This window comes from Mytilus galloprovincialis, chromosome 11 (assembly GCF_965363235.1).
Source record: "Mytilus galloprovincialis chromosome 11, xbMytGall1.hap1.1, whole genome shotgun sequence".
NCBI classification, from domain to species: Eukaryota; Metazoa; Mollusca; class Bivalvia; order Mytilida; family Mytilidae; genus Mytilus; species Mytilus galloprovincialis.
Genome location: NC_134848.1, coordinates 86,112,046 through 86,184,134, shown reverse-complemented (window position 1 = coordinate 86,184,134; position 72,089 = coordinate 86,112,046). Strand labels below are relative to the sequence as shown.

Genomic DNA, 72,089 nt, shown 5'->3' with positions numbered 1-72,089 from the left:
AATTTTCTAGTTTATTAATACATAGATAGAAAAAAAAAAAAAAAAAAAAGTACGTCTTTTTAAATATCATGATCAAAACTGGGTTTGCATAACAAATGTCAGATGAAACCATTATCCTCGTCTTTTCAGTGAACAAGTCTACTACGTTTGTTGACACTCGACGGTCCACCGTGTTAGCAATTTTATTTCACATGTTTTCGAAATATTGAAGATCATTTTTCGCAATGTTTCCTGAAAATTGATAAATATCAAAGCAACGTAGAGCTGTTTGTTCTTGTTCGTATAATAAAATTGAGAATGGAAATGGGGAATTTGTCAAAGAGACAACAACCCGACCATAGAAAAACATACAACAGCAGAATTAAGGTCACCAACAGGTCTTCAATGCAGCGAAAAATTCCCGCACCCGGAGGCGTCCTTCAGCTGGCCCCTATACAATATATATACTAGTTCAGTGATAACGATTTGATGTCATGTTTGTCTGTGATGACCCCCCTTTTCGGGATTGCATGAGAATTGTAGTTATCTCGTACCCACATGCACTTGTTTCTATTCATAGGAAGGTCGACTATCCATATAAAACTATTTATATGGATAATCGACCTTCCTATGGATAGAAACAAGTGCCTGTGCTCGTACCGCATCAGAAGGACACATATCAACTGAGCAACAATGTTTGGAACTTAGTTTTAAAAATGATGACTAAGTAACATTATGAAAATATTTTTATTAAGCTGAAATATACATTTATTCTTTACATGTTTAGGGAGCTACCATTTGATTATTATGGGGGGGCTAGGATGAAAAATTTTGTCCTGCATTTTTTTTTAAGTTGTAATCTCTGTCCTGCCTTTTTATTTTTCACTCTATTCAGTCCTGCCTTTTTTTTTTAGTTTATCCTGACTTTTTTTTACCTAAATTGTCATCCTGACTTTTTTTTTTTGCAAGTGTCTCATCCTGCCTTTTTTTTTACTCAAAATTCCTGTCCTGCCCATTTTTTTCAAATTTCATCCTAGCCCCCCCATAAAAATCAAATGGTAGCTCCCTTATGTCTTGTAAGATATTTTATTTCTTTCCTGTTTTTTAACATTTGCGTCTGGAAAGTTGAAATGTTTTAACTTAATCATTTGTGTTAATGGTTAAATATAAATTAATAATGAAAATTGTTAAAATTAAATCAATAAAGGAAATTATTGCCAAGGAAGTTACAAACACTACCAGGGGATAATCCATGATGATTTCTTTTTGAGTTATATGTTTCAGCACATGTATATTTGACCCCAACTTTAGCCTGGTAAACGTGTTGTCTCCTTGTGAAATATAAAACATATTAAAAATGACTTTCTGCTAAAGTCTTTTATTTATATAAAGTTAAAACCTTCTTACTTTTAACTAGACAACACTCATGTCAGGTTTAATTCTTGTATATATGTGGATGAAAAATAAAAGTCCCCAAACATTAACATGGCAGCAATTGCTTTTACAGCCTTTAAGGCTTTGATTCCAGTCTGCAGAAGATAGCAAAATAAACTGTAACGGAGATGCGCAGCTGTGTAATAATCTCCCTTTGCAAACACGGAATGACGCAAAATGAACTATTTCACTGTCAGAGAAAGGAATGACAAAGTGTATATTTAGATAAATCATATGGTTATGATTTGGAAGATGTTTCATCCAACTTACTGGATATTTAAGAGAAGATTTTGCCATTCTCATGGAGGAATTATACCTTCTTAAATGGACCTGTGAAAAGTATAGACTTATTAAAGAAATATTTTGTACTGGGTCTGAATTAGACCACTTGGATTTATCATTAATCTGACCAATGAAATTTTGCTTCACATAACCAAATTTACTGTTTCACTGTTCACATGTACATTATGTGGAACATTTTAATAAAGTATCTGAACATCATCTGTATTTGATCTCATTTGCCAGAGCTCAGTCATACCAAGAACGAACCAAAAATGTAACAGGAGGGTTGGGTGGCTATGCGTCACCGTTTCCTCTTGTCGATTAATGGTTCGTTCTTGGTATGACTGAGCTCTGGCAAATGAGATCAAATACAGATGATGTTCAGATACTTTATTAAAATGTTCCACATAATTTATTAATAACATTATTTTGATATGTTTTTATTTTTGTCAATAAAATGTTTAGGGTCGGCGTCAGAAACGGAGGTACAATGTAGGGTCGGGAAACCGGAAACACACTATTTATTTATTTTGGCCTAAATTCACAATTTTAGGATATAAAGCAACAGTGAAAAATAGTATCAAAAATAAAGAATACAGAAAAAGATGACCAAGGCACCCTACCAACACTGCTACCAGATTTAACCCAGGAAAACAATGTACATGTATCTTATATATATTCCTGATTTATTTTTAGTCCCTTATTGGTATGGCCAGATTTAACTCAGGAAAACAATATACATGTATGTTATATATTCCTGATTTATTTGTAGTCCCTTATTGGTATGGCCAGATTTAACTCAGGAAAACAATGTACATGTATCTTATATATTCCTGATTTATTTGTAGTCCCTTATTGGTATGGCCAGATTCAACTCAGGAAAAAGATGGCAGAGAAATTGGTTCACCTTCTGGTATGTTCTATTCTGGATCTCAGCCTGTGATTTACCTTTCTGGTTCCAGAGACGAGCTGCAATGTACCAGGGTTGATTTAAGGTCAGTATTTGCCTTTTTGAATATATTCATTTTTTACCTTCTGGTGTCTCTTCCAATCAAAATTGTTCCCAATCTTATAAAGGCATCATGAAAACAGTAAACCACACGTTTACTACAATTCGTTATTTCGAATATAAAGTGAAAATATGGATTATCAATTATAGCCCCCCCAAAAAAAGAAGAATTCCTTTCATCTGTACAGAGAGTTTCAATCAAAATATATTGAGTGTAATTAAACAGATATATTGTGTTATGGAGGGGTATTTGCGAAAAATACCAGTCTTGGGACCAAATTTCCCTTTACAGGTCGTTTTTGCAAATACCCCTCCATTAGGGCATACCATGATCGTATCTGTTCAATATTATCATGATATTGATTTGTGAAATGTATCCACATTGTTCTACAAAGCCATTTTCGTGATTTTATTTGCTTTCGAATAGAATGCATTTTATAATATAAAAAAGAAGATGTGGTGTGATTGCCAATGAGACAACTGTCTACAAGAGACCAAAATGACACAGAAATTAACAAATATAGGTCACCTTACGGCCTTCAACAATGAGCAAAGCCCATACCGCATAGTCAGCTATAAAAGGCCCCGAAATGACAATGTAGAACAATTCAAATGAGAAAACTAACGGCCTTATTTGTGTAAGCCTGTCAAAATTTTGACATGGAGTCCCAGTCTGCACAGTTAGCCACAAGTCTGATGCCCCAGACTAGTAAAATTTTATTTGGACTTGCACGTATTTGCAAAACTTTGTTTAGGCACATAAGAAGATATCGAATGGCAGAATATTGGTCTTCAGATTAGTAGTTGGAAAAGTTTTTGGTACAGACTGTGAGACTGCGGGATGTATAATGGTATACAAATGTCCGGTGTTCGTCTTTCTGTCTGTCTGGCATCCACATGTCACACCTTAACTTGAGAACCACTTATCCAAATTTCATGAAACTTTTCATAGTTGTTTCTCATGATGGTCTTAATGGTCTGTATACTTTTTGGAAAGAAAATAAGATTTTTATCACTGAAAATAGTCTGAGTTACAGGACTTTATAACTAAATAAACTCATCAAAGATACCAGGATAAAGGAGTAGGTCCGGTAAGGGCCGATTTTGGCCCCAAATTTCAGTTTCATCTAACGAGATATTTAGGACACTTTTTAAACCCTTAAGTGTCTATTTCAATTGATTCGATTAGTTTATGTTAAAGATTTTAACTAATTCAGTCATTAAAAACGCTCCGATTGAAGCTTAAATATGAAAAATCTATCAAATATGCCAAAAAACGTCACTTTTCAGATGGTTTTCGTCAAAAATGAAAGTGGCCGCATCCGTGTTCATCCTCAACCTTTATATATGTTATGTATTATCATCAAATACAACTTACATTTCAATATTATGAATGAACAAGAATGCGGCCACTTTCATTTAAGACGGAAACCGTCTAAAATTTAACTAAAATGCTATAATTGGGAAGATTTCAGTAATTTAGCATGACATTATGATGCTAGTACACAATATATGTGCATTGTATTGTCAAAAACAGCACATATTTATGTAGCAGAAGCATTCTTCTTTCCAAAAAATAACTAAAAGATTACATTTTCACAATTTTGCAAAACTGCTTAATTTTGGGGCCAAAAAGGGGTCTTACTGAACCTACTCCTTTTGTAATCACGCCAGAAGGGCGTTTTTTCTACAAAAGACTCATCAGTGACGCTCGAATCCAAAAAAGCTAATAAGGCCAAAAACAGGTGTTTTTTTTTCACATGTCATGCCTTATCTTAAAAAAGATTTATGATTACAACAAATGTATCATAGGATTATTGCTTAAAACTTAAAACACGTTTTAGTTATATTAATCTGAAGATCTGCATACTTAAAACTTAAAACACGTCTTAGTTATATTAATCTGAAGATCTGCATACTTAAAACTTAAAACACGTCTTAGTTATATTAATCTGAAGATCTGCATACTTAAAACTTAAAACACTTCTTAGTTATATTAATCTGAAGATCTGCATACTTAAAACTTAAAACACGTCTTAGTTATATTAATCTGAAGATCTGCATACTTAAAACTTAAAACACTTCTTAGTTATATTAATCTGAAGATCTGCATACTTAAAACTTAAAACACGTCTTAGTTATATTAATCTGAAGATCTGCATACTTAAAACTTAAAACACTTCTTAGTTATATTAATCTGAAGATCTGCATACTTTTTGGTATTGATTCAAAATTTTATTTTAGAGTTATTGAATAATTTGTAAAATATAAAAAAAAGTGGGGTATCATATGATATGTCGCGCCATATCTTAAAAATTATTCATGATTATTGCTTAAAACTTTACACACTTCTTAGTCATGTTAGTTATACTAATCTACAGATCTGTATAATTTTTGGTGGTGATTCAAAATGCAAGTAAGTTATTGTTAAACATGTTTACTTCATAACAGTAATCAATTTCTTTTTTTTTCAGAATGCAGAGTTTTGATTGGAAGAGTCAAGATAGAACTTTATAGAGAATGAATGGAACATTTTATTTTAATGTTGACTTTGATAGATTGTATAAATAAAACAAAAATATTGTGATCTCGTTTTATCATCTTGATTTTTCTGTCACAAGTAAGACGAAGATTTCAGTAGCCTTCACGCCCTTTTTTTTTTATCTTTTATTTGTTTTTCAATAGTCAGGATTTTACACACCCCATTACACTACCACCTGACAATGGTATCAAGGGGTAAATACAGAATATATAAGAAAAAAATATAGCAATATATACAAAAAGAATCTCTGACTAATTAATTTTTAACAATAAAAATATTTTAGGTTACATATAAATTGTATTTGATTTATCTCTCCTCTCTCTCTCTCTCTAACTTACTCACATACAACACTAATACTTTCACTCATCTGTTTTGTTACAATATGTATCATGACTTACTTTTTAATACAATTTTTTTAAAGAAATAAATTTGCTCATAATTTATAAATTATTTCTTTTCTCTAAACTAAACATAGATAATATGAAAACAACACTTAGTTAAATATTACATGTAAAGGAGACCAAAATTTTTCACAAACTTGGACTTTATCATTTTTCTTTGCAATATGATTTTCAAGAAATTGGTATTTCTTTATTTTATTTTTTAACTCGATCATATTTGGTTTTGTTTCATTTAATTTACATTTGTATATATAATTCTTTGTAATTATGATTAGCAGATTCAATAATAAACTTTCATGTTTGCAACCAAGAAACACATTCTCTTTGTTGAGATCAAAATTTACAAAAAAAAGTTTCACAATATTGAAAAAAGACTGCCACAATTGAAAAGTTATTGGGCATTCAAAAAACAGGTGTTCAATGGTTTCTTCTCCAAGTTTACAAAAAGTACATAACTTGGTATCTTTTAATTTGATTTTGTACAAAAAGGTATTCGTTGCTATAATTCTATGCAAAAATTTATATTGAAAGGTTCTTAAATAAGCATCTCTACAAGACTTTTTTGTTATCATGAAATACTCTGACCATTCTGTAGTATCAATAACTAACAGCTCTGCCCATTTCAAAAATTTAATTGTTGGTAGTTGAATAACTTCATTTACTAAGTTTTTATATACAAATTTGGCTTTCACATTACACCTGATTTTTTTTAAGAAAGTATCACCAGTGTTAGACTTATCTAAATCTTGATTTAGACAGTTATCTTTAAGGCATTTTTTCATAGCGTTAGGGATTTTTGATATCAAACCATAATATTTAATAAAATTGTTGGTTTGTATTTTTTCTTGAAATTGCTCAAATTTATAAAAAATCATATTTTCACGATTAATAAGGTCACTTACTGACTGCACACCCCCCTTTTCCCATTGAATGTAATATGGGAAATCATCCAAAGAAGAAAAGTTCAAAATATCTAAGGATAAAATGTCACTGACAGAAATCTCAGTAATAGGTTTTGCAGCGGACAAGCATAGTAAAACATCCTTCCAGAAAGAATTTTTACATCTTTTAGCAATCTCAATCAGCTTTTCTTTCTGAAGATTTAAAACCCTTTCACCCCCGTACTGCATAAGGTCTGCCAGTAACAACTGCTGCCAGCCACCGCTAGGGTTTGCCAGCAGTCTTTTTATCCAACTAATTTTCAAATAGATATTAAATGAATGAAGATGTACCATATTAAGTCCACCTTGTGAAATATTACCAACAAGTGTGTTTCGCTTAATTCTGTCTGGTTTTCCATTCCATATGAAATCATAAAATAATGAAGTGAGCTCTGTTAACCTGGAGTGTGATAGGTTTGGTAATGCAGTCAATAAATGGACCAACTTTGAAAGAGCAAGTGATTTAATTACTGTAATTTTTCCTAATAATGTGAGTTTTCGATGTTGCCAGCTCTTCAGAATTGCAAAAACCTCTTTAATTTTCTTAGCAAAATTAATTTCTGTGATACAGCTTAAATCTAAAGAAAATTCAATCCCCAAAAGTTTAAAATTTGAATGTGACCAATGAAGTTTTAAGTCTGGACATAAAATAAGATCAGAATATTTTTTACTTCCAACCCATAGTGCTTTTGTCTTTGAAGCATTTATTTTCAGACCTGAAATTTTATAAAAAGATTCAAAACATGAAAGTGTTTCCCTCAACGATATTTCCCTTCCATCTAACATAAGGAATGTGTCATCTGCGTACATGCTTAAAAGTGATTCATCATCATTGATAGTAATTCCCCTTATGTCAGGATTACCTTTTAATTTCAAAGATAATAATTCAACCCCAATTATAAATAAATAGGGAGAAAGAGGATCTCCTTGTCTGCAACCTCTTTCTAAATGAAAAAACTTAGACATGTGTCCATTATTTATAACACAACTTGATGCCCCTGAGTATAAAGTTTCAAACCATCTACATAAAGAAGGCCCAAAATTAAAGCTTTTCAAAGTATTTTTTAAAAATAACCATTCCAAGGAATCAAATGCCTTTTCAAAATCAACAAGTAATAAAAGACCTGTCTTATTATTTTCCTCAAGATAGTGCATCAAATCATATAAAAGGCGTGTGTTCTCACCCATAAATCTGTCTTTAATGAAACCTTTTTGTGTGTCACTTATGATAAATGGTAAAACGGGTTTAAGTCTATTAGCTATAACAGCAGAAGCTATTTTCATATCAGTATTCAAAAGACTAATAGGACGCCAGTTACTAATATACTGTCTGTCTTTTCCCTCTTTAGGAATGCAAGTTATTATACTTTGATACTGAAAATCAGAAAATTTACCCCCCGCATATCCAAAGTGAAGAGATCGAAAGACAAAAGGGCCAATATCTTTCCAAAAAAATTTATAAAAATCTACAGAATACCAATCAGAACCAGGACTTTTACCATTTGTCATAAATTTTAAAGATTCAGCACATTCTTTAAAAGTTAAATTTCCTTCACAAAGATCACTTTGTTCTTCTGTAAGCTTAATGTTATGATTAAAAAATGATGTATCATTGCAATCTAATTTTTTGCTTGAGTACAAATTTTTATAAAAATTTTGTTGTTCCATCAGAATTTTTGATTGCTCTGAAATATGCTGACCTTTATCATCAATAAGTTCTGTTATGGTTTTCTTAATAAAATTTTTCTTTTCTAATTTACAAAAATAATTTGTACACTTTTCACCATTCTCATGCCAGTTAGCTCGGGATCTAAGCAGCAAGCCTTCAACTTTCTTTTGTCTACAATTTTCTAGTTCAAGTTTTTTTTCAAATAAAGATTTTTGAACCTCATCACTTGGAGAATGATTCATAATACTTTCAAAATTTAAAATATCATTTTCAAGTTTGAGAGTGACATTTTTTTCCTCTCTGGATTTATTAATGCTGTAATTTATTGACAAGGATCTAATCTTCATTTTTAATATTTCAAAAAATGTTTGATCATTACATGACAACTCAACAGAAAGAAGATTTTCCATATCACCTGACAGATGGTATTCCAAAATAGTATCATTAATACATGATTTAACCATTTTTATATAATCTGCATCTCTAAGTAACTGAGAGTTAAATTTCCAATAACTTTTGCCCCGTTTCTCTAAACAAGCTGAGAAGGTGAAAAGAATTGCCGAATGGTCTGTTCTATAACCAGGAATGATAATGGTATTCTTCATAAGTGAAAAAAGGTCTTCTGAAATTAAAAAATAATCAAGGCGACTTTGTTTTATTGGTGAGGACTGACGCCAGGTATATTTCCTATCTTCTGGATAGCATGTACGCCAAGGATCAAGTAGTTCAAAAACATCAATGATTTCATCAATTTTTTTACGGGAGTTAGGGTTTCTATTATGTTTGATATTATATGTATCCATAAATTTATCTAATACAACATTCCAGTCACCACATAGTAAAACACTGGTGTTTTTAAAGATTAAAATATTCTGCATTATTGTGTCAAAGAATGAAGGTTCATCTGTATTATAACCATACAAACATGCAAAACTTAATCTTTGTGAAAAAATTGTTATATCTAAAATAATGTAACGACCATTATCATCAATAATAGAATTATGCACAACAAAATCCAGACCCTTTTTAAACATAACAGAGACACCTGCACTTTTACTGTCTTTATGACTGAAAAAGCACTTATTTCCCCATTCATCCTCCCAGTATTTTTCAATGTCTTTATTGCTATGAGTTTCCTGAAAACACACTATGGAAGTATTTTTACTCCTAGCCCAATCAAAAACATCTGCCCTCTTTTTGGAGTTTGAAAAAAGACCCCTCACATTCATTGATAATATCGTTACATTATTATCCATGATTATATCTGAAGTGATGATTTATAAAACATATAAGCAAGTTCATAAGTACAAATATACAATTGTAACACATAAGACATACACAAACATACACACATACAAACATAAGATGTCGCATATTATTTTCTTCATTCAACATTGAATGTATAAACTAATTTACAGTATGGCATTATATAGTTATGAATAAATCTAGCAAAGGAATAGATGTTTTAAGGGAGATAAGATTATATTAATTTCATAATAAATGTTAGAGTTATTTCCCCTATACTCTATAGTGACAGTATAATTTATATTAATAAAAAAAAAATAATAAAAAAATCTCTTATACTATTTACTATATATGTATCCAGGATTTTGTAATTTGGAGTTGACATGACACACATCAGTATTTATCTTTCACATTTATATCTATCTATTTATACTGATAAAAACTGTACATTTTCCAAAAAATATTAACAAGTGTAACAGACTAATATGAAAACGAATTAATTTCCATCTTTCAATTTCTTTTTCATTTTTTCTTCTACATTGTCAAATAGATCAAATCTTATTCTGCTACTAGTTTCAGTTTTGGCATACACATTACAGTTATAAAACCATACATTTTCAAATTTTTCAGTGTTTTTAAGTCTTGCCATTAGTCCAAGATTGCGTTGTGATATGTCATCATGCAATTTCACTTCATTTTTCAGGGATCTTTTTTGTCGCATTATCCGTATTTTAGTTTCAGTATTCTTTACCTTAACTATGACAGGCTTCTGATAACCATCTTTTCTTCACGCCCTTCACTGGGATAACACTATCAATCATCCAGATAACTTTTCTTCACCAGGAAAATACTGTCCCACAGCAGGATAACACTTTCCCTCACAAGGATTTACTAGCCTTCAGGAGGATAACACTAGCATTCACAGGGATAACACTATTCCTCACTAGGTTTACACTATCCCTCCAAAATAGTAATTGCCAAAATATTTCGTATCCCTTATCCAATGAAAATCTTGAAATTTTATACCAGCAAATATAACCCGCTATACGTTAATCTCACCAGCAAATATAACCCGCTATACGTTAATCTCACCAGCAAATATAACCCGCTATACGTTAATCTCACCAGGAAATATAACCTGCTATACGTTAATCTCACCAGCAAATATAACCTGCTATACGTTAATCTCACCAGCAAATATAACCCGCTATACGTTAATCTCACCAGCAAATATAACCCGCTATACGTTAATCTCACCAGGAAATATAACCCGCTATACGTTAATCTCACCAGGAAATATAACCCGCTATACGTTAATCTCACCAGGAAATATAACCCGCTATACGTTAATCTCACCAGCAAATATAACCCGCTATACGTTAATCTCACCAGCAAATATAACCCGCTATACGTTAATCTCACCAGCAAATATAACCCGCTATACGTTAATCTCACCAGCAAATATAACCCGCTATACGTTAATCTCACCAGGAAATATAACCCGCTATACGTTAATCTCACCAGGTAATATAACCCGCTATACGTTAATCTCACCAGGAAATATAACCCGCTATACGTTAATCTCACCAGGAAATATAACCCGCTATACGTTAATCTCACCAGGAAATATAACCCGCTATACGTTAATCTCACCAGGAAATATAACCCGCTATACGTTAATCTCACCAGGAAATATAACCCGCTATACGTTAATCTCACCAGGAAATATAACCCGCTATACGTTAATCTCACCAGGAAATATAACCCACTATACGTTAATCTCACCAGGAAATATAACCCACTATACGTTAATCTCACCAGGAAATATAACCCGCTATACGTTAATCTCACCAGGAAATATAACCCGCTATACGTTAATCTCACCAGGATAACTCTAGCTTCTTCAGGATAAAATATTCTAATCTGAAATTAAACTACAAAAATAAGAAAATGTGTTGATTGCCATTGGGACAAATATCCACAAGAACAGTGTCAAAAACCTGTGGATTCATTATTATTCGTTGGATACCAATTTTCGTGGATTTCGTGGGTACCGGGAAACCACGAATTTAAATATTCAACGAATTGCAAATTTTCTAAAGGAATATATGCATACTTTGTAAAGACCACGAAATTAAATACCCACGAATGTGCAAGTTTTCCTCAAACCACGAAAATTGGTACCCACGAAAATAAATGAATCCACATTATATATAAAATCAGAGTATGTGGTAAGATTGCCATGAAACAAATATCCACAAGGGCAGTATAAAAAAGCCGGCCTATAAATATAAAATAAGAGGATGTGGTAGGTTGCAATGATACAACTTTTCACAAGAGCAGTATCAAAAACCGGTCTATAAATATAATATTTATAGGATTGCCATAAAACAACTATCCACAAGAGCAATTGACACAAGATCTAATGTTACAACTAATCTGATGTTTAAAGAACCGTGAATAAACTCTATCATAGATACCAGGATTGAAACTCAGTAAGCCAGAGGCACACTTTGCTGCAAAAGACTTACAAGAGACGCTCTATTAAAAAAAAGTTAAAAAGGGAAAGAAGGAGGAACAAATTAGGCAGTAAATAGAGTGGGAGGGAGGTAAGAAGTAGACAATCAAGACGAGGATGGATGAACGAGGTAAGCAATCAATAGAGGATGGATGAACGAGGTAAGCAATCAATAGAGGATGGATACGAATTAAGCAGTGAATGAAGAGGGAAGTATTTGCGAAGAAGATAATCAAAGCAGACGAGGTAGGCAAACAATAGAGGTAGATAATCAAAGGAGTGAGGTATGAGGTAGGCATTCTGTGATACATTATATAGGGATGATCTTGTTCAAATGCACTACCTATATATCTACGTGTACCGTATAAGGTGCAGGAAATGCTTACGCACGCTTCCGGAGCACCTGATTTCACTCCCGGTTTTAAGTTTTAAATTATTATTTATAACTGTTGATGCAAAAGTCGTTTGGTTTTGCGAGTCTTTGTTTACTCCTTGGTTTTGATTGTTATTGTCATAAAACATATAAACATTATATAGGGATAATCTTGTTCTAAGAAAAGTTAAAATACCAAAAAATATCAAACTCCGAGAAATTTTTAAAACAGTAAGTCCCTAAATGGCAAAATCAAAATCTCAAACACATCAAACGAATGATAACAACTGTCATATTCCTGACTAGGTACAGTCATTTTCTTATGTGGAAAATGGTGGACTAAACGGGGTTATAAAGATAGCTAAACCTCGCACTTATATGACATTCGCATAAAATTCCATTGTATTGACAACGATGTGTGAACAAAACAGACATATAAGGTCAAAATGTAAAACATAGGGGTACATCAGTCAACATTGAGTTATAATCTTAATCACTATAAAAACAAACAAATGTGCCAAGAAAGATAAACAAAAAGGGCACATAGACAAAGCATATCAGCAAAAACGAAAGAAAAATTAAAATTTTACCTTAGCACAATTACACAATGACGGGATGTATAAGTTTTGAATGGATATTACCAAAAATAGACTATATATAATCAGTAAAAGTAATAACTTACAAAAACAAATGAAAGAATATTATAACACATTATTAAGATGAAACGTCAGTACCTAGAATCTATTCTTGTAAAGGAATATTCATCATATCTAACAAGGTCTTGGTATCTTCCAGTGAACTTTTTGAGAAAAAGGACAAGACATTCTTTGACATACCCTTGGTTCATCAACTTTCTGCTCGGAAACTTGTGGCAAAGTCTAAGTAGCAGGTGCAAGGTTTTGAATACCGAATGAGTTTGGAAATGTATATCCTATATGCAGGTAGAGTTTGTGTATTGCTACCTAGGTGTGCGAAATTGATATTTCAAAATGAAAATCGTCTCGTTTGTCCTAAATTCTAGTACTGAGACGACCGCTTATGTCAAATTCGAGGTATAAGTCCAAATATGAGGCAGAGGAAGCCGTGTCTGCTGTTTCTTTAATTGCTAGTTATGGAGGATATATCAATAGAACCCAATCAAAAAAGTTTGTATTGTTAATTGAAAGAAAATTCATCAATATATCTGAATATGAATTTAACGATCTGGCTACTTTTTTGATCGTCTTGCAAGTGCATGATGGTACTCCAATTTAATATGAAAATAAGGAGAGACTCACAGTTCGTTCCCATAGGAATGCCGACAATTTGTAGAAAATGTCTACCTCCACATTCAACAAATATGTGTTCACAGATAAACTGCAGCGTTCTAATCACTTATTCCACTGTGTAGCATGTTATACTTTTTGTTTAGTATTAACATTGAAGTAATATTTAATATATTATCAATATTACTTCCATGGTATTAACAAAACGAGCATGGTATTCAAAAGTGATAAATAAATAGCATATGCTACCATTTTTATTTTGAAAAGTATTGTGGATTATTTCTTTTAGAATATTTTTAATTTCACATGTGGAATTGTGGTATACAGGTTTGAAAAATCTTAAGTTTTGATAGATCTTATTTCAGAGAGGGATCGAGATTTAAAATTATCCAGACACTCTTACGATTTTTTAAGAATCCACATATGGATTAACACCACCACTACGCAAGTAAACAGTATTTCTGATGACCCTCTATCGAATAACAGAATGTTATATAATGTCGGGACCACTTTGTTCTAATGCACAAACGATATATAACATACACAGTATATATCTGAGATAATCTGTTAAATATGTTATATATAATGTCAGGATAATTTTGTTAATGTACTATCTATACGTAATATTTAAACATTTCCTTGATTATGCAAGAATAACCCTATTCTAAAGCCCTACTTTTATGTAAGTAGGTAAACTGGTATAGGTTGTAAATGAATTAAACCTGTTAAAAACAATGCAATACCATTTATAACTTTATAAACAATGCAATACCATTTATAACTTTATAAAACAATGCAATACCATTTATAACTTTATAAAACAATGCAATAACATTTATAACTTTATAAAACAATGCAATAACATTTATTACTTTATAAAACAATGCAATACCATTTATAACTTTATAAAACAATGCAATAACATTTATAACTTTATAAAACAATGCAATAACATTTATTACTTTATAAAACAATGCAATACCATTTATAACTTTATAAAACAATGCAATAACATTTATAACTTTATAAAACAATGCAATAACATTTATTACTTTATAAAACAATGCAATACCATTTATAACTTTATAAAACAATGCAATAACATTTATAACTTTATATAAAACAATGCAATAACATTTATTACTTTATAAAACAATGCAATACCATTTATAACTTTATAAAACAATGCAATAACATTTATAACTTTATAAAACAATGCAATAACATTTATTACTTTATAAAACAATGCAATACCATTTATAACTTTATAAACAATGCAATACCATTTATAACTTTATATAAAACAATGCAATACCATTTATAACTTTATATAAAACAATGCAATAACATTTATTACTTTATAAAACAATGCCATACCATTTATAACTTTATAAAACAATGCAATAACATTTATTACTTTATAAAACAATGCAATACCATTTATAACTTTATAAAACAATGCAATAACATTTATAACTTTATAAAACAATGCAATACCATTTATAACTTTATAAAACAATGCAATAACATTTATAACTTTATAAACAATGCAATACCATTTATAACTTTATAAAACAATGCAATACCATTTATAACTTTATAAAACAATGCAATAACATTTATAACTTTATAAAACAATGCAATAACATTTATAACTTTATAAACAATGCAATACCATTTATAACTTTATATAAAACAATGCAATACCATTTATAACTTTATATAAAACAATGCAATAACATTTATTACTTTATAAAACAATGCAATACCATTTATAACTTTATATAAAACAATGCAATAACATTTATTACTTTATAAAACAATGCAATAACATTTATTACTTTATAAAACAATGCCATACCATTTATAACTTTATAAAACAATGCAATAACATTTATAACTTTATAAAACAATGCCATACCATTTATAACTTTATAAAACAATGCAATAACATTTATAACTTTATAAAACAATGCCATACCATTTATAACTTTATAAAACAATGCAATACCATTTATAACTTTATAAAAATTAATATATCACAAAGGAATAATCCCATTTTGATGCAAAATTTGGTCACATGAATTTGCATGAATCTTACATGAAATTATCCAGTGGCGGATCCAGGGGGGGGGGGGGGTTCCGGGGGTGCGCACCCCCCCATTATTTTTGCCGATCAATGCATTTGTATCGGGACATATGTTTTGCACCCCCCCTTTGCCCTGGGTGCCCTGGGTTAGCACCCCCCCTTTCGAAAATTCCTGCATCCGCCCCTGTTATCGTTAAAATTTTCATGTTAGATTCACATCTAACGAGCTTATACATGAAAAGCGCGTTAATCTTTAACCTCACTTAAAATGTTTTACAAGCATTTCAGATTCATGTGAAACTCACTTGACCTGATTTGACCTGAGTCTCACGTATTAGCTCGTTTGAGGAGAAATCCACGAGAATTTTAAGTGAGATTCACACGAAGTTAAATTCACGTAGAATTAATGCGCGTGAATTTTCACTATGTATTATATACATGATATATGACTTGATCTGTTTTATTTTTAATTATTGAAACATAGCTCGTTCTAATGTACGACCAATATATTCAGGGTGAACTATACAATTTAATTCTGATATATAATATGATGACAGAAAAACAAGTTCTAATGCACTACAAATATATATATATATAACATTGACTGTATTATATGTGATATACAACTATTCTATTCCTGTTCTTATATCTACTACCAACATATAAAGTTAAACGATTTATATAATCATTCATTCTAAAGTATTACCAGTATATATAGGGTCAACCATATGAAATGTTATATATTATTGTACTAAATGGTACAATCCCATTCTAAAGTATTACCAGTATATATAGGGTCAACCCTATGAATTGTTATATATCATTGTACTAAATGGTACAATCCCATTCTAAAGTATTACCAGTATATATAGGGTCAACCATATGAAATGTTATATATCATTGTACTAAATGGTACAATCCCATTCTAAAGTATTACCAGTATATATAGGGTCAACCATATGAAATGTTATATATTATTGTACTAAATGAATGACATAGTTGATATTTAATGACAATTTACTTGAGATAAACAAAGAAAAATAGATAAGGTGTTACTATTTGTTACGCTAAGAAAGTGATCATGGAAGGTATGTATTTACAATGTATTAAGGTGGCTCGGGCCTATTCGAAGTTTCTATCAGAAAGGCCGTATTTTTTGTTGTTTTATTCTTTACAGAAAGTGAATCAAATTGGTCGAAAAAAAATAGGGGATCACGGACCATTTAAGCTCAAAATTTTACTTTTAAACAGGTATGTATAAAAAGGGACCATTTTTCAATGAAATGATAGGGAAAATAGAGGTGTTGACATATTTTTATCGGAATATCAAAAAAAACTTTCTATGACACTTGGTCCAAAACTGTAATATAAAAAGCTGAACTATCATAACTATAGCTTCAAAGAATGAGCAAATACAAAACATAGGTCACGGATAAGGAAAACAAATTATTTTGCCTTAAACCCAAATTTTGACAGGAAAATGATGAAAATGGGTGAAATGTCATTTTGACCCTTTAACAAATACGGATAATAACGAAAATATTCTATTAGTCACATAACTATAATGATTTAACATTTCTAATCAATCAACATATTAAAAAAAATATATCGAATTTACGACAAATACTTTTGTAATTCATGCGTGAAATCATGCGCAGTCGAATAGTCCGGAGCCACCTTAATAGAAATGTTCCTGTAAATAAGCACTTTGCAGAATACATACGACGTAAAACTACATGAAGTCTTGTCGCTCTCCTTAGGCATTCATAGATCTTGCTTTCTATGAACGTTAGTTCATCCAGCTAAAAAGTCGCAACAATAATTCTTTTTGCAGTATTACCGTGGAATCATTTATTTTCGTCGTTACACCTTTTCGTGGATTAAGGAAAACTTGTATGTTCGTGGATATTTAATTTCGTGGTTTTGTCATAGTATCTATACAATAAAATTGAGAATGGAAATGGGGAATGTGTCAAAGAGACAACAACAGACAACAACAGAAGGTTACCAACAGGTCTTCAATGCAGCGAGAAATTCCCGCACCCGGAGGCGTCCTCCAGCTGGCCTCCAAACAAAATATATACACTAACCCAGTGATAATGAACGCCATACTTAACTCAAAATTGTACACAGAAAACTAAAATTAAAAATAGTACAAGACTAACAAAGGCTAGAGGCTCCTGACTAGGGACAGGCGCAAAAATGCGGCGGGGTTAAACATGTTAATGAGATCTCAACCCTCCCACCTATACCCTATACAAGCCTATAGGAAATTTGTTATTCGTAAAATATTTAATTTCGTGGTATGTGTGTACGCACGAAAAACACGAAAATTGGTATCCAACGAATAATAATGAATCCATAGTATTGTTACTTTTTTAGTTTCTCGTTTTATTCATGTTGGTATATCTTTTTTCTATGATTTTTGTTGAATACCCTATATTTATGTTGGTGTTGGTTTATTGTAACCTTACAGTATTTCTGTTGGTCCGTTGTTTTCCCTATATAGTTGATGTGATTTTGGCTGTTTTGATTTGTGATCGGGATTTGTTTTCGTTTAATTTACTTAAGATTATTGAACAGCGGTATTCCTATTGCATTTATCTATAGGTATCTTCAACACATTTGTATTATTTTTTTTATATATTGTTTTGGTGTTGTTTGGGGTGAGACTTTACTCGACTTGTTGTAGTACGAGGATGGATGAAACTTAGGTATATGTAGATGACATGTAACTGTTTGCTATTCGTGTTTTTAGGACTAATATCCTACCACTAGGGTTTCCGGTTATTAGGTTACCTTTAAATAAAATCACAAAGTTGGAATACACAGATAGATCACCAACTGAACAAACTTGTTTATATAGTACCCGGAGAAAGTATCACATTAATAAAATAAAGTAATAAACGTTGGTACTAAACTTTTGCATCTTTGAAGTGACCGTTGAAATACTCTTATTGAAACTCTTAACTTCCCCAATACACTTAATAGTACACAGCTACTTTTGCATAGGTACTATTTCTGTACTAAATATCTGTAGTACTGGAAATTTACCTTTAATATTTAGTACTATTTCTTTACTTTAAAATTATTGTAATACTTAGGTACCTGTATTTTAAAGTACTTGTTTTGTACTAAAAATTTTGGTACAGAAATAATACCAACAGTGATCGCAATATTCAATGTTTGATAATCAAATTTTAAGAGATTTGAAATAGACAAACTGCTGAAAATGTAACGGTGTAACCAAATTTTCTTATTATTATTTTTTTTCTTAATTTTATTTTTGTTTTCTTTATTTTGGCAAAATTTTGTTTTTTTAATTTTTTTTGGCAAAATTTCATATATTTTTTTTAATTTTGGCAACATTTTATTTATCCCCGGGTGAACAAGGGTGGGGTGTTATTTACACCGGTGTAGTCAACCAATAAGATTGCAGTATTTTTGCTGCATAAGAAATAATTTTACGTAACATGTGTAATTGGTTTTACATAACATGTGTAATTGGTTTTACGTGACATGGTCATTCAGTAATCTCTGAATAGAGTGTTTACTTACATGATAAACCCCACTGGATAAATTTGTACATGATCTATAAAATTTTATACAAGGTCATTTATCTCTGGACAAGTGCAGGTAGACTATGTATAACTTATACTTCAATCTTTGAGGAATATTTAATGAAAACTTCAGTATAATATGTATATGCTAGCGATCACATAGCTTATTTGTGGATATTTGAACAAGTTATTTGTAATGTTTGTGTCATTATTTATATGTATATAATTATGTAAACGGTAAAATGTCTTCCTTCTTTCGGAAATGAAGAAATGAACCATTTTTATGCATAGTGAAAATATATTGAATATTCTCAAATATATACTGAGCGAAACAATCTCTACCATTAAACCGAGATTGTCCCAAAATGTTCCGGATGTCAGAAATTGCGTATTAACTCGGACAACCATTTTACATTCACATCTTGGGAACCTACTATATCGAATTCATCAACATCTTTTATTTAACTCTAATGTATAATTCTGTCCACTCAAAATCAATTCAAATAATTCAGGCGTTGAAGAACACAATTGTTTCTTTTTCATCCAAGTTGAAGATAGTGAATAAACTGCAATTTACACTTTTATTTGCCCTTTCACCTCGGGTGATAGTAGATAATAGAAAATTCCATTTAGACTCTTCATTTGCCCTTTCACCTCGGGGGATAATAAATGATAGAAAAGCCCATTGATTTAGACTCATCATTTGTCCTTTCATCTCGGGTGATAATAGATGATAGAAACAGGAATTTAGACTCTTCATTTGTCCTTTCACCTCGGGTGATAATAGATGATAGAAACAGGAATTTAGACTCTTCATTTGTCCTTTCATCTCGGGTGATAATAGATGATAGAAACAGGAATTTAGACTCTTCATTTGTCCTTTTACCTCGGGTGATAATAGATGATAGAAACAGGAATTTAGACTCTTCATTTGTCCTTTCATCTCGGGTGATAATAGATGATAGAAACAGGAATTTAGACTCTTCATTTGTCCTTTCATCTCGGGTGATAATAGATGATAGAAACAGGAATTTAGACTCTTCATTTGTCCTTTTACCTCGGGTGATAATAGATGATAGAAACAGGAATTTAGACTCTTCATTTGTCCTTTCATCTCGGGTGATAATAGATAATAGAAACAGGAATTTAGACTCTTCAATTGTCCTTTCATCTCGGGTGATAATAGATGATAGAAACAGGAATTTAGACTCTTCAATTGTCCTTTCACCTCGGGGGATAGTAGATGATAGAAACAGGAATTTAGACTCTTCATTTGTCCTTTCACCTCGGGTGATAATAGATGATAGAAACAGGAATTTAGACTCTTCATTTGTCCTTTCACCTCGGGTGATAATAGATGATAGAAACAGGAATTTAGACTCTTCATTTGTCCTTTCATCTCGGGTGATAATAGATGATAGAAACAGGAATCTAGACTCATCATTTGTCCTTTCACCGCGGGTGATAATAGATGATAGAAACAGGAATTTAGACTCTTCATTTGTCCTTTCATCTCGGGTGATAATAGATAATAGAAAATTCCATTTAGACTCTTCATTAGTCCTTTCACTTCGGGGATAATAGATGATAGAAACAGGAATTTAGACTCTTTATTTGTCCTTTCACCTCGAGTGATAGTAGATAATAGAAAATTCCATTTAGACTCTTCATTTGTCCTTTCACCTCGGGAATAATAAATGATAGAAACAGGAATTTAGACTCTTCATTTGTCCTTTCATCTCGGGTGATAATAGATGATAGAAACAGGAATCTAGACTCATCATTTGTCCTTTCATCTCGGGTGATAATAGATGATAGAAACAGGAATTTAGACTCTTCATTTGTCCTTTCACCTCGGGTGATAATAGATGATAGAAACAGGAATTTAGACTCTTCATTTGTCCTCTCACCTCGGGGGATAATATATGATAGAAACAGGAATTTAGACTCTTCATTTGTCCTTTCATCGCGGGTGATAATAGATGATAGAAACAGGAATTTAGACTCATCATTTGTCCTTTCATCTCGGGTGATAATAGATGATAGAAACAGGAATTTAGACTCTTCATTTGTCCTTTCATCTCGGGTGATAATAGATGATAGAAACAGGAATCTAGACTCATCATTTGTCCTTTCATCTCGGGTGATAATAGATGATAGAAACAGGAATTTAGACTCTTCATTTGTCCTCTCACCTCGGGGGATAATATATGATAGAAACAGGAATTTAGACTCTTCATTTGTCCTTTCATCGCGGGTGATAATAGATGATAGAAACAGGAATTTAGACTCATCATTTGTCCTTTCATCTCGGGTGATAATAGATGATAGAAACAGGAATTTAGACTCTTCATTTGTCCTTTCATCTCGGGTGATAATAGATGATAGAAACAGGAATTTAGACTCTTCATTTGTCCTTTCACCTCGGGTGATAATAGATGATAGAAACAGGAATTTAGACTCTTCATTTGTCCTCTCACCTCGGGGGATAATAGATGATAGAAACAGGAATTTAGACTCTTCATTTGTCCTTTCATCTCGGGTGATAATAGATAATAGAAAATTCCATTTAGACTCTTCATTTGCCCTTTCACCTCGGGGGATAATAAATGATAGAAAAGCCCATTGATTTAGACTCATCATTTGTCCTTTCATCTCGGGTGATAATAGATGATAGAAACAGGAATTTAGACTCTTCATTTGTCCTTTCACCTCGGGTGATAATAGATGATAGAAACAGGAATTTAGACTCTTCATTTGTCCTCTCACCTCGGGGGATAATAGATGATAGAAACAGGAATTTAGACTCATCATTTGTCCTTTCATCTCGGGTGATAATAGATGATAGAAACAGGAATTTAGACTCTTCATTTGTCCTTTCATCTCGGGTGATAATAGATGATAGAAACAGGAATTTAGACTCTTCATTTGTCCTTTCACCTCGGGTGATAATAGATGATAGAAACAGGAATTTAGACTCTTCATTTGTCCTCTCACCTCGGGGGATAATAGATGATAGAAACAGGAATTTAGACTCTTCATTTGTCCTTTCATCTCGGGTGATAGTAGATAATAGAAACAGGAATTTAGACTCTTCATTTGTCCTTTCATCTCGGGTGATAATAGATGATAGAAACAGGAATTTAGACTCTTCATTTGTCCTTTCATCTCGGGTGATTAGACTCTTCATTTGTCCTCTCACCTCGGGGGATAATAGATGATAGAAACAGGAATTTAGACTCTTCATTTGTCTTTTCATCTCGGGTGATTAGACTCTTCATTTGTCCTCTCACCTCGGGGGATAATAGATGATAGAAACAGGAATTTAGACTCTTCATTTGTCCTTTCATCTCGGGTGATTAGACTCTTCATTTGTCCTCTCACCTCGGGGGATAATAGATGATAGAAACAGGAATTTAGACTCTTCATTTGTCCTTTCATCTCGGGTGATAATAGATGATAGACACAGGAATCTAGACTCTTCATTTGTCCTTTCATCTCGGGTGATAATAGATGATAGAAACAGGAATTTAGACTCTTCATTTGTCCTTTCATCTCGGGTGATTAGACTCTTCATTTGTCCTCTCACCTCGGGGGATAATAGATGATAGAAACAGGAATTTAGACTCTTCATTTGTCCTTTCATCTCGGGTGATTAGACTCTTCATTTGTCCTCTCACCTCGGGGGATAATAGATGATAGAAACAGGAATTTAGACTCTTCATTTGTCCTTTCATCTCGGGTGATAATAGATGATAGACACAGGAATCTAGACTCTTCATTTGTCCTTTCATCTCGGGTGATAATAGATGATAGAAACAGGAATTTAGACTCTTCATTTGTCCTTTCACCTCGGGGGATAATAGATGATAGAAACAGGAATTTAGACTCTTCATTTGTCCTTTCACCTCGGGTGATAATAGATGATAGAAACAGGAATTTAGACTCTTCATTTGTCCTCTCACCTCGGGGGATAATAGATGATAGAAACAGGAATTTAGACTCTTCATTTGTCCTTTCATCTCGGGTGATAATAGATGATAGAAACAGGAATGTAGACTCATCATTTGTCCTTTCATCGCGGGTGATAATAGATGATAGAAACAGGAATTTAGACTCTTCATTTGTCCTTTCACCTCGGGGGATAATAGATGATAGAAACAGGAATTTAGACTCTTCATTTGCCCTTTCATCTCGGGTGATAATAGATGATAGAAACAGGAATTTAGACTCTTCATTTGTCCTCTCACCTCGGGGGATAATAGATGATAGAAACAGGAATTTAGACTCTTCATTTGTCCTTTCATCTCGGGTGATAATAGATAATAGAAAATTCCATTTAGACTCTTCATTAGTCCTTTCACCTCGGGGATAATAGATGATAGAAACAGGAATTTAGACTCTTTATTTGTCCTTTCACCTCGAGTGATAGTAGATAATAGAAAATTCCATTTAGACTCTTCATTTGTCCTTTCACCTCGGGAATAATAAATGATAGAAACAGGAATTTAGACTCTTCATTTGTCCTTTCATCTCGGGTGATAATAGATAATAGAAAATTCCATTTAGACTCTTCATTAGTCCTTTCACCTCGGGGATAATAGATGATAGAAACAGGAATTTAGACTCTTTATTTGTCCTTTCACCTCGAGTGATAGTAGATAATAGAAAATTCCATTTAGACTCTTCATTTGTCCTTTCACCTCGGGAATAATAAATGATAGAAACAGGAATTTAGACTCTTCATTTGTCCTTTCATCTCGGGTGATAATAGATGATAGAAACAGGAATCTAGACTCATCATTTGTCCTTTCATCGCGGGTGATAATAGATGATAGAAACAGGAATTTAGACTCTTTATTTGTCCTTTCATCTCGGGTGATAATAGATGATAGAAACAGGAATTTAGACTCTTCATTTGCCCTTTCATCTCGGGTGATAATAGATGATAGAAACAGGAATTTAGACTCTTTATTTGTCCTTTCACCTCGAGTGATAGTAGATAATAGAAAATTCCATTTAGACTCTTCATTTGTCCTTTCACCTCGGGGGATAATAGATGATAGAAACAGGAATTTAGACTCTTCATTTGTCCTTTCACCTCGGGGGATAATAGATGATAGAAACAGGAATTTAGACTCTTCATTTGTCCTTTCATCTCGGGTGATAATAGATGATAGAAACAGGAATTTAGACTCTTCATTTGTCCTTTTACCTCGGGTGATAATAGATGATAGAAACAGGAATTTAGACTCTTCATTTGTCCTCTCACCTCGGGGGATAATAGATGATAGAAACAGGAATTTAGACTCATCATTTGTCCTTTCATCTCGGGTGATAATAGATGATAGAAACAGGAATTTAGACTCTTCATTTGTCCTTTCACCTCGGGTGATAATAGATGATAGAAACAGGAATTTAGACTCTTCATTTGTCCTCTCACCTCGGGGGATAATAGATGATAGAAACAGGAATTTAGACTCTTCATTTGTCCTTTCATCTCGGGTGATAATAGATAATAGAAAATTCCATTTAGACTCTTCATTAGTCCTTTCACCTCGGGGATAATAGATGATAGAAACAGGAATTTAGACTCTTTATTTGTCCTTTCACCTCGAGTGATAGTAGATAATAGAAAATTCCATTTAGACTCTTCATTTGTCCTTTCACCTCGGGAATAATAAATGATAGAAACAGGAATTTAGACTCTTCATTTGTCCTTTCATCTCGGGTGATAATAGATGATAGAAACAGGAATCTAGACTCATCATTTGTCCTTTCATCGCGGGTGATAATAGATGATAGAAACAGGAATTTAGACTCTTCATTTGTCCTTTCACCTCGGGGGATAATAGATGATAGAAACAGGAATTTAGACTCTTCTTTGCCCTTTCATCTCGGGTAATAATAGATGATAGAAACAGGAATTTAGACTCTTTATTTGTCCTTTCACCTCGAGTGATAGTAGATAATAGAAAATTCCATTTAGACTCTTCATTTGTCCTTTCACCTCGGGGGATAATAGATGATAGAAACAGGAATTTAGACTCTTCATTTGTCCTTTCACCTCGGGGGATAATAGATGATAGAAACAGGAATTTAGACTCTTCATTTGTCCTTTCATCTCGGGTGATAATAGATGATAGAAACAGGAATTTAGACTCTTCATTTGTCCTTTTACCTCGGGTGATAATAGATGATAGAAACAGGAATTTAGACTCTTCATTTGTCCTTTTACCTCGGGAATAATAAATGATAGAAACAGGAATTTAGACTCTTCATTTGTCCTTTCACCTCGGGAATAATAAATGATAGAAACAGGAATTTAGACTCTTCATTTGTCCTTTTACCTCGGGTGATAATAGATGATAGAAACAGGAATTTAGACTCTTCATTTGTCCTTTCATCTCGGGTGATAATAGATGATAGAAACAGGAATTTAGACTTTTCATTTGTCCTTTCATTGCGGGTGATAATAGATGATAGAAACAGGAATTTAGACTCTTCATTTGTCCTTTCATCTCGGGTGATAATAGATGATAGCAACAGGAATTTAGACTCTTCATTTGTCCTTTCATCTCGGGTGATAATAGATGATAGAAACAGGAATTTAGACTCTTCATTTGTCCTTTCATCGCGGGTGATAATAGATGATAGAAACAGGAATTTAGACTCTTCATTTGTCCTTTCATCGCGGGTGATAATAGATGATAGAAACAGGAATTTAGACTCTTCATTTGTCCTTTCATCGAGGGTGATAATAGATGATAGAAACAGGAATTTAGACTCTTCATTTGTCCTTTTACCTCGGGTGATAATAGATGATAGAAACAGGAATTTAGACTCTTCATTTGTCCTTTCATCGCGGGTGATAATAGATGATAGAAACAGGAATTTAGACTCTTCATTTGTCCTTTCATCGCGGGTGATAATAGATGATAGAAACAGGAATTTAGACTCTTCATTTGTCCTTTAATCGAGGGTGATAATAGATGATAGAAACAGGAATTTAGACTCTTCATTTGTCCTTTCACCTCGGGGGATAATAGATGATAGAAACAGGAATTTAGACTCTTCATTTGTCCTTTCATCTCGGGTGATAATAGATGATAGAAACAGGAATTTAGACTCTTCATTTGTCCTTTCATCTCGGGTGATAATAGATGATAGAAACAGGAATTTAGACTCTTCATTTGCCCTTTCATCTCGGGTGATAATAGATGATAGAAACAGGAATTTAGACTCTTCATTTGTCCTTTCACCTCGGGTGATAATAGATGATAGAAACAGGAATTTAGACTCTTCATTTGTCCTTTCACCTCGGGGGATAGTAGATGATAGAAATAACTTTTGGAGTGTCAAGAACTCGTTGGAAGTACTTAATAAATTGCATGCTTATATTGGTGATTTTGAATCTGTTCAAAGTTTTGATTTTTCTACCCTATATACCACATTGCCTCACATTCTCATTAAGAAAAAATCCACACACCTAATTAAATGGGCATTCAAAAAATCAGAATGTGAGTATATATGTTCAAACTCTTTTAGGTCATTTTTTAGTAGCAATAAACAAAAAAAATATGTTAATTGGACATGCTTTGATACTATATATGCCGTTGAATTTTTACTAGATAACATTTTTGTTCACTTGGGGATTCCGTATATCGTCAGATTATCGGAATTCCAATGGGGACTAACTGTGCACCACTTATTGCGGACCTGTTTTTGTATTGTTATGAGTTACAATTTATGACAAAAATAAGCAAAGACACATCGAAACAACATCTGATAAACAAATTTAATAATACTTTTAGATATTTGGATGATATTTTGGCTCTCAATAATGACGACTTCAGTATGTATATTAATAAAATTTATCCTGTTGAACTTACTCTAAATAAAGCTAATACTAACAATGACCACTGCCCTTTTCCCGATCTTGATATCTATATCACTAATGGAAAGCTGAATACTAAAATTTATGATAAAAGGGATGATTTTTCATTTCCTATCGTTAATTATCCGTTTTTAGATGGTGACGTTCCCTTGTCACCATCTTACGGTGTTTATATATCTCAACTTGTACGATTCGCTCGTGTATGTAACAATGCTTTAGATTTTAACGATAGAAATTTATGTATTACTGAAAAATTATTACACCAGGGTTCTCGATATCACAAACTAGTCAAAACATTTACTAAATTTTATCATCGGTATAAAGACATCATTCGTAAATATAGCTCAACATGCAGACTTCTAATACGTTCAGGTATTTCACATCCAATTTTTTTATGGAAATATTCTTTATAAAGCACAAAGGTGTCAGTATTCACCTCAGAATCTTACAAAACCTTTGAATAGACTTATTAAGAAGGGATATAATTACGATACTTTTGTCAAGTCATTAAAGATTGCATATTTTGGCGTTAATATTGAGTCACTGATAAGGTCTTTGCATCGGAACTAAACATATTTATTCTAACAACAGTTGTTGGCATGACACGGGTTATGTTCTTCTCATATATGTTATGATGGTATGATACTAAACCCCTAACGGGAAGGATTGTGCCTGATGTTCATATGACGAAATCATAATCTTTCAGTCAGTTTAATTGAAGTCTGGAGCTGGCATGTCAGTTAACTGCTAGTAGTCTGTTGTTATTTATGTATTATTGTCATTTTGTTTATTTTCTTTGGTTACATCTTCTGACATCAGACTCGGACTTCTCTTGAACTGAATTTTAATGTGCGTATTGTTATGCGTTTACTTTTCTACATTGGTTAGAGGTATAGGGGAGGGTTGAGATCTCACAAACATGTTTAACCCCGCCGCATTTTTTGCGCCTGTCCCAAGTCAGGAGCCTCTGGCCTTTGTTTGTCTTGTATTATTTTAATTTTAGTTTCTTGTGTACAATTTGGAAATTAGTATGGCGTTCATTATCACTGGACTAGTATATATTTGTTTAGGGGCCAGCTGAAGGACGCCTCCGGGTGCGGGAATTTCTCGCTACATTGAAGACCTGTTGGTGACCCTCTGCTGTTGTTTTTTTATTTGGTCGGGTTGTTGTCTCTTTGACACATTTCCCATTTCCATTCTCAATTTTATCAAAGGTAGCAGGCTTATTATTTGATACGTCAGACGCGTGTTTCGTCTACATATAACTCATCAGTTGAGCCATATCCGATTCAGGTTATCTATGTTTAGGATAAAAAAAAATCTCAGTATTGTGAAAATACGTAAAGTAATTCGTTTGTCTATTTGATAGAACCATACTAAAAACTAAAACACTTCTCAAATGACCTAGTTTGTTTGTTTCTTTCAAATTATGCAGGTTTACAGCTAACAGCGTTTATTCTTGTAACATTTACCATTGTGATATCAGTAAATGGTAAGTACAATTACTTAAGATTTAAAATGTTGTCTTAAATTTTACCCACAATAATTACATGTTTCAAATTCGACGAGTCATGTGAAGAAGAAACGTGCCTCATACAATGCTTATTCTTGTATAATAGAAATCGGAAGTTGTGGTATGAATGCCAATGAGACAACTATTCATCCAAGTCACAATTTGTTAAATAAAAGCAGCAAAGGTCAAAGTATGGCCATCAACACGGGTTTGTTCACATCGAACAGCAAGCTATATGATCCCCTCTAAAAGGACTTATGTATAACAATTCAAACGGGAAAACTAACGGTCTAATCCATATAAAAACGAGAAACGAGAAAAGCTTATGAGTCACATCAACAAACGACAACCACTGAACAACAGGTTCCTGACTTGGAACAAGTACAAACAAATGCAGCGTTTAGACACCTAGCTAATTCGTCAAAACAGATGACTCATTGATAAGACTTCAATAAAATGTATACGACTTTTGGTGGATATAATGGATAGAGGTTAATCACGAATATAAGTGTTCAATGAAATTTACATTCATTGAAACCACTAAATAGAGATCTACTGAAGTACAGTGTTTTACCAATTAACACAAATGATACATATTGTACGAAAATATAATATCATATCTTACTAATGCATTTTGTCTTAATTGGTAGCCTCAAATTCGACTCAAGTGCAGTGTTTTAAATGCAATGGTGTTCCTAAAATGGAGGACTGCGGTCACACAGTGACATGTGGTGAGCACGAGGTAATAACAAAACACCTTAAGTGTCAGTCTTTTGTTTTCACACAGTTACATGTGGTGGGCACGAGGTAATAACAAAACACCTTAAGTGTCAGTCTTTTGTTTTCACACAGTTACATGTGGTGAGCACGAGGTAATAACAAAACACCTTAAGTGTCAATCTTTTGTTTACACATAGTGACATGTGGTGAGCACGAGGTAATAACAAGACAAAACACATTATATATCAATCTTTTGTTTACACACAGTTACATGTGGTGAGTACGTGTTTACACATCCAGGCATAAACTAAATCCGAGGCATGAAGTGTAAAGTAACAAATATATAAAACTAAAAAAAACGCAAAATGGATTACTTTTTTACTTACAATCTTAAATAATTAAAAGCATGATGATTTCAACCTTCCCATTTCGAAAAAAAGTCAAATTTTAAGCATTTCCCCTTAGAATTACACAACATTTTTGTAAATATCTAGCAAAGGAAGTTTTCAAAGACATTTGTTCTAGATCCATGACGGAAAAGGGCTGAACTGTCCGCAAATTTTATATAATTTTTATTTTCAACCTTAAACTAAGGGAAGTAATTTAATGAATAAAAACATCATAGATACCAGGATTAGATTTTGTACGCTAGACGCGCGTTTTGTCTACTAAAGACTCATCAGTGACGCTCGTGTCCAAAAAGGTTAAAAAGAGCCAAAGTCACGTTGTGCAAATCATATAAATAAAGTACCTTTGATTTTGCCATATATATGAAATCATGGACAGCATCTTTTTATCTGTTTTGAATCATGTTTTTTTTACAATATTATATATCAATTGTACTACGGATACGCATACTTACAATATTATATATCAATTGTACTACGGATACGCATACTTACCATATTATATAGCAATTGTACTACGGATACGCATACTTACAATATTATATAGCAATTGTACTACGGATACTCATACTTACAATATTATATAGCAATTGTACTACGGATACGCATACTTACCATATTATATAGCAATTGTACTACGGATACGCATACTTACCATATTATATAGCAATTGTACTACGGATACGCATACTTACAATATTATATAGCAATTGTACTACGGATACGCATACTTACAATATTATATAGCAATTGTACTACGGATACGCATACTTACAATATTATATAGCAATTGTACTACGGATACGCATACTTACAATATTATATAGCAATTGTACTACGGATACTCATACTTACAATATTATATAGCAATTGTACTACGGATACGCATACTTACAATATTATATAGCAATTGTACTACGGATACGCATACTTACAATATTATATAGCAATTGTACTACGGATACGCATACTTACAATATTATATAGCAATTGTACTACGGATACTCATACTTACAATATTATATAGCAATTGTACTACGGATACGCATACTTACAATATTATATAGCAATTGTACTACGGATACTCATACTTACAATATTATATAGCAATTGTACTACGGATACGCATACTTACAATATTATATAGCAATTGTACTACGGATACGCATACTTACAATATTATATATCAATTGTACTACGGAAATATTATATAGCAATTGTACTACGGATACTCATACTTACAATATTATATAGCAATTGTACTACGGATACGCATACTTACAATATTATATAGCAATTGTACTACGGATACTCATACTTACAATATTATATATCAATTGTACTACGGATACGCATACTTACAATATTATATAGCAATTGTACTACGGATACGCATACTTACAATATTATATAGCAATTGTACTACGGATACGCATACTTACAATATTATATAGCAATTGTACTACGGATACGCATACTTACAATATTATATAGCAATTGTACTACGGATACGCATACTTACAATATTATATAGCAATTGTACTACGGATACGCATACTTACAATATTATATAGCAATTGTACTACGGATACGCATACTTACAATATTATATAGCAATTGTACTACGGATACTCATACTTACAATATTATATAGCAATTGTACTACGGATACGCATACTTACAATATTATATAGCAATTGTACTACGGATACTCATACTTACAATATTATATAGCAATTGTACTACGGATACGCATACTTACAATATTATATAGCAATTGTACTACGGATACTCATACTTACAATATTATATAGCAATTGTACTACGGATACTCATACTTACAATATTATATAGCAATTGTACTACGGATACGCATACTTACAATATTATATATCAATTGTACTACGGAAATATTATATAGCAATTGTACTACGGATACTCATACTTACAATATTATATAGCAATTGTACTACGGATACGCATACTTACAATATTATATAGCAATTGTACTACGGATACTCATACTTACAATATTATATATCAATTGTACTACGGATACGCATACTTACAATATTATATAGCAATTGTACTACGGATACGCATACTTACAATATTATATATCAATTGTACTACGGATACGCATACTTACAATATTATATAGCAATTGTACTACGGATACTCATACTTACAATATTATATAGCAATTGTACTACGGATACGCATACTTACAATATTATATAGCAATTGTACTACGGATACTCATACTTACAATATTATATAGCAATTGTACTACGGATACGCATACTTACAATATTATATAGCAATTGTACTACGGATACGCATACTTACAATATTATATAGCAATTGTACTACGGATACGCATACTTACAATATTATATAGCAATTGTACTACGGATAATATTATATAGCAATTGTACTACGGATACTCATACTTACAATATTATATAGCAATTGTACTACGGATACGCATACTTACAATATTATATAGCAATTGTACTACGGATACGCATACTTACAATATTATATAGCAATTGTACTACGGATACGCATACTTACAATATTATATAGCAATTGTACTACGGATACGCATACTTACAATATTATATAGCAATTGTACTACGGATACGCATACTTACAATATTATATAGCAATTGTACTACGGATACGCTTACTTACAATATTATATAGCAATTGTACTACGGATACGCATACTTACAATATTATATAGCAATTGTACTACGGATACGCATACTTACAATATTATATAGCAATTGTACTACGGATACGCATACTTACAATATTATATAGCAATTGTACTACGGATACGCTTACTTACAATATTATATAGCAATTGTACTACGGATACGCATACGATTTCAAACTAAAAAGGCTGAAAATATTCAAAGTAAACAATGTTCATTTCTTGCAAAATATGTTTCACTTTCGGAAACTAGAAGTAAACGCTCTTAAGCAAATGATGAAAACTACAGGCTTGACTCTAAATACAGTAGTAACATATGAAGGCTAAAATTAGAAAAATAAAGAACACAACAAAATAAGAAGTTTCTCAAGGAAAACAGCGAGAATAGTAAATTTACATTTGTTTCAACGATTGAATGACGTTTTAAGACACAGGGATGTCACTGTAGCAATCCATGGAACTTGTTCATTTTATGTCCGCTATACTGCTCGACGTATAATTTATGTCTCGCTAAAAACCTATACCAAGATCTCGTGTTATATTGTCAATGAGTCCTAAATGGTCCTCTTCTGTTTGTATGTCTGTTGTAAAAACTGGAAAAGGTCATATTGTCCGTAAGATTATTCAGCATAAGTCATATTGTCGTTCTGATTTTATTATAATTGTCGTAACCACAATCCAGTCTCTTTTGAATGGTTTGTGTGCAAGATGTTCAGAAAACACAACTTAGACATCTAAAGATTCAGCGACACGAACACCACCAAAAAATCAGGGGTGATATCAGATACATTGCAAGGGTCAACAATTCGTGCTCCTTTTTGACCCCCGTCGTCTTGATCGTGTGAATTTATATTATATTAATCTTTACGGCATATATTAGCATTAATGTCACTTACGTTCAAGATATAGTATATGCGCCACGTCACAGATATTTGTAAATTCTGCATACACATTTCGCTCGTTTAACTAGCTAAGAATCGAAAAAATAAAAACATTATTCCTTTTTCCGTCTTAGGAATACTGAATAGATTCTCAATGCTTGTTTTATTTGACAAATATATGTAAGTCAGGAATCTGATGTTCAGTTGTTGTCGTCTGTTTATGTGGTTCATAAGTGTTTCTCGTTTTTCGTTTTTGTAAGGATTATATCTTGCTTTTCCCCTTTGCATGGTTTTACACTACTAATTTTGGGGCCCTTTATAGCTTGCCGTTTGCTGTGAGCCAAAGCTCCGTGTTGTAGGCCGTACCTTGACCTATAATGGTTTACTTCTATAAATTGTTACTTGGATGGAGAGTTATCTCATCGGCACTCATACCACATCTTCCTATATGTAAGGATTGTACATATAAATGCATACCACATACTTTAATTTTATCATTATACATTTGTATGTACATGCTAATGTTTTTTTTATCATTATACATTTGTATGTACATGCTTATATTTTTTTTTATTACAGGAGTGTTATGTAAGGCGAAGTGTCGGAACGGTTGGTAATGTACTATACGAGTCAGGATGTATTTCAAGACAGGTACGTCATATAAACCAATAAATTGATAAATGCCTGCAGGAGTGTTTATTCAGTACGTGGTTTACACAAAACTAAAAATCGCACACAATAATTCACAATGATACAAAAAGCAGTATGTAAAACAAATTCTGAAGTAAACGTTTTACTGAAATAGAAAATGAAATCATGTGACCATTGTGATCATTTCTTACTTAGAGCCAACATGACCATTGGTTGATGACATGTCATGTGACTTTGTGTTGATAATAGATCAATTGACCATTTGTTGATGAAAGATCATATGACTTTGTGTTGATTATAGATCAATTGACAATTGGTTGATGACATGTCATGTGACTTTGTGTTGATAATAGATCAATTGACCATTGGTTGATGACAGATCATCTGACTTTGTGTTGATCATAGATCAATTGGCCATTGGTTGATGACAGATCATCTGACTTTGTGTTGATCATAGATCAATTGGCCATTGGTTGATGACAGATCATCTTACTTTGTGTTGATCATAGATCAATTGGCCATTGGTTGATAACAGATCATGTGACTTTGTGTTGATTATAGATCAAGTGACCCTTTGTTGATGACAGATCATGTTGCTTTGTGTTGATAATAGATCAAGTGACCATTTGTTGATGAGAGATCATGTGACTTTGAGTTGATTATAGATCGAGTGGCCATTTGTTGATGACAGATCATTTGACTTTGTGTTCATTAAAGATCAATTGACCATTGGTTGATGACATGTCATGTGACTTTGTGTTGGTAATAGATCAAGTGACCATTTGTTGATGACAGATCATGTGACTTTGTGTTGATTATAGATCAAGTGACCATTTGTTGATGACAGATCATCTGACTTTGTGTTGGTTATAGACCAAGTGACCATTTGTTGATGACAGATCATGTGACTTTGTGTTGATTATAGATCAATTGACCATTCGTTGATGACAGATCATGTGACTTTGTGTTGATTATAGATCAAGTGACCCTTTGTTGATGACAGATCATGTGACTTTGTGTTGATTATAGATCAAGTGACCCTTTGTTGATGACAAATCATGTTACTTTGTGTTGATTATAGATCAATTGAAATTTGTTGATGACAGATCATGTGACTTGTAGTTGATTATAGATCAAGTGACCATTTGTTGATGACGGATCATCTGACTTTGTGTTGATTATATATCAAGTGGCCATTTGTTGATGACCGATCATGTGACTTTGTGTTGATTATAGATCAGTTGACAATTTGTTGATGACAGATCATGTGACCATTTGTTGTTGACAGATCATGTGACTTGTAGTTGATTATAGATCAAGTGACCATTTGTTGATGACAGATCATGTGACTGTGTTGATTATAGATCAATTAGCCATTTGTTGATGACAAATCATGTGACTTTGTGTTTATTATAGATCAATTGACCATTTGTTGATGACCGATCATGTGACTTTGTGTTGATTATAGATCAGTTGACAATTTGTTGATGACAGATCATGTGACCATTTGTTGATGACAGATCATGTGACTTGTAGTTGATTATAGATCAAGTGACCATTTGTTGATGACAGATCATGTGACTTTATGTTGATTATAGATCAATTGACCATTTGATGATGACCGATCATGTGACGTTGTGTTGATTATAGATCAATTGATCATTTGTTGATGACAGATCATGTGACCATGTGTTTCTTCCGTTCTTATTTCTATTCTGATAATTACAAGATGTATAAATAAACTCAATCAAATTTCATTCATGATATAGTTTTGACATTCAGTATTCCACTCAAACTCTAACAAAACCTATAAACAGACTTATACAGACGATATATAGTTATGATACTGCTGTTAGGTCATAAATGATTGCATATTTTGGCTTCAATAGTGATTCACTTATAGGGTCTGTTTATCTGAAATAAACATATTTATTCTAAAACCAGTTGTTGGAATGATGCGGGTTATGTTATTCACATATATTTATGATAATAAACCCCTAAGGGGAGGGATTGTACTTGATATTCATATAATGAAGTATAATCTTTTAAGCAATTTAATTCAGATCTGGAGCTGGCATTTAAGGAACTCCTGGTAGTCTTTTGTTAAATTATATATCATTGTCAATTTGTTTAGTCTCTTTTGTTACTTGTATTGACATCGGACTCGGACTTTTATAAACTGAGTTTTACTGTGCGTCTGTGTGTTATGTTTGGACATTGGCTTGCGTTATAGGCAGAAGAATGAGATCACACAAAACATGATTAACCCCGCCGCATTTTTGCGCCGGTCCCAAGACAGGGTCTTGTATGTTTAATTAATTTAAGTTCAATCATACGTTTTAGGGTTAAGTGTGACGTCCATCTTCATATTGTTTGTAACTAGTACACATCTTTGTTTGGGGACCAGCTGAACCCGTCCGGGTGTGGGATTTTCTCGCTTAGTTAATGACTTAATGGTGAGCGTGGGCTGATTTCTACTCTTTGGTCTGTTTTCATGTATAATAAATCCTTTTAGGTGTGTAAACAGCTTTCACAAATTGGCAGGAAAAGATCTACAGAAAGACGAAAAAGAGCATTTGTGAACTGCCTACAGTGTTGTAACTCTGAACTATGTAATAAACATCTGTGTACTAAACAACGTAAGTTGTCCAGTTTTGTGATTAGATAACAACACGGAGATGTCAGTTTATATCCACGAAGCTGTCGGGGTATATTCGAATTTTATTTTACCCAAATCGGAACTTCAACGACGTCATCATAGATAACGTTCCTATGTGACGCAGTCTTACGCTATACAGAACAATTAATTATATATACTAAATGTTGTATCTTTGTCTTTCAATTTGATTTGTATATATGCCTTTTTGTGATTCTCTTGTTGCATAATTGTTTTTTGTTATATTGGTTAAGATTTGAACACAACTACCCCTATTATTGACATCTTAACCTATAATGTCTCTTTGTTTTGTTCACACATCGTTGTCAATACAATGAAATTTGATGCGACTGTAATACAAGTGAGAGGTTTAGCTAACAATAAAACCAGGTTTAATTTACCATTTCCTTCATAAGAAAATGCATTTACTTAGTCAGGAATACGACAGTTGTTATCCATTCGTTTGATGTGTTAGGGATTTTGATTTTTTTTAATAGTGTGCTGAACCTCGTTTTTTGCTAAACAAACCTATCACTTATACCCAAACGATATAGTGACTTAATACAGCAGTTGTAATTATATTTCACCCAGATTAAACATTTTGTATTCTTTTCCAGCTGAAATTTCCAATCATATAGAATGCTTTGCATGCAATGATGTACTGATGCCAGAACACTGCAAAAACACTGTGTTATGTGGATTAGACCAAGTATGTTTTCTCACAAATAGTCGAAAAAGCAAAATCAAATTGTTTTAATCAATTGGCGAATGTCGTCCCTTAACTTTTTAGTTTCTCTGAAATTTAACCAAACTTGGCCACACTCTTCATCACAGTGTCTACATGTAGATTGAAAGTGTGTTCGATGTCTGTCAACCAACATGGCTGACATGGCCAAACATAGAATTGAAGAATAAAATCCAACTTTTATCTTTTATCTTGAAAACTGTTTTAAAAAAGTGAAAATTTGATAAACGTAGAAATGTTCAGAATGTTGACTGTCCATTTATATCAAAACTATAAGACGACTTCTGTTAGGAGTAATTGCCCATACATTGAGAATTTTACTATCTGTTTTTCCTGATAGTATATCATCTCGATCTCCATATCAAATAGAGCTCGAAGAAGGTGTATTCTGTACTGTATTACCGGTATTGACCTATATATATCTAGTATTTTTGTATTTGTAACAATTATAATTAACCATATATTTTATGGAAAGCCAACGGGGTCAAAATTCTTAATTCGTAACTTGTCAATTCGTAACTTGTAACTGTGTAATTTCTAAATTGTCAATTCGTAAATTGTTAATTTGTAACTTGTTACTGTGAAATTCATAATGCTTAATTCGTAAATTGTCAATTTGTAACTTGCACCTTTGTAGTTTCAACATTCTTAATCGGTAAATTGTCAGTTTGTTACTTGTAACTGTGCAATTTCATAATTCTTCATTCGTAAATTGTCGATTTGTAAATTGTATCTTTGTATCAAAATTCAACATTCTTCATTTGTTAATTGTCAATGTGTAACTTGTAGATTTCAAAATTCTTTATTGGTAAATTGTCTTTTTGTATATTGATGTTTTGTAACTTGTAACATGTGACTTGTCGATTCGTGAATTGTCGATGTGTGAAATGTCGAAGTGTTAAATGTCATCGTTGTATTATGCTAACGATCATTATGACGACAGATGGCGCTCGGCTTCTTCTTCGGTGTATAAGCCTCCTGTAAGTAAGAGCACCGCCATATAGAATATATACCACAGGAGTTTAAATCAATTATGTACAGCGCATACATATAAAAGATAACAAATAGATAAATACATTCATTTTGTTTGTTTTATATGGCATGTATAAAAGGGACTCGGTTTTATATTGAGGTAACCTCGTATAAACATGTTTGTTTACTGTACTGGTCACCAAACCTGCAATGAGGTGTGTCACTTCCTTTATTAAGGTATATAGATGTGTCGCTGGAACGGGCTTCCTTATCAACTTCGCAAATATATTACTGTCACTTGGCAAGAAATTTCTACTTAATATTTAACCGGGTCAAAACAAGACTAAAAACATGAAATATAAGACGGTGCTGGAAAAATACTAATATTGTCCTGGGCCCGCAAATTTTGGACTCAATGTATAATGGCAGAAATGGTTTGACAACCATCATTCATTAATATTATAATCTCAATATTAAAATTTCAGAAAAGAATGTAATTATCTAATGATATGTTTTAATACAAGAAACAAATGACAGTCTTTATTTATTTGGCTCCTGAGTAATGAACATAAATCAGGAATCTGATGTACAGTAGTTGTCGTTTGTTTATGTAATTTATACGTGTTTCTCGTTTCTTTTTTTTTTCTTTTTTATATAGATTAGACTGTTGGTTTTTCCGTTTGAATGGTTTTACACTAGTAATTTTGGGGCCCTTAATAGCTTGTTGCTCGATGTGAGCCAATGCTCCGTGTTGAAGGCCGTATCTTGACCTATAATGGGTTACTTTTATAAATTGTTATTTGGATGGAGAGTTGTCTCATTGGCGCTCATACCACATCTTCCTATATCTATAAAAAAAATGTTTAATGATATCATATAAGTACTTTGAAAAACAAACTGAATGAAAAATTATTTTAAATGAGTCACTTAGTTAATGTATACTATATATCAAAACTGTGTTGAATATGCACTATTTTGTAATAAAATCTAAAGGAACCAGAAAACTAATCGAGGCCCTAAAATTTGAGATATTGTCAACCGGAATGCGAGAAAACCGCATATATTTTAATGGTCAGGTCAATAATGGGTTATGGTCAATAGTATGGGACCAGAACACATCTACAATCATCAATAAGCTTGAAAGAATACAGGGACAACCTGTGAGATTTATAACAGGAGAGTACAAATCCAGAGAAGTTGGTTGCGTCTCAATCACACTCACCAAACTGAAACTACAAGACATACAGACAAGACGCTCAAGTCAGAAGCTAATATTTCTGTACGAGGTGGTCGCAGTGCTATAGAACCAGACAATTTAAAAAAAAAACTCGTCTAAAAAGAACACTAAATTGCTGTCAAGGGCCCGATTAAACAATAATCAGTCAAGAAATGTTGTGAACAAACATGCAGATAAAAAAACTACACGAGGTGTTTTGAGATCTCAACGAGTAAAATACAATAATATTCTAACTCATTTTTGTAAAAACAGTATTCGAATAGAACCACATTGAAGAAGCGTACACCGAGCGTTGACAGCCGTTCAGAAACTACTATCGTGCATCGTCAATACATCGACGGCGCTCTCTCTACCGTTGTATTAAAGCCGGTATTTGTATCCACAACGTTCTCCTATAGATACAGATGTAAAATGATCATGGTACAATATCGAAATATACTAGGAGGTGTCCCCTCTATAAATATATATATATTTTTTAATGACCATGATCGTTAAACTATGAAACTGTTTATTTTTTACTGCACGCGTCACCTACATAAATTTGAGAATGGAGATGGGGAATGTATCAAAGAGACAACAACCCGACCATAGTGCAGACAACAACCGAAAGCCACCAATGGGTCTTCAATGCAACGAGAAACTCCCGCACCCGGAAGAGTCCTTCAGTTGGCCCCTAAACAAATATGTATAGTAGTTCAGTGATACCGGACGTCATACTGAACTCCGAATTATACACAAGAAACAAAAATTAAAAATCATACAAGACTAACAAAGGCCAGTCCCACTTTTAAACAAATTGACGCCCTCTCCCTCTGACTTGTCAGAGAAAAGATCTTGCCATATCGCCATTTGCATGAAAGAGGCAATTATCTCTTTTATGCTTACACTTATTATACCCCACGCAACGAAGTTGCGGAGGGTGTAATGTTTTGACCCGTCTGTCTGTCTGCCTGTCCGTCCGTACGTCAGTCCATCGGTCCTGTTTCTTGTCATCGCAACTCCTCTCAAACCACACAACAGAATTTCATGATAATAAGGACATACTAAGTAGATTTGCATATCGACAAGAAATTACAATTTTTTTTCGAGAAGTTACGCCCCCTTGATAGATGGTTGCTGCTCACAAGGAAGCTATTAAACCAAGAGTTCCAAATGGTGAAGTTGAAATCATCCCTTCGTAAATTTTACGGACGCCATCACGAGTTGGTTGACCGTTATGGAATAACCATTTCACAAATGATATCGGATATGTCGTCGACAGAAGAGCCAGGCGGAATACAACCTGGTTTGTCAATAGGATATTAGGATTATATTGTTACGAATCCATTGCAAATGAATTTTTATTTTGTATTTGACATGCAAATTTAAAAAAAAAAATAGGTATATTGATTAACATCGTGAATCATTTCAGTTAATTAACGATTGACAACATGTTAAATTTAGTAAGGTTGCCGGGCTATAAGGAGGTGTGGCACCAGGTGGGGTTCATATCGGGAGTACGGGGCATTAAGCAGCTTTTGAGATCGAGGGACTCGTGAATATTTTGTTCTTTTTGGTTGTACATTTTTATTGTAGAAAATCAGGTAGCGGCAATTTTTAAGCTTCTTGACCAGAAAAATTCAGTATATTTATACATAAAATTGAGAATGGAAATGGGGAATGTGTCAAAGAGACAACAACCCGACCATATAACCGACAACAGCAGAATAGAATATATATGTCAGCCCTTTTCTGTCAGCATAAAATGGTCCGATAATAGCATTTTATGATTAATAGAAATCGTTTATACTAGTACCTGAGGTTTTCAGTAATGATGTAGCCTTTTAAAGCCGACTATATGGTATTAGGTTTTGTCATTGATGAAGGCCGTAGGTTACCCGTATAGTTGCTTACATCGACTTTGTTTGTACTTCGCGTTGGTGGATAGTTGTCTCATTGGCAATCATACGGTTTATTACCACATCTCCTTATTGTATACACCTGAATAATCCAGTCGTAATATTCCACTGACCAACGACTATTTCATTAACCCCGTAATTAGGAGAGCCTCAATTACGTTGAGGGACTGAACTAGTACTCGGGATGTTTTTTTTTATATAGTTTCCGTTCTCGAACGAAAGTCCACGTCAGTTAACAAAATAAAACTGGGATCCTGTAAACATGCAATTTTTGTTTTGCTTTTTTTAGACGCATTTGCTGTAATTAATGGTTTAAAATTACTTAGGTATATATATTCCACATGGAGGTACTCCGACTAACAGGAGGATTATACACCGAAGAAGAACCCGAGCGCCATCTGTCGTCATAATGATCGTTAGCATAATACAACGATGACATTTAACACTTCGACATTTCACACATCGACAATTCACGAATCGACAAGTCACATGTTACAAGTTACAAAACATCAATATACAAAAAGACAATTTACCAATAAAGAATTTTGAAATCTACAAGTAACAAATTGACAATTAACAAATGAAGAATGTTGAATTTTGATACAAAGATACGAGTTACAAATCGACAATTTACGCCGGAATGAAGCATTATAAAATTGCACAGTTACAAGTAACAAACTGACAATTTACCGATTAAGAATGTTGAAACTACAAAGGTGCAAGTTACAAATTGACAATTTACGAATTAAGCATTATGAATTTCACAGTAACAAGTTACAAATTAACAATTTACGAATTAAGCATTATGAATTTCACAGTAACAAGTTACAAATTAACAATTTACGAATTGACAATTTAGAAATTACACAGTTACAAGTTACGAATTGACAAGTAACGAATTAAGAATTTTGACCCCGTTGGCTTTCCATAATATTTAGGAGTTATTACACAGATATGTATGTTCATCTTTATTTAAAGACGAGACTTGAGATAGGAAAATAAAAAGGAGTATGTTCGATAAGGTCCTAAAATGGCCCCCTTTTTTTGCGTAAATTTCAAATTGGGATTTATTTACCAATATCACGATAAATTATAGCTAATACATTGACTAGATAGGATATAAGCCATTTTATTGAAAATTTCACGTTTCTGCGTTTCATTATGACGTCACAAGTTGTACTCATATTGATTTTTCACGAAAAAATCAATGAAAATGGGTAAATGTCCATAGATTATTGGACAGGAAACATAGAGCGCATACGTCGACAACAAAGATCTTTTAAAATAATGTTTGTGAAGACATTTCACATGTCTTATTTGAATATTAAGCTTGTCGACGCCTGCGCTCTATGTTTCCCTGTCCTTTATTTGGTTGAAATCTAACTGATTTTGTCAAATTTCACAAAAATCCCTTAAGTTGACCTTTTTGGGATGTAAAAATCAACGTATCAGAATTAAACTTTGACAAAAACAGTTCTGTTTAACTTTCTCACATGTCTTTAAGGCAACTTAAAGCATTTATTGTCTTGTAACAATGAACTTTATAATTGGGGCCAAATATGGCCCTTATCGAACTTACTCCTTTATATTGCAAAAAAAAAAAAACTGACGAAAATTTAAAACTTTCCTTTGAAAAGCCTGTCACTTTATAACAGAGATGCAAACATCCTTACATATAATTGACTTTGGCAGGAATGTCAACTATCCTTACATATCATTTACTTTGACAGGAATGCCGAACAGATATGAGACTTTTATCTACAAACTACGAATTGAGGTACACTCTAGACTGTGGTCCGAAAGCTGTGAGTATATTATTGTTCTGTGGTGTGAATATGTCATTGTTCAGTTCTGTGAGTATATGATTGTTCCGTTCTGTGAGTATATAATTGTTCTGTTTTGTGAATATGTCATTGTTCAGTTCTGTGAGTATATGATTGTCCGTTTTGTGAGTATATAATTGTTTCAATCTGCGAGTGTTTCACAGTTTCGTTCTGCGAGTATACCATTAATATTGTTCCGTTCTGTAAGTATACCATTGTTCCGTTCTGTGAGTATACCATTGTTCTGTTCTGTGAGTATATCATTGATCCGTTCTGTGAGTATGCTATTGTTCCGTTCTGTGAGTGAATTATTAATTCGTTCTGTAAGTATACCATTGTTCCGTTCTGTGAGTATATCATTGTTCCGTTGTGTGAGTATACCATTGTTCCGTTCTGTGAGTATACCATTGATCCGTTCTGTAAGTATATCATTGTTCCGTTCTGTAAGTATACCATTGATCCGTTCTGTGAGTATATCATTGTTCCGTTCTGTGAGTATTCTATTGTTCCGTTCTGTGAGTGAATTATTGTTCCCCAGTGAGTAACTATACCATTCCTCAGTTTTGTGAGTTTATAATTGTTCTGTTCTGTGAGAACACTTTTGTTATGTTCTGTGGGTACATCATTGTTCCGTTTTCATCAATAAGGGATTTTAAACTGTCCATGTTTAAAAACTTAACTAGCTTTTATTTTTTACGGAATATATAGAAGGTAGTTTGTTTTAATCTCGTTGAATTGTAACCTGTAGCAAGGCATGTAACCTTGAACGACAGTCAGAACAATCTGTTTAATTCTAGAAGAGATCATGTTAACTTGTTAACTTAACTAATGACTACATGATGGAAACGTATAATCTCTCTTATCAATAAACTGATCATATAAACCAGGATGGAAATATTGTATTTGTACCAGACTCGTGTTTCGTCTACAAAAGACTCATTAGTGACGCTCGATTTAAAAAAAGTTGAAAAGTCCACTAAAGTTCGAAGTCGAAGAGTATTGATGCCCAATAATTCCTAAAAGTTTTGTCAAAAACAGCTGAAGTAATCTGTTCCTGAGGTACAAAAGCCTTAGTATTTCAAAAATGCTAAGTTTTGTAAACAGCTAATTTATAATTATGACCATATCAATGATAATTCATGTCAACAGAGAAGTTCTGACTTTTGGGCTAGTGATACCTTCGGAGAATAAAAAAAACCCACCAGCAGTGACATCGACCCAGCGGTTGTAAATAAACTCATCATTGATTCCAGGATATAAAAATTATATTTCGCGTTTCGTTTACATAAGACTCACCAGTAACGCTGTGTCTATTACAGTTTTAATGCCAAGTACAGTGGATACATCTAATTTCGTTGGCACAAATACTCGTACAAATGATAACGAATCTACATAAATAACGTTGTGTCACACGCTTAAATTACATATTATGAGAATTATTAAGCGAGGGAATTGACTTCCTTACTGCATAAATGAGTATTTTTGTTAAGGTAATATGCACAAATAGTGTTGTTAACTATATTACATGCAACAGAGATCTGCAAGTAGTCTTTTAAAACTAAGACAACTAAAATCTTTTTTTCTATTAGAACATTTCTGAAGATGTCATTTTCTCTTTAGTCCCGACAATATTCGTTTTGCATTTTTGTACAGTGTTAGGATTTGACCTTATAGATAACAAAATCCCGGATTTTATTGTTTGAATTTGTCTTTGTGAGAATTTTGGAATGCTTGGATAAAGTATTATATTGCAATGTTTTCTTAATTCGACAGAATGGTACTAATAATACTATGTAAAATTGAAATTATACATTGCATTAAAAATTTTAATAAAACCTTATGTAAATCTTCAGTGCCCCCCCCCCCCCCCCCCAAAAAAAAAAAATAATTGGAGAAATGCAGAATGATTTATGAAGGTTACGATGGTTAAATTTATGTCTAAAACATAAACAACATATTATTTTAGCTATGCAGAGCGTTAGAAAATGACCAAGTACCAGATAAGAACTATTGTGTACAGTGTTGTAATAAAAATTACTGCAATCCAAAGCTGTGTGGATTCCTCAGTAAAGGTAAGCTTAATCATTTAACACTTGTAATGTTTAATTTGAAACAAGGTAGATATTGTTAATACAACAAAATCTTCTTTTAATATAAATTTCCTGTTACAAATCATTGAATTTTTTGAAAAACTAAGGATTTTTCTTATCCCAGGAATACATTTCCTTAGCCGTATTTAGCACAACTTTAGGGAATTTTGGGTCATTTATGCTTTTCAACTTTGTACTTTTTTGGCTTTATAACTTTTGTGATCTGAGCGTCACTGATGAGTCTTATGTAGACGAAACGCGCGTCTAGCGTATTAAATTATAATCCTGGTATAATCTTTGATAACTGTTTACTAAAATGCAATGACTTAACATAATGTTGTTCGAGTCATTTATATTTTTATTAATATATCTAATAAAATATAATTTTGTAATTTATAGGAAAGGCAAGTTTCCAATGTCTACTCATTTAGTAGCATACATTTCTTTGGTCAAGTATATCTTTTATATAAATCAATCACAAATACGACACTTTTCTGAGTTAAGGGAGTTCGCTTCTCAGTTTCAAAGTAATTAACTTTTCAAAACACTAGTTTATATTGATAAGGAATTAATAAAGGAATCCAATGAGCAAAAAAAATATATAGGTCACCGTGCTTGTTTTCGATATATGAGCCATTGAAATTTTGGCGGGAAAATATTCTCTCTTGACTTTTCATAGCTTTATCATTGACGAGTTAAAGTTCTCAAAAACTGTTAAAAAGTAATTAAAATTTTATAAGACTTTTACAAATGGCTTATCATTATACATGTTAAAGAATTTCAAAAAGAAAAATGGGGGTCACCGGGCAAATTTTTTCAAGGCATTCAAATGGATAAAACCAGAGGATTCCGAAAATCTGATAAAAAAATCCAAAACATGACAAGCCAGCTCCCTTAAGTCTTTGTAAACTAATTGAAAGCAATTGTCTGAGTTAGGCCTGTTGAATATTATCTATCATCGATAAGACACTTGTATTACTTAAGCCTGTTGTAAACTGTTAATCATCGATAATACACTCGTCTGAGTTATACAGGAGTGGGCTCCTAACATAGAAACTGCCTAAACAAAGTTATGAGGAGGACGGATTAAAAATGACAGTTCGTAAATTTTACGGACACCATCACGAATGGGTTGATCCATACGATGTGTCTTTGTCTAACCTAACTAAAGAAATTTTTACCACGTGTTAGATTGTGGTTTGTCATTACGTCGTCTGATCTTTTAATTACCGAACGTGACTTATTCCCGATTGTGACTGCTTTGCTGAGTGTGAATTCGCATTGCTAAAAGACCTGTCACGGTAATTTTCTATCTCAAATTAATTTTTTTTTTAGTTTTGATGTTATATTTGTTATTCTCATCGGAATTTGTCAAATGCGTTATCATTTGAAGTTGTAAATTTTATTTTTTTCTGTTGTATTCGTGTGATATGGTTAAGATAATTAATCACCAAGTTCATTTATTAGATTTTAGTTTGAGTCAACTAACTGTATACGATATATTTTGTTTACAGTTAAATTCAGAAGAATATTAATTAGTATTGAAATTTTCATTAATAAATTATTATTATTATTAATAAATGTTATATCAGTATTACAAATCTTATCTTGAATTCTATACTAATTCTATCCCATTTTGGGGGTAAATGTTTAGAAATTCCAATGTGACGTCACTTTGTGCGTTGACGGATTTGGCTACCTCGGCTGTGAATTTTTATGTGCTGGTTTAGATTGTTTTAATTTTATAAAAAAATAATGTTTATAAAAGTATGATTTTTTAAATAATAAGAATGTTCTTATACAAGGCAGAAAACCCTGGCCGTATTGGGCAAAACTTTTTGGAAATTTTGGTCCTCAATGCTCTTCAACGTTGTACTTGTTTGGGCTTTCGAACTTTTTTCATCTGAGCGTCACTGGTTAGTCTTGTGTGGAGGAAACGCGCGTCTGGCGTATACAATTTTAAACCTGGTACTTTTTGTTAGCTATTATTCGTGAGTTTCTCTGTCCTTTCTGTTCTCCCATTTATTTGTATTGTACTCGTGTCATGTAATGTTGTTATTTTAATGTTATATTTAACATTGCCATACAAAAGGGGGGTTTGGCATGCCACAAAACCAGGTTCAACCCACCATTGTTTTCTTAAAATGTCCTGTTCTAAGTCAGGAAAATGACCATTGTTATATAATAGTTTGTTTCTGTGTGTGTTACATTTTAATGTTGTGTTTTTTGTTGTATCGTAGTTCTCCTCTTATATTTGATATATTTTCCTCAGTTTTAGTTTGTTACCCGGATTTGTTTTTTTTCTCAATCGATTTAAGAATTTCGAGCAGCGTAATACTACTGCTGCCTTTATTTAAGCCTGTTGTAAATTGTTAATCATCGATAGACATTTGTATGAGTTAAGCTTGTTGTAAATTATCAATTATCGATAAGAAAATGGTATGAGTTAAGCCTCTGTAAAATATCAATCATCGATTAGACAATTGTATGAGTTAAGACTGTTGTAAAATATCAATCATCGATAAGACAATTGTATGAGTTAAGCCTGTTGTAAAAAATCAATCATCGATAAAACAATTGTATGAGTTAAGACTGTTGTAAAAAATCAATCATCGATAAAACAGTTGTATGAGTTAAGACTGTTGTAAAAAATCAATCATCGATAAAACAGTTGTATGAGTTAAAACTGTTGTAAAAAATCAATCATCGATAAAACAGTTGTATGAGTTAAGACTGTTGTAAAAAATCAATCATCGATAAAACACTTGTATGAGTTAAGACTGTTGTAAAATATCAATCATCGATAAGACACTTTTATGAGTTAAGACTGTTGTAAATTATTAATCATCGATAAGACACTTTTCTAAGTAAAGACTGTTGTAAATGGTCAATCATCAAAAGGCACTTTTCTAAGTAAAGACTGTTGTCGATTGTCAATCATCAATACGACACTTGTATGAGCTAAGCCTGTTTTAAATTATCTGTTATCAATAAGACACTTGTATGAGTTAGTACATTTACTGCTGTACAATATCAATCATCAATGAGACATTTGCCTGAGTTAAGCCTATTGTAAATATGTTATCATCAATAAGACTTTTGTTTGAGTTATAGTTATAGTTATTGCTATGGTCTGTTTTGCTTTTATTCATGTATAGTTCATCCAATTCCCTTTTAATATATAATCCAGATGACATTTCACCTTTTTCAGCTAAACCAATGATGACGGTCAAACCACAGGATCGTAATGTGTTGCCGGGAGACAAAATAGAACTTCAGTGTCTTATAGCTCATATAGATGGGTTACCTTTCAATATAACATGGAACCACCAGGATGTAAGTTTACTACTTCATTGTCTTATAACTCATATAGATGGGTTACCTTTCAATATAACATGGACTCACCAGGATGTAAGTTTAGAACTTCAGTGTCTTATAACTCATATAGATGGGCTACCTTTCAATATAACATGGACCCACCAGGATGTAAGTTTACTACTTCAGTGTCTTATAGCTCATATAGATGGGTTACCTTTCAATATAACATGGACCCACCAGGATGTAAGTTTAGAACTTCAGTGTCTTATAGCTCATATAGATGGGTTACCTTTCAATATAACATGGACCCACCAGGATGTAAGTTTACAACTTCAGTGTCTTATAGCTCATATTGATGGCTTACCTTTCAATATAACATGGACCCACCAGGATGTAAGTTTAGAACTTCAGTGTCTTATAGCTCATATTGATGGCTTACCTTTCAATATAACATGGACCCACCAGGATGTAAGTTTAGTACTTCTGTGTCTTATAGCTCATATAGATAGGTTACCTTTCAATATCACATGGACCCACCAGGATGTAAGTTTAGTACTTCAGTGTCTTATAGCTCATATAGATGGGTTACCTTTCAATATAACATGGACCCACCAGGATGTAAGTTTACTACTTCAGTGTCTTATAGCTCATATAGATGGGTTACCTTTCAATATAACATGGACCCACCAGGATGTAAGTTTAGAATTGCAGTGTCTTATACCTCATATAGATGGGTTACCATTCAATATAACATGGACCCACCAGGATGTAAGTTTACTACTTCAGTGTCTTATAGCTCATATAGATGGGTTACCATTCAATATAACATGGACCCACCAGGATGTAAGTTTAGAACTTCAGTGTCTTATAGCTCATATAGATGGGTTACCTTTCAATATAACATGGACCCACCAGGATGTAAGTTTAGTACTTCAGTGTCTTATAGCTGATATAGATGGGTTACCATTCAATATAACATGGACCCACCAGGATGTAAGTTTACTACTTCAGTGTCTTATAGCTCATATAGATGGGTTACCTTTCAATATAACATGGACCCACCAGGATGTAAGTTTACTACTTTAGTGTCTTATAGCTCATATAGATGGGCTACCTTTCAATATAACATGGACCCACCAGGATGTAAGTTTAGTACTTCAGTGTCTTATAGCTGATATAGATGGGTTACCATTCAATATAACATGGACCCACCAGGATGTAAGTTTACTACTTCAGTATCTTATAACTCATATAGATGGGTTACCTTTCAATATAACATGGACCCACCAAGATGTAAGTTTACTACTTCAGTGTCTTATAGCTGATACAGATGGGTTACCTTTCAATATAACATGGACCCACCAGGATGTAAGTTTAGAACTTCAGTGTCTTATAGCTCATATAGATAGGTTACCTTTCAATATAACATGGACCCACCAGGATGTAATTTTACTACTTCAGTGTCTTATAGCTCATATAGATGGGTTACCATTCAATATAACATGGACCCACCAGGATGTAAGTTTACTACTTCAGTGTCTTATAACTCATATAGATGGGTTACCTTTCAATATAACATGGACCCACCAGGATGTAAGTTTACTACTTCAGTGTCTTATAGCTCATACAGATGGGTTACCTTTCAATATAACATGGACCCACCAGGATGTAAGTTTACTACTTCAGTGTCTTATATCTCATATAGATGGGTTACCTTTCAATATAACATGGACCCACCAGGATGTAAGTTTAGAACTTCAATGTCTTATAGTTCATATAGATGGGTAACCTTTCAATATAACATGAACCCACCAGGATGTAAGTTTAGGACTTCAGTGTCTTATAGCTCATATAGATGGGTTACCTTTCAATATAACATGGACCCACCAGGATGTAAGTTTACTACTTCAGTGTCTTATACCTCATATAGATGGGTTACCTTTCAATATAACATGGACCCACCAAGATGTAAGTTTACTACTTCAGTGTCTTATAGCTCATACAGATGGGTTACCTTTCAATATAACATGGACCCACCAGGATGTAAGTTTAGAACTTCAGTGTCTTATAGCTCATATAGATAGGTTACCTTTCAATATAACATGGACCCACCAGGATGTAATTTTACTACTTCAGTGTCTTATAGCTCATATAGATGGGTTACCATTCAATATAACATGGACCCACCAGGATGTAAGTTTACTACTTCAGTGTCTTATAACTCATATAGATGGGTTACCTTTCAATATAACATGGACCCACCAGGATGTAAGTTTACTACTTCAGTGTCTTATAGCTCATATAGATGGGTTACCTTTCAATATAACATGGACCCACCAGGATGTAAGTTTACTACTTCAGTGTCTTATATCTCATATAGATGGGTTACCTTTCAATATAACATGGACCCACCAGGATGTAAGTTTAGAACTTCAATGTCTTATAGTTCATATAGATGGGTTACCTTTCAATATAACATGAACCCACCAGGATGTAAGTTTAGAACTTCAGTGTCTTATAGCTCATATAGATGGGTTACCTTTCAATATAACATGGACCCACCAGGATGTAAGTTTACTACTTCAGTGTCTTATACCTCATATAGATGGGTTACCGTTCAATATAACATGGACCCACTAGGATGTAAGTTTACTACTTCAGTGTTTTATACCTCATATAGATGGGTTACCTTTCAATATAACATGGACCCACCAGGATGTAAGTTTAGAACTTCAGTGTCTTATACCTCATATAGATTGGTTACCTTTCAATATAACATGGACCCACCAGGATGTAAGTTTACTACTTCAGTGTCTTATAGTTCATATAGATGGGTTACCATTCAATATAACATGGACCCACCAGGATGTAAGTTTAGTACTTCTGTGTCTCATAACTCATATTGATGGCTTACCTTTCAATATAACATGGACCCACCAGGATGTAAGTTTAGTACTTCAGTGTCTTATAGCTCATATAGATGGGTTACCATTCAATATAACATGGACCCACCAGGATGTAAGTTTATAACTTCAATGTCTTATAGCTCATATTGATGGGTTACCGTTCAATATAACATGGACCCACCAGGATGTAAGTTTAGAACTTCAATGTCTTATAGCTCATATAGATGGGTTACCTTCCAATATAAGGGTGCTAGAGTTTCGTATAAAAAACTAGGGGTTATTCCCCGACTAAAAATAGACATGGAGAGGAGTCCCTTTTTATCAACATAATTGGTGAAAAATGATCATGTTTTTTTGTATTTGGTTGTAAAAATATGTTAATTAACTTCAATTAAAACAGGTTGAATGAGTAAAATAATTTAAAAAAATAGATTTAATATACATGTTTTGAGGGGAGACAACACTGTAAACAGTCTGTTTTTTTGGCAGTGAACAGTGAAAACTTATTTGCAGCCACTGTAGCTCTTTTCGGAGCAGGCGAACGTACCCTGAAGCATGAATTTTTTGAAAGACCAGGTAAAAATCTATGAAATTCATAAAATTTTGATTATGAAAAATGTGCAGGTATCATGTCTTCAGGGATGTGCACATGACCTGAAAATTAAGCTTAAATTAGATTTTTCCCAGTTTCTCTGTATAATTTTTTTTAATACTATTTAAAGTACACTTTATTTTAATTTCATTATAAACTAGAGAACATTCTGATTCCAGTGATATCTAGTGTTATACAAGTATCTTTATTAATCACAAACTAATTAATTAGAATCTGCCTACCCTTCAGGATCACATGAGATCACCCCGAGTCTTTCTCTATTAAATATTTTCCTTTGCCTTAAATTTCTCTTTTCTTTTTATTATTTGGTCTTTATTTTTTACGTGATTTCAAGTCCAAAAAGACCCATCCAGACTTAAATATAGATGCATGTTGTCTTCAGGCCATTGTTTTACTACTAAATTGTCTATTTTCTTACCAGTACACTTGGTACAATAAATAACCTGATAGTAGCAATAAACATAAGAACTATGTTAATTGGATATGCTTTGATACCATCTTGAATTTTTACTAGATAACATTTTTGTTCGCTTCAGAGATTCCATATATCGTCAGGTTATCGGAATTTCAATGGGGACTAGCTGGGCACCACTTATTGCGGACCTGTTGTTGTATTGCTATGAATTACAATTTATGATAAAAAATCAGCAAAGACACATCTGATACAAAAAATTAACAATACTTTTAGATATTTGGATGATATATTTGTTATCAATAATGACGACTTCAGTATGTATACTTAAGAAATTTATCCCGTTGAACTTACTTTAAATAAAGCTAATACTAACAACGATCATTGCCCTTTCCTTGATCTTGGTATCTATATCCTTAACGAAAAGCTTCATACTAAAATTATTGATTAAAGAGATGATTTTTCATTTCCTATCGTTTATTATCCACTTTTAAATGGTGGCGTTCCCTTGTCACCATCTTACGGTGTACATATATCTCACCTGGGAAGATTCACTCGTGTATATAAAAACGTTTTAGATATTAACGAGAGAAATTTATGTATTTCTAAAAAATATTACACCAGGGTTTTCAATATCACAAACTAGTCAAAGCATTTACTAAATTTTATCATCGCTACAAGGACATCATTCGTAAAGATGCAGACTTTTTATATGTTCAGGTATTTCACATCCACATTTTTATGGTAATATTCCTTATAAAGCATAGTCGGTATTCACCTCAGAATCTAACAAAATCTTTAAATAGGCTTATTAAGAAGGGATATAGTTACGATACTGTTGTAAGGTCATTAAATATTGGATGTTTTGGCTTAATATTGATTCACTTATAGGGTCCTTGCATCGGAAGTAAACACATGTTTTTAATAAACCAGTTGTTGGCATGACACGGGTTTTGTTCTTTTCATATATGTTATGATGGTATGATACTAAACCCCTAACGGGAGGTATTGTGTCTGATATTCATATGATGTAGACATAATCTTTCAATCAGTTTAATTGAAGTCTGGAGCTGGCATGTCAGTTAACTGCTAGGGTTAGGGTTAGGTTAGGGTTATTTATGTATTATTGTAATTTTGTTTATTTTCTTTGGTTACATCTTCTGACATCAGACTCGGACTTCTCTTTAACTTAATGTCAATGTGTGTATTGTTATGCGTTTACGTTTCTACATTCGAAGTATAGGGGAAGGGTTGAGTTCTGATAAACATGTTTAACCTCGCCGCATTTTCGCGCCTGTCCCAAGTCAGGAGTCTCTATCCTATGTTAGTCTTGTATCATTTTTAACTTTAATTTCTTGAGTATACTTTGGAGTGTAGTATGGCGTTCATTACTGAACTAGTGTATGTGTTTGTTTGGGGGCAAGCTAAAGACATCACTAGGTGCAGGAATTCCCCGCAGCATTGAAGACCTATTGGTGACCTTCTGCTGTTGTCTCTTCTATGGTCGGGTTGTTGTTTCTTTGACACATTCCCCATTTCCATTCTCAATTTTATCCCATATATTCTCCAATAATTTGGATGATTTACTTAGCAATATGTCTTACTCATTCATTCTTAATTATAACAGATGAATCCAGATTAAAATGCAGACGTCAGCTCACATTTGTTAACATTAATAAGCTTATCTAAAAATTGTACGAGACGAAAAGTACATTCTTTTTGGTAAACGGAACCGTCAAAAAAACTATTTGCTAAACACAGCTATGTATATATTTGTATATAATACCATTTACAGCTATATACATATTTGTGTAGGGATACCATTCATTCTATTTTTAGTCAAATAAAGTTGTGACAACACCACCCGTTCAGCTGATGAGTGAAAGCCAAGTTCTTGATATGACTATAACACCTCAACACTATGGCTACTGGACATGTTCTGCTAGAAATCAAAATGGTGAAGTTAACGCAACTGCTGTAATAAAACCGCCTGTACCAAGTGGATAAGGCAACAATCTTACATCGTAAGTTTAACCATATTTTGACAAAACCTCCGCCTCTACTGGAGGTTTATATAGATCTCTTACATCGGAAATATTTTTGATTTGATTTGTAAATGTAGTGTTTTGTCTTTCCATTCCATTTTCAATTTTATTTTGTACCTCATAAATTTGTATTTGAAACCATCTTTTTCCACAGAAAACGCCACTGTTTGAAAAAAATAACCTGAAACCTTTATCGATCCGTGTATTATACTCTTTCGCTCCTACTAAGTCGACATATTGCCCGCAAAAATACGAACAAACCAGACAGGTTTTCCAGGTTATAAATGTCAAAATTAGGGACACAGCAGTCAACATAATGCTATATTTTTAAGCACTATTAACACATATGTCAACAAAAAACCTCCAAAAAAGACACATAGATATAGCGTATAAAAAACCATCAGTATCAATTATTAGACTAGAATCGTAAGTATACAAAGTATTTTTTACATGATGTAAGAACTTAATTATATAATTGCACCTAATGTTGAAATCGGCTCTTCTTTCCGCATGACTTTGGTTGATCTTCAGTTCAACATCAGAATGATTTAATATACATACCATATCATACTGCTTCTTTTCTTTTTCAGAGGGAATAAAACCAAATATCAGGTGTTAATATGTATTCAAATTAAAGTTATAAAGTCAACAACAAATATGAAACGTGTTTGTTCTCGTCAGGATACCTCACGCCACGCAAAACGTACGTCATAAAGGTTATCATGACTAACTCAAGTATTTGTTAAACGAACTAATTCATAAAAAATGAAACGGACGTTATCTAAATGTTCTTTCCAGAACAGTAGCATTAAAAAAGTTACTAGCATGTTACAATGTAATACCTTCTAATGTAATCAGTCTACAAACAGAGTATACAATGTCGGTTATGCATACAAAACACATAGCACGTGTTCATGTCGACCATCAAGTATCTTCAGTAATGCTCGAGGGAAATGTATATTCACATAATTAAGAAGCTGATATCAACATGATAAACATCACTATCTGTACCTTGACGAATATTATACAATTGAGAATGGACATAGGGAAGTGTGTCAAAGAAACTACAACCCGACAAACAAGAAAAAGAAATCACGATCTGGCAACGACAAAGTTATAACATTACTTACTTCTAATCGTGTGATACCTTTGAATAATATCAGCTTGCAAACGGAATGTAAAGCGTAAGTTATACAATAAGGCAAAAGTTGCTATTAAAAGAATCGTTTTTTCAACTTAGCTGTATTTGGCAAAACTTTTAGGCATTTGGTTCTCAATGCTCTTCAACTTCGTACTTTTTTGGCCTTTTTAACTTTTTGGATTCGAGCGTCACAGATGAGTCTTTTGTAGACGAAACGCGCGTCTGGCGTATATACTAAATTTGGTTCTGGTATCTATGATGAGTTTATTCTATGTATGTTGGCGTTTCTTTTTTGTTACACATCAGTGGTGCTGCTGTTCTGTTGTTTTCTTTTAAAATTGTTGTGTTTCCTTCAGTTCTAGTTTGTAACCCGTATTTAATTTTTAGATCGATTTAAGACTTTTGAACAGCGGTATGATACTGTTGCATTTATTTACATCAACTTGTGAACAGTTTAGAGAAACATGTCCTACCTCCATTACAAGTTTATAGTTGTCCTCACTTGCAAAAAAACCAAATACATAAGGTAGAAGCAGTTGAACTCACGCGCTGAGAAAAGTTTGTCCATTGCCATCTTGAGATATTTGGTCCGTGGATTAAACAATTCATTTATCTATGGTATGACACCTTTAATTGATAACATAAGCACACATAACAGTTTCAGTCTCGCTATATATGGAATAACATTTTAGGAATTTTTGTTTTTGATCCTTTTTTAACTGCGTACTTTATTTATTCTGTAACTGATTTTATTCATGTTGTCTTACGTCAATGAAAGTGTATTTATTTACATATGATTAAAGAGGGACGAAAGATACCAAAGGGACAGTCAAACGCATGAATCTAAAACAAACTGACAACGCCATGGCTTAAAATCAAAACGACAAACAGACAAACAATAGTACACATGACACAACATAGAAAACTAAAGAATAAACAACACGAACCCCACCAAAAACTAGAACTGATCCCAGGTGCTCCGGAAGGGTAAGCAGATCCTGCTCCACATGTGGCAACCGTCGTGTTGCTTATTTGATAACAAATCCGGTTAATAGTCTGATTCGGTAAGTCACATTCATGAAAGGGAAGGGGATTTTAATTACGACGTAAGGAACATATCCTATATCATTGGTGAAACGGTTATTCCATAACGGTCAATTAACTCGTGATGGCGTCCGTAAAATTTACTAAGGAAGATTTCAACTTCACCATTTGGAACTCTTGGTTTAATAGCTTCCTTGTGAACAGCAACCCTCTATCAAGAAAATCATGATAGGAAATGCAAGCACGGGAATATCGTATCAATTGGGAGATATATACCCCGTATGCAGGTGCTGCTGGAATGTTGCTACTTAGAAAACTAATGGAAAATTCACAATTGCAAAGCTGAAATAATCTCTTTTGTCGTAAAGTTCTGTTTTCAACCGACCCTCATAGTCAAGATATGAAGCCGACTTAACTGTATCTGTAGTATCCTTTATCGTTGTTTATCTCTAGTTTGATTGGATAGATGCATTCAACATAGTCACCAAATTTTAAATTATTAAGTGAAAGAACATCATTTCTATATATCTATTATATGTGAATTGGGATCTAGCACAAGTGCAATCAGACTTTTTTAGACTTGAGTGTTGCTTATTCTTTAGTTTGCTATGTCCCTAGTACACAACAAAACGAAAACACTTATTTACAATTAAAAACAATATATACAGTGATATATGCGTAAAACAAATTATAAGCTAGAGTCTCTTATACAAATTAGAATAAATGTACAAAATTTCATCGTGTTATACAACAAAACTAAAGCACTTATATATAATTGATAAGATATTAAATGACAGAAGTTTTAACGATACTGCTTCATTTTTTGCACCTGTTGTGTAAATCATGTAGGTACAATCCCGGTCATGAGTCTAGTTCGGTATTCCAAAAACTGGAAAATGAATCAACGGGATTTGATTTACGATATTAGGAACATTTATGCCTTTATAAGCGGAACAGAAAACCATAACGGTCAACCAACTCATGGGTGTGTCCGTTAAGATTGCGAATCACTGATTTGAACTTCACTACTTAATTAGATAGCTTCTTTGTTAATAGCAACCCTCTTTCAAGAGAATTATGATAGGAAATACAAAAACTGGAATATTGCATTAAATCAGAGAGATATACTATGTATGCAGACACCCTTGACATGTTTCTACAAAGAAAGTTAGAAGACGAAAGCATATCTTTTTCTTAATGTTACTACTACTCGCATTGTCAATTAAGATATAAGTAAACATAAGAGACAAACTTAACTGTATGTATTGTTCAGAATTATTTTGTGAGAAAACATCATCTATATAGTCAAAGTGAAGTCAAAGGATACTGCTATTTTTTTTATTCTTTAAAATTTCCTACAAGAGCTAGATAAGATTCATAAGAACAAATGAACACATCGACAAGAATAAGAGCCTTTTTTTCCAATTGAAAGGCCAATTGGTTATGGTAAATAAGTTCGACAAATGTGACAAAAGTTGTCAATCAGAAAATGAAGCTACTTGATAATATCAATTAAAAAAACGTAATTGAAACATACTGATGTTTTAAAAAAATATGTTGTATACCTCAATAAATCAAGGTACTTGTATCTACGTTGGTCACTATAAATTATGCAACAGAACAGAACTCTCTCAATTTATATTTACATTACAATTCGGATTAGTGGTGTTAAATGTAGAAAAGTAAAATGTTTTAGACTAATGCAAGATAAAAGGCTTGTAAATAAAGTTTTTCCAACGTATGATATCACTCTAAAATAATCAATAATTATTGCAAATGAAGTCAAGGTCAGATGAATCCTTCCAGAAAAACACGTATCTTTCCATCTTATTAGATATGGACTTAACCCTTGTTCGGAGTGAGATTAACAATATCTGATAGACTTATTGACCTTGCCAGAATTCATATAACAAAAAGTAGCTATCCTATTACACAGAACAAGGGGGAAATTCATAGGACAAAAACCTCTATAGTCGCTGAACCATGAAAATGTTGCCAAGGTCAATTTACAAATGACTAAAGGAAACTTCATTACATAAGGTTTCTGTTCTGTTTGTTGTTATATTAGTCTGAAACACATGTAGGTTTGAATGATATGACAATTATGTTAGTTTAAACATATTTATTTATGTTTAAACGAATTATGTAAATAATTAAAGATATATATAGTAAACAGATGATATATGTAGCGGATTTCCAATTTGTTTTATAATAACATTAGTCAAATAGATAAGCCAGCATATATTAATCATGAAAATATATAAATTTAACCTTGTAGTTCATTTGAAACAACTCCGATAGGTTGATATATCTCTGCTTGAAACAGTTGTGTTTTCTATTTCATCTGCCAGTTCTGCATATACAGAGTCTTCTCTTAGTGCATTAAGGAATTCAAAAAATCCATTTTCACTACTGTGCAAAAGTATGTCGATTAATTTCCTGTTCTGTTGTATCTGTGCTGGGCAGGCATATATCATTTGACTATCAGCTATAGTCAGCACACCACGAGATATCAGATGATCGACTATTTTCTCATGCTGTATGTTGTCAACTATATTCGAATAATTCTTCTGTAGACGAACTTTATAAACTGGGATATTCCAATCTGACAATCCTACAATTTTAATTAAATTTTAAATAAATTTTATCATATAATTGTCTGATAGAAATTGACAATATGTTTTGCATGCCTGTTCACGAAAAAAAAAAACATGATGCGAAAAGTATAAGGAAACTGAGTTTGTTGATTATGGCGATATTCTTACAAAATAAAAAGTAAGTGTTTATGAAAAGTCGATTAAAGCAAAAATATAAGCATTCTTGTCATTTAATAAACATGTAAATGAACTCATCATAGATACCAGGAAATGTTGCATTCTGGGCTTGTGATCAATGGTAAATGAATTAACAAGATACCATACACTAGGAAATATTTTGGAGACTTGACTTGATTTGAAAGATAACAAAGATAACCACTCTCTTTGTTTTGGTACCGTTTAAGAAGTGAGGATAACAATACATATCTTTAATATCAGTATCAAAGTGTTGTGTTATCTACTAGACAATCATCCGTGTTTTTTGTCTGATACAAATCGTTAATACTCGACAGTTATTGAGTTTATGTAGACCATGTTATCGAAATAGTGCAAATAAGCAATATTTATCCTAAAGTTTATGAAAAACATATCCGAAGCCTCTCATGGGTAAAATGAAGGTCACCATTAAGGAATAGTCTTTGCTAAGCAAGAAGCATTGATCGACAAAGGATCAACTAAATGTTTGAGTAATATATCTAAGTTAGAACGCAGAATTACTTGATATTCTAATATCATAATGTTAAACTAATGCAACACCGTTTGTAACGTCCATCATATTGGTAAACGTCACCAATTTTCATGGCATTAGTATGAAAACGTACGTGCAAGCAAAGACAAAGTATGACAGACTTGACGTTGTTTTCGTCAGTTAAATTAGAATGGAGATAACAATATAGTATATTTAGCGCCGACGTCGTCAACAAAGATTTGAAAGTCGCAAATGCTCGTTTCCTAGCTCCGCTAATGCATCTCCAGTAATTAAATTATTTGCGACCATAAAATCAACTATTGATGACGTCAGAGCTTGAAATACAATACAATTATCTACTAAATGGTCAGTCACATTATACCATTAATTGATTAGAGTGTTGTTTGTCAAGTAGCTTCACTGTTAACATGTGTGTAGATTAGAATTAAAGATGGAGGAAACACGTTGAACTGTTGTAAGTTTACAACATTTTATGGCTGTACCAAGAAAAGTCATTTTTATCTTGACCTATTAGTCTTTGTTTGTGAAAGTATTTTATTTGCTTTTTTATACTTTTCAGTATGCTTTGTGGGTCCTTTTATCCGTTTGAGGTATTTTAAACTAACTTGTATACCATATAAACTTTTGAATTCAATGTTTTAGCAAGATGATACCTTTATTTTCAACATTTCCTAATGCTGAATCGGAGCCCTCTTCTTGATCATATTTCAATTTGATCACTAGATCTGTGTTTCCATATGTTCGTAGTGCATCTGCAAACACCGTATACGTAAACGCTCCTCTCTTCTGTACCAAAATAAGCAAGGCTTTATTTTGATCATCTTGCCCAGCATGCTGCTCAATGCGACGTCTATCGTCTGATGACATCACTAAATGTGACATCATATAATCTAAAATCTGGCTGATTTGAATGTCCTCAATGATTCTTTCTAAAACGGGAAACACAAACAGGCTAACTAGACTTTTCTTACTATGTTCATTAAGAAATTCCTGTATTTTATTTATATATGTTTTACAGTTTTGTTTGATTTCATTTTTCAAACACCATTTAAAAAATAATTACAAAATAATTTCAGGTTTATTTTGATATTTTCTCATGTATGTCTTAAAACATTAATATGACTACACAAATTGCCATCCGCTAAATATGCGTGCTGTTATCCTAGCATTATGAGAAGCAGAAGTCATAATGAATAAATGATGATGACTATGAATTCTACTGACCATTAACAAATGCACATGCATACATTTAATTTTTTTTATAATCTTTTAGCAGATGCTAAATGTTGAGCAGCGCTGCTTATCTTTCTTTCAAAAATTTTAGTTAGCCTTTTTACCTGTTTATTGATGTTCATTATCGATTTCATGTATTTTGAACCGGTTTTTGTCATTTTATTTTTGATTATGCACTTTTTAATCGACTTGTGTTTTGAATTTGCAATGTATCATTTTTTAATGTATAATTTATAAGACAACAATTCGGCAGCAGTAAATCATCAATTTCTAAATAAAGTTGACATATTTTCTAAATGAAGACAATTACTTTAGAACACAAACGTAAGGTTGACCAAAGAACAGTTGAAACTTGACCTTTGCAATGATTTGTGATAAATGATTTTGTCTTATAACATATAATAAAAAAAAAATCGAATAGCCTTGGGTTAAAGGAACAAAATGTTTATCTACGAATTTTAGCAATGAACATGCTATAAAAAGTTTCCCTCAGTTTTAGTAAGTTACCAGTTTTTTCTATCGATTTATGAATTTCGAACGGCGGATAACGACTGTTGTCTTTTTTTACATGACAACAAACGTGAAAATGGTAAAATTCTTTTGAAATTCGAATTTGGTGATGTTGTAATTAAGAAACAGGATATAACAAGTCACGACTTCTTCCTAAATGAAGACAACAGTAGTATACCGCTGTTGAAAAGTCATAAATCGTTAAAGAGAACATGCAATACTGTATGTCAGGAATATTGTCTAAACAAACATTCAGCACAGAAAACCGCTTAAATAAATAGTATAATTGCACATTTCAACATGTATACCCCAGAATAATAACAAACAAAAAAAATAGATATAGGAAGATGTGGTGTGAGTGCCAATGAGACAACTCTCCATCCAAGTAACAATTTAAAAAGTAAACCATTATATGTTAAAGTACGGCCTTTAACACGGAGCCTTGGCTCACACCGAACAACAAGCTATAAAGGGCCCTAAAATTACTAGTGTAAAAACATTCAAACGGGAAAACCAACGGTCTAATCTATTTAAACAAAACGAGAAAACACGTATATATTACACAAACAAACGACAACTACTGTACATCACATTCCTGACTTAGGACAGGTGCAAACATTTGCAGCGGGATTAAACGTTTTAATGGATCCAAACCTTCTCCCTTTAAAAGCACACTACAACACAAACACTGACGTATTCTTGTGACGTATATATACTCTGGAATTTCATACAGTAATCAAAGATCCTAAAATTTACAATATTTTCACAATACTAGTCCAAATATTCAACATGATAACGACTTCCTGGAAAACATAAAACATTCGAAAAGATCACGTACACTTTTAATACCACTGGAGGTTTTCTTTAAAAATAGAAGACATTAATATATCTTATCGAACATACCAATAACTTGTTCATCTATTCCCAACAACACTGGTTCCTCAGATCTTACATCAACTGGTTCCTCTAATCCTATGTCACATGCTAAGTATGATAAAACACCTGACAATTCAAGGCGATCAAAAGCTTTGACTAAAACATCATATGTAGCTTTTTCACGTGACCTCCATATGCGAAGGACTTCCTCTGTTTGACGATGAAGATTTGTCACATGGTTTCTTTCAATCTTTTGCATCTCAACAACAGAAAGTCCAAGTTCTATTCCTAGCTGGAATGTTTGATTACCAATATGATCAGGTAGTAGGTTAAGAAAGGAACTTGATGGTTTACTAATCAAAGTTTCTCTTGGTTGATCTAATTAAAAAAAAAGTACTTCAATAACAAAAAAAGCATTATTGCTCTAAAATAGGAAAAAAATTCAATTCCAAACTTTGATTAAAGAGCATTGTTAAAAACCACTTGCACACGTTATCTGTCCTTTACTACTTTTGTGATGACATAACTACGGGTGCCACATTTGGAGCAGGATCTGCTTACACCTCCGGAGCACCTGAGATCACCCCTAGTTTTTGGTGGGGTTCGTGTTGTTTATTCTTTAGTTTTATATGTTGTGTCATGTGTACTATTGTTTTTCTGTTTGTCTTTTTCATTTTTAGCCATGGCGTTGTCAGTTTGTTTAAGATGTATGAGTTTGACTGTCCCTTTGGTATCTTTCGTCCCTCTTTTAGGTATTAATTTGTCTACAAATATCAAATGGTAGCAGTTGTAGGGTGCTCTACACTAACATATCTTAAGTGCAAAATAGATACAAACGCATTTCTTATATACATATTTTCTTACTTTAATATATTCTTATTTAAAAAGATTTAGGTCTTGACGAATACTGTAAAGAAAATGAATTATTCAACAAAGAGTTGTCTAAAAGAAAGCATCGCATCGCTCATTTTTCTGGTAAATGGCCGCTGTATAAGTCAGAAATATAACAGTTGTAATCCATTCGTTTGTATTTCATTTTTTATTACCCTTATATTTAGAGTGATTTGTAATCACAGGATTTATGAAGTTATATTTACATTTCTTTCAATTTCGTTTTAATTCTTTTTCAATGTATTGAAATTTGGTAAAAAAAAGTAAATCAGTTGCTTAAATAAAGACAAAAGTATATACCGCTGTTCGAAATTCAGGAATCGATTGAGGAATAAACAAATCTTGGTTAAAAACTAAAACTAAGGGAAGAGCAATTAATATAAAAGGAGAACTACGACACCTCATTAAAATGTAGCACACACATACGCAAGCTATAGTATAACAATGGCCATTCTCCTGATCGGTACAGGAGATTTCAAGAAGAAAATATCGTGGTTGAACCTGGTTGTGTGGCATGCACTTAAAAGAAGAACTAATTTTGGACTTATTCATTACTTTCCTTATCCTTTCACGCTTTATGCAAAGAATCAAGATTGCACAATGTCTCTACACTTTTTATAAAAATCAAACTCAACATATTTTTATACTGTAAAGATACCAATATATCGTTTTTGATCTGAGCGTCACTGATGAGTCTTATGTAGACGAAACGCACGTCTGGAGTATAAAATTATAATCCTGGTACTTTTGATAACTATTATTTAGAAGATAACAATAACAAAATTAACTTTACAATATGAATAAATAAATGAATAAAAACAGTGTTATATTGATCTATTATGGCATAAAATAAATATACCAGACACAGTATTCTATGCCTTTATTGGGACACAAACTGGCACTTACGTAGTGTAAGGCCAGCTATGAAACAGTATTGTATTATTAACGAAGAACTCGAAACCGCAATGGTACACGCTTAAGTGCGTTTGTTAACAGGCTTTTTGTTGAACTATTTAACATTAATCAAGTTCTATGATGCATAAAAAATTAAGCTGCACACTTCCTAATAGTTGTTTTAACCATATTTCTCCCAATGATTTGTTCTTAATCGTCTTGCATATAAACATTACTTCATCCTAAACTAGCAACTCAGTTCTGGACTTACATTATTCGTAGCTTTGTTTTTCATTCTTTTGTTTTCATAAAGCCTAATCAACACAAACTGCATTTTCTTCCTGCAATTCCATTATGTTTAAGGCTTTGCGTTCAAAATGTCACAATATAAAAACAGCACGGATACTTGTTATAATGTGCGACAATGTGAGTAACGTTAACCCAAATGATAGTAGTTTTAGGTAAAAATAATATTGTAGCATTTATAATTATTAATCAAAAACTAAATTACAGGTTTGAATTACAGTATTATTGGTTTATTTTTTCATAAATCTTATTCAACCAGCAATTCATGACGCACTTTAGCAGAAATACCATCGCACTTCATCGGCGTCCATTATCGACATTCCAATTTGTCCATTGCAAGTCATTGTGAATATCGCATTCTCGCCCAAATTTAAACTATATATATATATATATTGAATTGTTAAAAGTCTTGAGTATAGATAAATATATCTAAATAAAAAAGTCCAACATTTCCGGATAGTGCATATATTATTTAATATTCACAAGTACTTTCATGTTTTACAACAATCTTCAGGTGAAAGGCGAATAATTGTAACTATGAGACGGTAGTTAAGTACGTAACGTCATAAAACAATTACAAAAGGTCGATAAACGTTCTAAAGTAAAATATGGAAAGCCAAATGTAACGCTATTGAAAGCCTAATGCGCATTTAGTTTTGGCTTGAATTTGGATATGACATATTGTTCCTTTATGGAATTTCTATTGTCACATTCTACATTAATTTTATAGAACGGGAAACTTTTAAAAAGCCCTCTACCACAACGATCTAAATGTTCACTAAGAGGGATTTTCCTATATTGCGGCTGTCGGATGTGTTGTCGATGAATGCGTGTTCTTTCCACTAAACTATTACCGGTTTGTCCGATGTAAATTTCTTTACAGCCGCAGCATTACTTTAGCCGCAGCAAAATACTTTAGAACGTTTATCTCCCTTTTGTTATTGTTTTATGACGTTACGTACTTAACTACCGTCTCATAGTTACAATTATTCGCCTTTCACCTGCAGATTGTTGTAAAACATGAAAGTACTTGTGAATATTAAATAATATATGCACTATCCGGAAATGTTGGACTTTTTTATTTAGATATATATCGTCGAATCCCGGATTTATCGTCGAATTTACAGATCTAACATTGTTGGGTTGATGTTTAGACGAGTTGTATATACATTATGTACACAGCCATGTATCACCATCATTGATGGCGATCCGATTGATACATCTGTTGTAGGGTTGTCACTGACTCAGACGTACTTATGAAAATAATTATTTTCTGTGACTGTATCTTACATTAATTTGTAGGATCCTTTACTATAGATAATTTAGCTGATCTGTAACAATAACATCTTCATGCCTTATATATTATGTACTGTAGTACGCCGCTAGATTAAAACTGACGTGGAAAGGTAACACATGCCCACCAAAAGCTCTTTTTATGAGAGCCCAGGTGGTCGTGCGGTCTAGCGGGACGGCTGCAGTGCAGGCGATTTGGTGTCACGATATCACAGTAGCATGGGTTAGAATCCCGGCGAGGGAAGAACCAAAAATTTGCGAAAGCGTATATATATATGACGCCCGACAAGCAAAAACGACCCTTATGGCAAAAAATATGAATTATCAGATTTTTAGTTAATTAAACAGAAAATACTTATGCCAACACAATGTAAAAAATTTGAAAACGATCGGTGAAAAATTAGTTTAGAAATTTCAATTTTGGTAACACATGATCTAACGTTAAATTCAACGTAACGTTGAAATCATACACTTTGACGTCAATTTAAGTTTGCTGCAATTGACTACTTTACTCTTCTCCTGGTGCTTGACAAAATGTAACCTGATATCCCTTCCTAGCATATGGACGATTTTTTTTATACATGTATAGATGTTCCTACCTAACACGTGCAGTTGTGGCTGCATGAATATCCACAGGACGAGCCAACTTATCAAACTATTATCAAGGACAATGCAGAGTATCTATTTCTTTTATTTTGTGCATTTTTTTTTTTGCAAAATTAATTTCTGATTTATCATAAGCAACGATGAAATAATGGTACTTTCTGATACCATAGAATAGGTTTAATCTAAACAGATAAAAATCGGTTTCTAATCTATCCATTTTCTAAGTAGTTTCATCGTTCTCTTGCTTACAATGTTAACCGACTTAACTTATTGTTGATGATTTTTGGAAGAATTCTGTCACATGCGATACAGTATCACAGCTTGATCGTCATTAAATTATTTTACCTTGACAAAATCTACCAAACGTTTAGTATGACCAAAGGCTTATTTTTTTTAATATTGTCCAGTTACATGTAGCACACACAAAGCAAGATAGTCAGTCATATACCGATTATTTTCTCCTACAATAACAGAACAATAAAGACTTTCATTTGTTGGATTTCAAATATAAAAGAATTCTTTTTATTTTGGTAGAAATTTCAGTGTTATCAAAATAGTAATAAAAAAAACCACTGAAGTGTAAACTCCTGATTCTTACAGGGCACTATCTGTTTTTCATGGGGTTCGTGTTCGTGTTATTTTTTTATCACTCGTTTGATTTTAAGACATGGTCATCTGAGTTTTCTGTTTATGATTTATGATTTCACGCGTGATGTCTGTTTGTATTTATTTGTCGTGGAAGGTCAGTGTTTTGAACATTTAATCTAAAGGAGTGGAATGTATTTTGCCAATATTTGGCGGTTAATACTGGTATTAATTTACAGCCGATTCTATTGAGTGTGAAGGCAAAGGTAATATCTTTGGTTAGCTTGATTCGGGACTAGCTTAACCGTGAAGTAATTTTAAGTTCAGGTAAACTACACTCCTTTAAATGTAAACTCATCCGACAGATAACCAATCTATCTGTCTGTTATAAGACCAGGCTACTCCGAAAGGATGGTCATATACCAAAGTTATTAACCTTGCCTACACACCCAACGGAATCGGCTGTAATTAATTTAATTGTTTCATATTTTTCATATCGGGATCTTTTATAGCCAACGATACGGTATGTTTTATCTCAATGTTGAAGGCATATACGTACGACATGGAACTATTATACTAGTATAAAAGTCCCACCTACGACATAAGAATATATAGATGCAAATAGTATGTGCGAACAGCAGGGCGACCAGACATTTGTTCATTCTGTTCAGTGGACATATCTAGTCTATTAATGCTCCGTGTTGAAGACCGTACTTTGACCTATAAGGGTTTACCTTTTTAAATTATGACATGGATGGTGAGTTGTTTCATCGAAACTCATACTCATTTTCTTATATTTACAACCAGTTCCATTTGTCTGATATGCTGGTCATGTCTGTTATGAGGTACTGTTTGTGTTAAACCATGCAGACTAGCCTAATTTTTCAAATATTCTACCATATTTGAAAATTCCCTCAAACGTTTATTCAAATTTTGATATTTTCTTTGTATTTCTATTACTGTTGATGTGTTTAATCAAAGATTTAAAACGGGACTCTCAAATACTATAGTTAATAGAAATACACCTCGACAAACTTACCTGTCGTCAAAAGTTTATGTAAAATTTTGTTCGCTTTCGCTCTCCGTATCTAGAACGGGATTTATCTACGCCATTTTATTTTAATTTACCCAATAAATACGTATCTTTGCCTTCTTATATAGTTCATAATGACATTTCTACATGTATTATCTTCAATGTTATCGTTAAATGAGAACTGCAGCTGCGTGTGCAATTTCGTCCGTTTCAGATATATTTCTTGCAATAAATATATACGCGTGTAAATGTTTACAAAACAAACTAAAACGCACGTTAAACTAAAAGTGATTTAAACGAAAAATAACATTTAAAAACCTTATTAAATAACATTAGAAATATATCTCGAGTGCGAAATTTCAATCTGTCCGTCTTCGAAATAAATATTACTGACTATTTTTTTATGTATTACTATAATTATAATAAGTTTCGCTGGATATCCCTTGTGAGAAAAATTCGATTCGAAGTGAACTTGAAAATTTCAATATTATGCAAAAGTAAAATAGATCGTTTTTTAACATCTAAAGTATGACATTTCAAGATTGAAAAAAATATGAAGAACAACAAGATTATTTGATGTGATCTAATTATATGTTGTTGTTTTTTTAGCTTGTGCTGCCTCATTTAGTCCTTGCTTCATGTTTACAGATCAATGTAATATATCCAGCATCACCTTTTTTGAAAATTAACGCAACATTGCAAAATTGCATTTGTTTCTCTTTCTGATTTTTACATGGCGTTTAAAAATTCCATTGAAAGTTTATTTATCCGTGAATTTAGAGATTTACACGACGGGTAGTACAGTCAGTGACTTCTGATCATTAAGTAAAAAACATCAATATAGAAATTGTCTTCTCGTCGTTTTATAACCTTTCGTACTGAAAGTTCCATATTTATTTCAACAAAGTAAACAACTCAATTTTAGTCAAACAATATCCCGCCTCTCGTTTTATTCACAATCAAAGAAAATTAAGACAAATGAAATTGAACTACGACCATTAAATAGTATACATATAGTTGACAACATTGTAACAATGATTAACCAGCTTAAGCAATCTCGTGTATGCATCCAAAATTGCGAATCATTTTTCGAATAAGCTCAAGCCTCTAGCATCTTTTATTTTCTAATGAGTACTTTTGTTTTTTTCTTCCTTTCTTTGTTTTGTTTCTTCATGACCTCCCACACAGACCATTTAAGAATAAAAGATTAAAAGATTTTTTTTTCGAAAGGAAGCTTTTAGAAAATGTAAAATAATAATTACGATAAAACTTGTCCTGAATAAAATTGAGAAAGGAAAATTAAAGCAGAATCTGTCAAAAAGACAACATCCTAGCCAAAGAATCGAATTGTAGGTTTATTATAGTTTTCTGTTCCGTATAAGCCGAGTATTTCAATCCCCTTTCCACTTAAAAGATAAGTGGTCGGGACCTCGAAAGCCGATTTTGGCGATTCAAGTAGGAGATTTAAGTAAACTTTAAAGCATTTAAAACAACTGAAACTTTTGAGTTACTGCTTACTGATGATAACCCCGCCGAAATATTTCGGTAAACAGGAAGTTGTTGGGTGATGAATCTGAAAACGCATCGCACGATATAACTGAATTATATAAATCCTGAAACCAAATTCCAGAAATCCATGTAATGCGACGAAAATATTCATGGGACGAAGGGACGGACATAAAGGATGAATTGAATAAAAGACAGACAGAGGTAAAACAGTATACTCCCACTTTTTTGAGTGAGTTATATAATTATGAACTGATATTTGTTTCATACTTCGTTCGTTCGTCGTACCGTTCGTTCGTCCCAGTTCAGGTTAAAGTTTTTGGTCAAGGTAGTTTTTGATGAAGTTGAAGTCCGATCAACTTGAAACTTAGTACACAGTCAAGTTCCCTATGATATAATCGTTCTAATTTCAAAGCCAAATAAGATTTTTTACCCCATTTTCACGGTCCACTGAACATGGAAAATTATAGTGCGAGTGGGGCATCCGTGTACTTAGAAACACATTCTTGTTTGACTGATATATTTTCTGATTAAATACTCATAGAAAATTTTCAGACAGACTTTCTTCTCTTTCTTCTCTTTCGTACTTAATTTCTTGTAAGCAAACTCTCTCGATCGTGTGATTAACCATGCAAGATTTTCCGCATTTGGAATGCATAGCCATAATGATGTTGTGCCAAATATTAAATTATTTTCTTGGGTTCTTCATACAATAACTTGCCGAATTAAAAGTATAAAAGAAATCTAGCTGCGGAAAAAAACTTTTAGTGCTTTTTTTTAAAATATTTAAGTGAATTTATTTTTCAAACAACATTGGTATTATTTATATTTCATTGTATAGAAGGTTAGTACGTAAATCATCACATATCGTGGTACTATGTCATAATGAGACTTGCTGATGTGTGGGATTTTATTATATTGTTTATAAATCATTCCTCTCCAGACAGTAAGAATATAACAAGTGAAGAATATGCAGCGTGTCAAAACAAGCATTTGAAAAGTTTTAATAGAAATTTATCACAAAATTAAATTTTAAATCGTAAAACGGCATTATTTTACAGAAGTATTTAAATGTATTAATATAAGAATATATTATTCAGTTCACATGGATAACGCTATGTTTAGAAAAAAATATCTCAATTTCAACGTGCAATTTATCGGTTTGTTCTACGTTACATTCTAGCGTTGACTACCGATAACGACGTCAAATGCGATAAGGGTGGTTTTTGCTTGACGGGCGTCAATTATATATATAAACGAGTCTAAATTGAAAACTACGTTCAAACCTATGATTGCGTTGGATAAAAACAGCAATTTCTATACGTGTGCATGTCAAACAAATTTCGTTGTAGAAGGGTCTAAAAACAGCACAAACAACATTTTCCAAAAGACCAAAAAAGTGAAAAAGTATATTTAAACAAAACGCATTTGACTAACAGGTCGAACAACTGATGTTCTTAAACCCTGTTGACTGTCATTGACGATTGCCAAATAAAATTGATCACAAGATGTAACAAAATGGATCTGAATATAAATTTAGTACGTTACAGAAAAAAAAATTTGTTAACTTGTGGCTACGATGTTGTACCACAAACATTCGGTGTCAATATTTCTTTAGTACACCAGATCTAGATTTCGACAATATATGTCTCTTCAGTGATGTTAGGGATCGAAACGGTATTTGGAAGGCCATATAATTTACTCTCAATTTAAGATTGACTCTTGAATTTTAAGAGACAATATAGGATGAACGGATCATATAAACCGGAGGGAAAATATGATACATGCCCAAACAAAAAATATAAACGAGTCTAAATTGAAAACTACGTTCAAACCTATGATTGCGTTGGATAAAAACCACAATTTTTATACGTGTGCATGTCAAACAAATTTCGTTGTAGAAGGGTCTAAAAACAGCACAAACAACATTTTCCAAAAGACCAAAAAAGTGAAAAAGTATATTTAAACAAAACGCATTTGACTAACAGGTCGAACAACTGATGTTCTTAAACCCTGTTGACTGCCATTGACGATTGCCAAATAAAATTGATC

At 32.7% G+C, this 72,089-nt stretch overlaps 1 protein-coding gene and 1 long non-coding RNA gene across 2 annotated transcripts in view; both read left to right on the top strand.

The window, feature by feature from the left end:
• Positions 1–5,291, top strand: part of LOC143052965 (uncharacterized) — a 6,938-nt gene extending 1,647 nt beyond the window's left edge. The window contains exons 2-3 of the long non-coding RNA XR_012971313.1: positions 2,544–2,690; positions 5,179–5,291. This is a non-coding gene — a long non-coding RNA (uncharacterized LOC143052965). The remainder of the gene's footprint in view (positions 1–2,543; positions 2,691–5,178) is intronic.
• Positions 5,292–16,744: 11,453 nt separating this feature from the next.
• On the top strand, positions 16,745–55,476 carry LOC143052964 (peroxidasin homolog). Its single transcript, XM_076226139.1, has 11 exons — positions 16,745–16,835; positions 28,640–28,696; positions 29,368–29,459; positions 34,027–34,098; positions 36,614–36,737; positions 37,372–37,463; positions 43,337–43,411; positions 45,396–45,501; positions 48,731–48,855; positions 54,608–54,792; positions 55,404–55,476. Exons 1-10 carry the CDS (start codon positions 16,829–16,831, stop codon positions 54,773–54,775), a joined length of 918 nt encoding a protein of 305 aa, XP_076082254.1. The 5' UTR covers positions 16,745–16,828; the 3' UTR covers positions 54,776–54,792; positions 55,404–55,476.
• Positions 55,477–72,089: the final 16,613 nt, after the last annotated feature.

What these genes read in the sequence shown, in the direction of transcription:
- LOC143052964 (XM_076226139.1), top strand. An exon ending in TGACATGTGGTGAGCACGAG is followed by an intron (nt 29,460 to 34,026) that starts GTAATAACAAAA and finishes TTTTTATTACAG; the next exon opens with GAGTGTTATGTAAGGCGAAG. An exon ending in TAACATGGAACCACCAGGAT is followed by an intron (nt 48,856 to 54,607) that starts GTAAGTTTACTA and finishes TTCTATTTTTAG; the next exon opens with TCAAATAAAGTTGTGACAAC.